This window comes from Triticum aestivum, chromosome 7B, assembly GCF_018294505.1.
Source record: "Triticum aestivum cultivar Chinese Spring chromosome 7B, IWGSC CS RefSeq v2.1, whole genome shotgun sequence".
NCBI lineage: Eukaryota > Viridiplantae > Streptophyta > Magnoliopsida > Poales > Poaceae > Triticum > Triticum aestivum.
This window is the reverse complement of record NC_057813.1, coordinates 107507542-107579005: the sequence shown is the minus strand read 5'-3', so window position 1 is coordinate 107579005 and position 71464 is coordinate 107507542. Positions and strand designations below refer to the sequence as shown.

The following is a 71464-nucleotide window of genomic DNA, read 5'->3' as shown; positions in this document are numbered from 1 at the left end:
ATTAAGTTCATAAGAACAGAGTAACGCATTAAGAAAGATGACATGATGTAGAGGGATAAACTCAAGCAATAAGATATAAACCCCATCTTTTTATCCTCGATGGCAACAATACAATACGTGTCTTGCAACCCTTTCTGTCACTGGGTAAGAACACCGCAAGATTGAACCCAAAGCTAAGCACTTCTCCCATGGCAAAAAAGATCAATATAGTAGGCCAAACCAAACCGATAATTTGAAGAGACTTACAAAGATAACTCAATCATACATAAAAGAATTCAGAGCAGATTCAAATATTATTCATATATAAACTTGATCATAAACCCACAATTCATTGGATCTCGACAAACACAACGCAAGAAGAGATTACATCGAATAGAGCTCCACAAGAGAGGGGGAGAACATTGTATTGAGATCCAAAAAGAGAGAAGAAGCCCTCTAGCTAATAACTATGGACCCGAAGGTCTGTGGTAAACTACTCACAACTCATTGGAGGGGCTATGGTGTTGATGTAGAAGCCCTTCATGGTGGATTCCCCCTCTGGCAGAACGCCGACGACGGCTCCAAGATGGGATCTCGCGGATACAGAAGGTTACGGTGGTGGAAATATTTCTTCAGTGGCTCCCTGGATGTTTTCGGGGTATGTAGGCTTATATAGGAGGAAGAAGTACGTCGGTGGCCGCCCGAGGGGCCCACGAGACAGGGGGCGCGCCCCCACCCTCGTGGCTGCCTCGGCTGCTTCTTGACTTGCACTCCAAGTCATATGGATCATGTTTGTTCCAAAAATCACGCTCCCGAAGGTTTCATTCCGTTTGGACTCAGTTTGATATTCCTTTTCTTCGAAATACTGAAATAGGCAAAAAAACAGCAATACGGGTTGTGCCTCCGGTTAGTAGGTTAGTCCCAAAAATGATATAAATGTGTAAAATAAAGCCCATAGACATCCAAAACAGGTAATATAATAGCATGGAACAATCAAAAATTATAGATACGTCGGAGACGTATCAAGCATCCCCAAGTTTAATTCCTGCTCGTCCTCGAGTAGGTAAATGATAAAAATAGAATTTTTGATGTGGAATGCTACCTAGCATAATTCTCAATGTAATTTCTCTTTATTGTGGCATGAATGTTCAGATCCAAGTGATTCAAAATAAAAGTTCATATTGACAAAAGAAATAGCAATGCTTCAAGCATACTAATAAAAGCAATCATGTCTTCTCAAAATAACATGGCTAAAGAAAGTTCATCCCTACAAAATCATATAGTTAGGCTATGCTTCATTTTCATCACACAAAGATATTCCCAACTTCTATACCCCCGATGACAAGCCAAGCAATTGTTTCGTACTTAAATAATCTCAAACTTTTTCAACCTTCACGCAATACATGAGCGTGAGCCATGGATATAGCACTATGGGTGGAATAGAATAATGATTGGGGATTGTGTGGAGAAGACAAAAAAAGAGAAAGTCTCACATTGACGAGGATAATCAACGGGCTATGGAAATGCCCATCAATTGATGTCAACATGAGGAGTAGGGATTGCCATGCAACGGATGCACTAGAGCTATAAATGAATGAACGCTCAACAAAGGAAAACTAGTGGGTGTGCATCCATTTTGCTTGCTCACGAAGACCTAGGGCATTTGAGGAAGCCCATTGTAGGAATATACAAGCCAAGTTCTATAATGAAAAATTCCCACTAGTATATGAAAGTGACAACCTATGAGACTCTCTACATGAAAACATGGTGCTACTTTGAAGCACAATATATGAGACTCACTACATGAAGAACAAGGTGCTACTTTGAAGCACAAGTGTGGAAAAAGAGGTAGTAGCATTGCTCCTTTATTTTTATTTTTATTTTATTTTATTTTTCTTTTCTTTTTTTTTCTTTTGGCCTTTTTTCTGGCCTTTCTTTTTTTGGGCAATGCTCTAATAATGATGATCATCACACTTTTATTGATTACAATACATGAATTACAACTCGAAATAGAATAAGATATGACTCTATATGAATGCCTCCGGCGGTGTACCGGGATGATGCAATGAATCAAGACTGGCATGTATAAAAATTATGCATGGTGGCTTTGCCACAAATACGATGTCAACTACATGATCATGCAATGGCAATATGACAAAAGTAATGTATGTCATGATGATGATGAGCGGAATGGTGGAAAGTTGCATGGCAATATATCTCGGAATGGCTATGGAAATGCCATAAATAGGTAGGTATGGTGGCTGTTTTGAGGAAGATATAAGGAGGTTTATGTGTGATAGAGCGTATCATATCATAGGTTTTGTATGCACCGGCGAAGTTTGCACCAACTCTCAAGGTGAGAAAGGGCAATGCACGGTGCCGAAGAGGCTAGCAATGATGGAAAGGTAAAAGTGTGTATAATCCATGGACTCAACATTAGTCAAAAGAACTCATATTCTTATTGCAAAAACTTAGAAGTCATCAAAAACCAAGAACTACGTGCATGCTCCTAGGGGGATAGATTGGTAGGAAAAGACCATCGCTCATCCCCGACCGCCACTCATAAGGATGCACAAGCCAGGTACACTTCATGCTTCAAATTTGTTACACAACGTTAACCATACGTGCATGCTACGGGACTTGCTAACTTCAACACAAGCATTCTTTAAATTCATAATCACCCAACTAGCATGACTTTAATATCACTACCTCCCTATCTCAAAAAAATTATCAAGTATCAAGTTGATCATAGCATCCAATTCACTTCCTATGATAGTTTTTATTATACCCAACTTGGATGCTCATCATTCTAGGACCAATTATAACCATAGCAAATACCATTCTGTTCTTAAAAGACTCTCAAGATAATATAAGTGAAGCATGAGAAATCAATAATTTCTTCAAACTTAAACCACCATCGTGCTCTAAAAGATATAAGTGAAGCACTAGAGCAAAAACTATCTAGCTCAAAAGATATAAGTGAAGCACATAGAGTATTCTAGTAAATTTCAATCAAGGAGGCTTCTCCCAAAAGGTGTGTTACAGAAAGGATGACTGTGGTAAAATAAAAAGCAAAGACTAATATAATACACGATGCTCCAAGCAAAACACATATCATGTAGAAAATAAAAATATAGCTCCAAGTAAAGTTACCAATGAACGAAGACGAAAGAGGGGATGCCTTCCGGGGGCATCCCCAAGCTTAGGCTTTTGGCTATTCTTTAATATCTTGGGGTGCCTTGGGCATCCCCAAGCTTAGGCTTTTGCCACCATTTATTCCATAGTCCATCAAATCTTTACCCAAAACTTGAAAACTTCACAACACAAAACTCAACAGGAAATCTCATAAGCTCCGTTAGTGAAAGAAAACAAAACCACCACATAAGGTACTCTAATGAAATCATTATTTATTTATATTGGTGTTAAAACTACTGTATTCCAAGTTCTCTATGGTTCATACCCTTACATACTAGCCATAGATGCATCAAAATAAGCAAACAACACACGAAAAATAGAATCTGTCAAAAACAGAACAGTCTGTAGAAATCTGTAACTAACGCAAACTTATGGAACTTTAAAAATCCTACCAAAATAGGAAGTCCTAAAAAATTTGTTTATTTAACAGCATCAAAAAGAATCAATGCAAAATCTCGTTTCTGTGATTTATTGATTTTTTTCTCGTGAGCGCAAAGTTTCTGTTTTTCAGCAGAATCAAATCAACTCATATCATAGGTTATCATATAGGTTCTACTTGGCACAAACACTAAATAAAACATGAAAACACATCTAAACAAAAAGTAGAAACAAAATTTATTACTAAATAGGAACAAAAACAAGAAACACAAAGAAAATTGGGTTGCCTCCCAACTAGCGCTATCGTTTAACGCCCCTAGCTAGGCATAAAAGCGAAGACAGATCTAAGTAGTGCCATCTTTGGCACTTGATTCCTCAATAGAGCACTTATAATATTTAGGGGTTTCTCTCTTTTTAGCAATGATAAAACCTTTAGGCAAAAATTCAAGAAATTCGTTTGTAGCAGAAGGTTCCTTAACGATAGAGAGACAATTGGGATGAACACTTATGGATTTGAGATCCGCGTCTCCCTTATTAGAAGATTCACCCTTATTTTTCGGAACATAAATAAACTTGGTAGTTTTGGTAGGGGGTTTTGGAGTGTTTTCATGGAAGAAAACGCGGAACCTAAGTTAGTAATGATATCCTCAACTTTACCGATTCTTGCAGAATCTAGATCTATTTTTTCATTAACTATAGGTTCTTTCTCTTTAAGATTTTTCAAAGTAACTCCAACCCTAGATCCGTGTTGGGTAAGTTGATTATGATCTTTTTATCCAAATTTTCAATTAACTCAACAATGGCAATTTTATCTTCAATGATCTCAAGCCGTTGCATAACATGTTCCAAAGTTAAATCAGTTCCATTAACCAAAAGAGGTGGTGGGCCAAACAAATCTAACATAGCATTATAAGCTTCAAACTGTGGCTATTCAAGAAACCCCTCCAGCAACGGTATCAAGAACGCATCTATTGCAGGGAGTAATGCCTACATAAAAATTGCAAAGAAGAACGGAAGTAGAAAGCTTCCTGGTGGATTTATTTTGAGCATTGCAAATTCTATGCCAAGCATCTTTTAAATTTTCTCCCTCCCTTTGCTTAAAATTGAGAATTTCATGTTCGAGAGTAATAACAAGGATAGGATGACTAGCCATAACGATAAGGTAAACGATCTAACACACGAGCAAACAGAAAAAGGCAAGCGAAAGAGACAAGCGGAAAAGAGAGGAGATTGGGAAAGAAAGGGCGAATAAAACGGCAAGGGTGAAATGGGGAAGAGGAAAACGAGAGACAAATGGCAAATAATGTAAATGCGAGGGAGATTAGTTTGTGATGGGTACTTGGTATGTCTTGACTTGAGCGAAGACCTCCCCGGCAACGGCACCAGATATCCTTCTTGCTACGTCTTGAGCTTGCGTTGGTTTTCCTTGAAGAGGAAAGGGTGATGTAGCACAGTAGCGTAAGTATTTCCCTCAGTTGTTGAGAACCAAGGTATCAATCCAGTAGGAGGCTCCTCACAAGTCCCACGAACCTACACAAACAAACAAAGAACTCGCAACCAACGCGATAAAGGGGTTGTCAATCCCTTCACGATCACTTGCGAAAGTGAGATCTGATAGAGATAATATGATAAGATAAATATATTTTTGGTATTTTATAATATAGATGCAGAAAATAAAGATGCAAATAAAAGTAGATTGGAAACTTATATGATAAAAGATAGACCCGGGGGCCATAGGTTTCACTAAAGGCTTCTCTCAAGATAGCATAAGTATTATGGTGGGTGAACAAATTACTGTCGAGCAATTGATAGAAAAGCGAATAATTATGAGATTATCTAGGCATGATTATGTATATAGGCATCACGTCCGTGACAAGCAGACCGACTCCTGCATGCATCTACTACTATTACTCCACACACCGACTGTTATCCAGCATGCATCTAGAGTATTAAGTTCATAAGAACAGAGTAACGCATTAAGAAAGATGACATGATGTAGAGGGATAAACCCAAGCAATATGATATAAACCCCATCTTTTTATCCTCGATGGCAACAATACAATACGTGTCTTGCAACCCTTTCTGTCACTAGGTAAGAACACCGCAAGATTGAACCCAAAGCTAAGCACTTCTCCCATGGCAAGAAAGATCAATCTAGTAGGCCAAACCAAACCGATAATTCGAAGAGACTTGCAAAGATAACTCAATCATACATAAAAGAATTCAGAGAAGATTCAAATATTATTCATAGATAAACTTGATCATAAACCAACAATTCATCGGATCTCGACAAACACAACGCAAAAAGAGATTACATCGAATAGAGCTACACAAGAGAGGGGGGGACATTGTATTGAGATCCAAAAAGAGAGAAGAAGCCATCGAGCTAATAACTATGGACCCGAAGGTCTGTGGTAAACTACTCACAACTCATTGGAGGGGCTATGGTGTCGATGTAGAAGCCCTCCGTGATGGATTCCCCCTCCGGCAGAACACCGGTGATGACTACAAGATGGGATCTCGCGGATACAGAAGGTTACGATGGTGGAAATATTTCTCTGGTGGCTCCCTGGATGTTTTCGGGGTATGTAGGCTTATATAGGAGGAAGAAGTACGTCGGTGGCCGCCCGAGGGGCCCACGAGACAGGGGGCACGCCCTGTAGGGGTGGGCGCGCCCCCCACCCTCGTGGCTGCCTCGGCTGCTTCTTGACTTGCACTCCAAGTCCTCTGGATCACGTTCGTTCCAAAAATCATGCTCCCGAAGGTTTCATTCCGTTTGGACTCTGTTTGATATTCCTTTTCTTCGAAATACTGAAATAGGCAAAAAAAAAATAGCAACACGGGCTGGGCCTCCGGTTAGTAGGTTAGTCCCAAAAATGATATAAATGTGTAAAATAAAGCCCATAGACATCCAAAACAGGTAATACAATAGCATGTAACAATCAAAAATTATAGATACGTTGGAGACATATCACTTGTCCCTTTTCAAATCTGGCCATTGTGGGATCCCTTCCCGCCTACATTTGGGAAGAGGACAAAGGCCACTATAAATAGGACTTAGCCACCACCATAGAGGGGGATCGGATCCATTCTCACCTGACCACTGATACGTCTCCAACGTATCTATAATTTTTTAATGTTCCATGCTATTATATTACCTGTTTTGGATGTTTATGGGCTTTACTTTACACTTTTATATCATTTTTGGGACTAACCTACTAATCGGGGGCTCAGCCCGTATTGCTGTTTTTTTTTGCCTATTTCAGTGTTTTGAAGAAAAGGAATATCAAACGGAGTCCAAACGGAATGAAACCTTCGGGAACGTGATTTGTGGAACAAACATGATCCAGAGGACTTGGAGTGCAAGTCAAGAAGCTCCCGAGGCGGCCACGAGGGTGGAGGGCGCGCCCCCCTACAAGGCACGCCCCCTATCTTGTGGGCCCCTCGGGCATCCACCGACGTTCTTCTTCCTCCTATATATACCCATATACGCCAAAACCATCAGGGGAGCCACCGAAAAACTATTTCCACCACCGTAACCTTCTGTATCCATGAGATCCCATCTTAGAGCCGTCGCCGGCGTTCTGCCGGAGGGGGAATCCACCATGGTGGGCCTCTACATCAACCCCAAGGCCTCTTCGATGAGTTGTGGGTAGTTTACCACAAACCTTTAGGCCCATAGTTATTAGCTAGATGGCTTCTTCTCTCTTTTTGGATCTCAATACCATGTTCTCCCCCTCTCTTGTGGAGATCTATTTGGTGTAACTCTTTTTGCGGTGTGTTTGTCGAGATCCGATGAATTGTGGGTTTATGATCAAGTTTATCTATGAGAAATATTTGAATCTGTTCTGAATTCTTTTATGTATGATTGAGTTATCTTTGCAAGTCTCTTCAAATTATCGGTTTGGTTTGGCCAACTAGATTGATCTTTCTTGCCATGGGAAAGTGCTTAGCTTTGGGTTCAATCTTGCGGTGTCCTTTTCCAGTGACAGCAGGGGCAGCAAGGCACGTATTGTATTGTTGCCATCGAGGATAAAAAGATGGGGTTTATATCATATTGCATGAGCTTATCCCTCTACATCATGTCATCTTCCTTAAAGCGTTACTCTGTTCTTATGAACTTAATACTCTAGATGCATGCTGGATAGCGGTAGATGTGTGGTGTAATAGTAGTAGATGCAGGCAGGAGTCGGTCTACTTGTCACGGACATGATGCCTATATACATGATCATGCCTAGATAATCTCATAATTATTCGCTTTTCTATCATTTGCTCGACAGTAATTTGTTCACCCACCGTAATACTTATGCTATCTTGAGAGAAGCCTCTAGTGAAACCTATGGCCCCGGGTCTATCTTTTATCATATAAGCTTTCAATCTACTTTTATTTGCATCTTTACTTTTCCAATCTATATCATAAAATACCAAAAATATATTTATCTTATCATATTATCTCTATCAGATCTCACTTTCGCAAGTGGCTGTGAAGAGATTGACAACCCCTTTATCGCATTGGTTGTGAGTTCTTTGTTTGTTTGTGTAGGTGCATGGGACTTGTGAGGAGCCTCCTACTGGATTGATACCTTGGTTCTCAAAAACTGAGGGAAATATTTACGCTACTATGCTGCATCACCCTTTCCTCTTCAAGGAAAACCAACGCAAGCTCAAGATGTAGCAACCACCTCACCAGCTCTCTTGAGCTCAAGAACACCTCACCTCCTGAGGTGAGTTCATCCATTGTACTCGTTCTTCCTCAGCCCTTTGAGGCAATCCACCAAAACGCTGGAGTAGGGTATTACACCACAAGGTGGCCCGAACCAGGATAAACTGATGTGTCTCTTTGTCCCTCCGGTCTCGTCGCGCTAGGCGTAGAAGAATCGCGAGTAGGCAGGCTGGGTAGGTTGAGATCTCCGCACGCACCCCAGAGTTCAAACCTTTCAAGGGTTTGCGGAACCCATAATTTGTAAGTGCATCTAGTGCCCCTTAGTGATTTTGGTGTATTGAAGACTTATAGGTTAAGAGACTGATGCGTTTGTGAGTGTACACAGGTCTATAAGTCTATGAGGAGTTTGATATTTACAGAGAAAGTCGACCCCTAAAAATGAAGTTCTTCAACTGAAGACTTTGGATATCTGAATACTTTCTGAAGACTTCGAAAGTGAAGAAATTGGTGTGACCTTGAAGACTTGGCAATCATTCGAGGAACATGAAGCGTGAAGACTCTGTATTTCATAGTTTCATTTTCGCTTTCATTGAGTCATAGGAAACACTGTACTGTTAAAGGGGGTCGAGGAAATACTAAGGAAAAATTTCCAAGTGATGCTCAACTCAAAATCCTACACCTACCAATCCTTTCGAGTGAAGCCATTGGAAATCTCACACAGTTCAGTCATATTCTTCAGTGACAGAGACGAAGTTCTTCTGGTCTCTGAGGAATTTGTTCTGACTGAGGAGTTAGGAATTCGCCAGTGCGAATTTCCTACAAAGTGAGGAACATGATAGCCCTCTGGTATTTGAGAGTCAAATATTCCGACCGTTGTTGTGCTACGCGCCAGCTGTCCCAAAATATCTACCCACCTAACAGCCATATCATTAAAGGGCATTTATGTCTTATCATGTCGGGCTGCTCCCTAGGCTATAAATAGCCGCCCCCTACAACCGCTAGTTGGTTGGCTGCTCCGAGAGAAACTGACACTTGTCATTTGTGAGCAACCCATCCTCCGAGGACTTTGAATGAAAATCATCAAGTGAGGAAATCCCAAACCCAAACCTACAATCCCCAAAGTGATTGAGCATCACTGAAGAGATTGATCCTGTGTGGATCTGACACTTGTTTTCTTTGAAGACTGTGCTTCTTCCAGACGGTTAGGCGTCAAGGTCTAGAGCATCCAAGAGGAATTGTGGATCGCCGAGTGACCAAGTTTGTGAAGGTTCGGAAGTCACCTGAAGAATTACCACGAGTGATTGGGCGAGGTCTGTGTGACCTTAGCTCAAGGAGAATACGGTGAGGACTGTGTGTCCGGGACTGGGTGTCCTCGAGTTTAAATACTCAGCCGCTCCAACCAGATGTACAACTGAGACAGCAGTTAGAACTGGTCTACCAAATCATTGTCTTCACGGAGCTTACTGGTTCTATTTCTTCAACTCTTTCATTTCCTCATCTCTGTTGTTGTGTGATCGTTCATATCTGTTCGAAGACTTTAGACTAAAGACTTTCTCAATTTCCTCAGTTTAATTTCCTCAGTATGTCTGTCTTCCTCAATTTCCTCATCTACGCTTTGTGTATTCTTTGCTTGTCCTCATTTCATCATGATGACTATGCGTGTGTTCTGCTATGTTTACTTTTGAGTACTTATTCCGCTGCAAGTAGTTCTTCATTTAGGAATTTCCTCACCAGCAAATTCCTCAGTGAAGATTTCATAAAAATCGCCTATTCACCCCCCCCCTCTAGTCGATATAACGCACTTTCAATTGGTATCAGAGCAAGGTACTCCCTTGTTCTGTGTGATTTTGGTTTAACCGCCTGGAGTTTTAGTTATGTCGACCGCAGGTATGATCAAGGTCTCTACTGGGTGTCCTACCTTCGATGGCACAGACTACCTCTACTCGAAGAATAAGATGTGAATGCATCTTGAGGCAATTGATAACAATCTCTGGTATGTTGTGGAAAATAGTGTTCTCTCTATCACACCTTCCCTAAATGTTGCTGATGTGAAGAGATTCAAGCAACTCGACTCTCAAGCGAAGAATATCATATGTGGCCATCTGAGTAAAGGGAAATATGGTAGAGTGAGTGCTTTGGAAACTGCTAAGCTTATCTGGGATAGGCTCTCCAAAGTAAATGGAGGAGTCTCAACTCAACGTGACTCTCGTGTCGACGTTCTTCGCAATCTCTTCAACCGCTTCAAAAGACTCGACAATGAAAATGTTCACCAAACCTTCGATCGTCTCACTGATATCTCAAATGAGCTTCAAGCGCTTGACGCCACTGATATCACCGACCATGAGGTGGTGAAGAAATTGCTGAGATCACTGGATTCTTCATTTGACACTCTGGCACTGATGATTCAAGAGCGTGTAGATTACAAGTCACTTGATCCCGCTGATATCCTCAAGAGGCTAAACACTCATGAGTTCCAGCTTGCTGAGAAGAGAGATCTCTATGGTTCGAGCTATGGCAAACCACGTGCTCTGAAGGCCAAGGCAGTCTCTGAGTCTAAGGAAGAGGACTCTACCAGCAGCCTTGGTGATCCTGAAGAACTGAGCCAGGAACTAGCACTGCTCATGAAGAAATTTCAGAAGTTCTCAAGACGTGGTCGCTTTGGAAAATCTTCAAGGAGCAACGATTCATCATCTAGTGACTACAAGAAAAGGTTGTGCCACAAATGCAAGAAACCTGGTCACTACATTCAAGATTGTCCTCAGTGGGACAAGGAATTAAAGAAGAAGAAGAAATACAAGGATTACAGTTCTGATGATGCCAAGAAGAAGAAGAAATCTTCAAAGTCTTCATCATCAAAATCCTCAAAGTCCTCATCTCACAAGAAGAGCAGCTCCAAGAAGGCTTGGGCATTCATTGGCAAGGAAATGGATTTTGAGGCTGAATCTGAGAATCATGAGGAAGAAGAGGCATCCGAGGAGTCTGAGTCTGGTGTGGCAAGTCTAGCTCTTGCTACCGCGTTTGTCAGCAAGTCTATCTTCAACTCTGAAGAAAATGGCAACACCAACAATGCTGATGAAGGCAATGATGACTACGCTCCCACTTATTGCTTCATGGCAAAGGGTGCCAAGGTAACTAAATACCCCTCCTCTGAATCAAGTGAGGATGAATCTGATGAAAATCTTAAGCCCGGTTACTCTAAACTTGCTAAAATTGCTGTGAAACAACAAAAGGCTATCAAAAAGCTTCAAAACATGCTAGACAAAAGTGATGATATGTTGGGTGAAGAAATGGACCGCACTAAAGACTTAACTGAAAATCTTCAAAGACTTCAGTCTAAGTTTGACAACCTTCAAAGTCATCATAACACTCTCTTATCTGATCACGAGAAGCTTTCTTATGAATTTCTTCAAATAAAGCAAGATCTTGAGAAGCTAAGAGTGAGTTATGAGGATCTTCAGAAGGAGCGCCATTCATTACTTGCTCAACAAATCAGCACTACTCAGGAAGAATTTGTTCCTCCATGTCTTAAGTGCATTGAACGTGAATCTGCTAATTCCTCACCTGTATGTTCAAATGCTTTAAATGTTACAAATTCTTCACCTGTCTCTGCTATCACTAATTCTTCATCTAAGGACATTGCTAGTATTACTAATGATGTAGGTCTGAAGGAATTGTACACGACAGGCATGTACAAAAGCCTCAAAGGGCATCAGATTCTTTGTGATGTGCTTAAAAAACAGATCCTCAACAGGAACCCTAGGAAAGAGGGTATTACCTTTCAGAGGAAACTCAATGCTGATGGAACATATTGGAAGCCTGAGCAGTACCCCAAAACCTCATGGGTTGCTGCAAAGGGACCTCCAGTTGATCCATCCAATTTATCTGGCTTTACATATGAATCTCCTCATTCTTATGATGAGTCATTTGACTCCAACTATAAACTATTGAAAAATCAGAATGGTGAAGTATTTGCTAGATATGTTGGCACTAACTGCAGGAACGGTTCCCCTATGAAGAAAATCTGGGTTCCCAAAAGTTGTCTTGAAAGTCTTCAGGTAAATGTCCTCATGACACCACCTGTGAAGAATAGGAACCCCAGATCAAATTCTTCATATGGACCTAATTCTTCATATGGATCAAATTCCTCAAAAGGATCAAAATCCTCATATGATCATCATCGTGCTAACCCCTCTGTTTCGCAGGGTAGAGCTAAAGGCTATGAATATGAGCGTTATTCTTCAAATCATTATGTTCATAAGTCCTCGAAGAATTTCTCTGCTTATTCATATGCTTACCCTGACCCCTCTTATGTGAAACAAAGTGGACTGGCTTCTATGCCACCTTTCTCATATGGTGCTCGCAGAGTGATGAATTCTTTGCCACCCCTTCAGATGTGGGTGGTGAAGAAAAAGAACTAATCTCTTATATAGGGTCAGGTCTCCAACGTGCTCAAAACGTCTGAAGAATTTGCTGGAGACCTGAATGTGCCTGAAAGGACGCAGGCTAATCATGAAGAAATGAATTTTTCATTTCTCACGTCCTCATACTGATTTATCCATGCTATTGCTTGATGGAATTGATCTGATGGTATTGATGTCATATTCTTCACTGATGAAGTATATGAGTTCGTAAGTTGCACTAATTCATCTGCAGGATGATCAGCCCAAAGCAAACGAGTGGGTCCTCGATAGTGGATGTACGAATCACATGACTGGTGACAAGAATCTATTGATGGATGCTCCTTTATCACCGTCACATCTAAAGCATATCATCTTCGCTGACAAAGGCAAAAGTCAGGTATTGGGTCTAGGTAAGGTTCCGATCTCAAAGGATCGACACATGGACAAAGTCATGCTTGTCGAGTCCTTAGGATATAACCTTATGTCTGTCAAAATGCTTTGTGATCTTGATATGGTTGTTGTCTTTGGAATATATCGTTGTGTTGTGATCATGGAAGCTGACCGTTCCAAAGTCTTCGAAGGCTTTTGGAGAGGAGATTTGTATATTGTTGATTTCTCTACAGGACCACAACCAGCCGTGTGCTTACTTGCAAAAGCTTCGGAAGGCTGGCTATGGCATCAATGACTTGGTCATGCTGGCATGAGGAATTTGGACACGCTTGCGAAGAATAAGCACGTCATTGGCATCGAGAATGTCAAATTCCTTAAGGATCACTTATGCGGAGCTTGTGAAGCTGGAAAGATGACAAAGGCCAAGCATCCAACGAAGACTGTCATGGCCACCACTCGACCATTTGAATTGCTTCACATGGATCTCTTTGGTCCTAATCATTATTCTGCAATTCTGAATGATGCATCTCAATATGGATTTGTTATTGTTGATGATTATTCTCATTACACATGGGCGCACATTGTCACTTACAAACATGAAGTGTAGGAAGTCTTCAAGCGATTTTCCACGAGGGCTTCAACCAACTTTGGTGTGAAGATCAAGCACATCAGAACTGACAATGGGACCGAGTTCAAGAATTCCGGTCTAGATGGCTATCTTGATGAACTTGGTATTACTCATGAGTTATCTGCTCCTTACACTCCTCAGCAGAATGGCGTCGTGGAGTGCAAGAACAGAACCCTTGCTGAAATGGCTCGCACTATGCTTGATGAATACAAGACGCCTCGTCACTTCTGGATTGAGGCAATTGATATTGCGTGCCACATCATCAACAGGGTATATCTTCACAAATTCTTCAAGAAAACTGCGTATGAACTCCTCACTGACAAAAAGCCCAATGTGAGTTATTTCAAAGTCTTCGGTGCTAAATGTTGGATTAGAGATCCTCATCACACTTCCAAATTCTCACCGAAAGCACATGAAGGTTTTATGCTTGGTTATGGAAAGGACTCGCACACCTACAGAGTCTTCAACAACGTTCTTCACAAAGTTGTTGAAACTGTAGATGTCCGGTTCGATGAAACTAATGGCTCGCAAAGATAGCACCTACCTTCTGTGATAGATGAACCAACACCTGAGGATTCTATAAAACTCAAGGCTACTGAGGATGTCATTCCTACCGAAGAATCTGCTGAAGAATTCATTCCTGATCGTGATGATCACCGGGCTGGCGCACCTGAAGAAAATGGTGCTGAAGAAAATGCTCCTGAAGGGAATGCTGATCAAATTCCTCGAAGAAAACCCACTCATCCTCGCATTGCTAACGAAGTGCAAATTGAGAAGATCATTGATGACATTGAAGCACCAGGTCCTCTCACACGCTCAAAATCTTCACATTTATCTAACTTTTGTGGGCATTTTGCTTTTGTCTCTATCTCAGAGCCCACTAAAGTAGATGAAGCATTTCTGGAGCCTGAGTGGATTCAGGCTATGCAAGAAGAATTACATCACTTCGAGCTCAACAACGTCTGGGAACTGGTTAAACGTCCAGATCCTCGCAAGCACAACATCATTGGCACAAAATGGATCTACCGCAACAAGCAAGATGAAAATGGCCTTGTTGTGAGGAATAAGGCACGGCTTGTATCTCAGGGCTACACACAGGTTGAGGGAATTGATTTCGATGAAACTTTTGCACTTGTTCCAAGACTTGAGGCTATTCGCATATTACTTGCTTATGCTAACCATCATGATATCATCTTACAACAAATGGATGTGAAAAGTGCATTCCTCAATGGTAAGCTTGAGGAAGAAGTATATGTTGCTCAACCCCCAGGTTTTCAAGATCCAAAGAATCCCGACAAAGTCTTCAGACTCAAGAAGGCCCTGTATGGCCTCAAGCAAGCCCCTCGGGCATGGTATGATACTTTGAAGGAATTCCTCATGAATAAAGGCTTCAAACCCGGTTCACTTGACCCAACTCTTTTCACAAAATCTTATGATGAGGAATTGTTTGTGTGCCAAATATATGTTGATGATATTATCTTTGGCTGTACTAACCAACGTTATAGTGATGAATTTGCCTATATGATGAGTGAATAATATCAAATGTCTATGATGGGAGAATTGAAATTCTTTTTAGGTCTTCAAATTCGTCAACAGCGAAATGGCATATTCATATCTCAGGAGAAATACCTCAAAGAGGTATTGAGGAAATTCGGCGTGCAAGACTGCAAAGGGGTCAAAATTCCAATGCCCACTAATGGCCATCTATGCACTGATGAAAATGGTCAAGACTTCGATCAAAAGGTATACCGCTCCATGATTGGGTCTTTATTGTACCTATGTGCATCTAGGCCAAATATTATGCCTAGTGTTTGTATGTGTGCCCGATTTCAAGCTACACCGAAGGAATCACACCATAAGGCTCTGAAGCATATTCTTCGATATCTAGCTCACACACCAACACTTGGATTATGGTATCCCAAGGGCTCTTCATTTGATCTCATTGGATATTCAGACTCTGACTATGCTGGCGATCGCGTGGACCGCAAGTCAACGTCAGGCACATGCCATTTCCTCGGACGATCTTTGGTCTGTTGGTCCTCGAAGAAACATAACTGCGTATCACTCTCCACTACAGAAGCTGAGTACATTGCTGCTGGATCGTGCTGTGCTCAATTACTATGGATGAAGCAAACACTCAAGGACTATGGCATCAACGTGAAGAATGTGCCTCTCTACCGCGACAATTAGAGCGCTATTAAGATTGCTCATAACCCAGTTCAGCACTCGAAGACAAAGCACATCCAGATTCGTCATCATTTTCTTCGTGACCATGTGTTGAAGGGCGATATCTCCATCGACTATGCAAATATTGAAGATCAGTTGGCCGATATCTTCACTAAGCCCTTGGATGAGAAGAGATTTAGCAAGTTGTGGTGTGAGCTAAATATTCAAGAATCTTCGAATGTTCTCTGAAATGGACACTCATCCTAACACTTATGCTGACTTGATGACTTAGATGCGCAACACACAAAGTAACGTTTTTCTTCAATTAATGAAGACTAACCCTCTAAGTGTGAAGAAATTAACGAAGAATTTAACTCTCAGAACCCTACGATAATTGTATGCAGTGTCTGAAGTTAACTTTCTTATATGGTGGGTTACGCCACCACAAAAGGTTGAAAATCTTAAAATTTGAGTTTTTCCTCAGTTTTACAAAATCTTCAACTTGCAATGTATTCACTATTTCCGTCATTTGTCTTCATTTGAATATATATATATATATATATATATATGTGTGTGTGTGTGTGTGTGTGTGTGTGTGTGTGTTTTATGTCCTCTACAGCATTCACTTATTGCTAATTCTTCAAGTTGACTCTTTCCGCTAAGTGAATGTGATCGGACCCTTCCCCCTCTATGCTAAACTCAATCTAATCTATTCACAAATTCTTCATATGCGTTCTAATTTGAAACTCGTTCAAAATCTTCACCGTGTCCTTGACAGCTGAAAAAATTGCGAACGGAAATTTAAAATGATCTTATCTAAATTTTCGGCTTTGCCGCTCAAACCGTTTCGCATTCCACGATAATATACTTATCTATTCACCCACGATCCTACAAGATCGCCACCTCACAGTACGTGGGCGACACATGTCACGTGAATGAGAAGGGTCACGGACACGTTCGTCTGAAATCTTCGGGCGCACAGTTTTTCACTGCCGCTATAAATACCCCTGCCTCTTCCTCACTTCACTTTTACTCCGCTCGATCTCGCTCCCGCTCGAGCTTCCCAAACCCTAGTGCCGCCGCTACTTCATAGTCGCCGGTGAGGAAGAGCTTCACTGCCTCGACCTCGTCGTCGTCGTACTCGCGTCGGTTGCGGATTTCTTCACTCCGCCGCCGTCGTAGCCGTCTTCCTCTGCCGAGTTAGGGCGTGGAAGATCTGAATGGATGAACTTCACTTCAACACTTCCCAATTCGTCGTGTTCTTCACTTCGGGTAATTAAAAGTTACTTTTATTGCCCACTTTGATTCATGCATTTTCTTGAAAATCTTTAAAGGTGTTTATTCTTCAAATCTTCACTCACTAAACACCTCACATGTTATCTGTTCTTGATTCTTTTCTCTAAGCAATGATTTTCTTCAAGATTCCTTAGTTGTGTGGATTTTCAAATCTGTACAACTCTGGAACCTAAGATAAAGAACGCTTAGTGAAATTCTTCAAGACTCATCGTTCAAATTCCTCAACCTATTCTTTTTTTAAAAAAATCTTCTAAGAACGCATATGACCTCTCCAAATTCCTCGCAACTATACTCCGTTCACAGGTACACATGTCCGCTGCTGAATCACTAGGTTCTCATCAACTTAACTCATTTGCAGCGTTCCTCGAAGAAAAGTTGCATACCTCTTCAGAAACTTCTGTTGCTCATATTCCTCAGCTGAAGAAAATGGGTGATGGTAAGAAGCCCCAGAAGGGAGGAAAGAGGCCTGAGGTCAATACAACATTTGAAATCCCTGAGGACATTTATGCTGGATACTGCACTCCTGATGAGGCCAAGTTTGGCAAGGAGGACAAGAATCAACGCAAGGTGTGCATACAACAGATTGAGAGGAGATGGGCACGAGAATGGAGGGAGTACAGGTATGTTACTCCCAAGTACATGAAGAAATTCGCGCTCAACCCTCCATGCTCAAGAACTCCATTGAGACCTAGCCAACTAGCGGATCCCACCAGCCTCAAGCGTGGTGAGGACTATGCTGATGAATGGGCAAGGCGCCAGGCCAAACTGACTAAACAAGCAAAGGAAGCAGTGAGGAAATTCAATGAAGATTCTGCTACTGCTACCGTTGCTGAGGCCTCTAGTATTAAGCCCAGGAAGGCAATGCCAAAGAAGCCTGCCCACAAGTCAAGTGCTTCTCCTTCAATGCCCTCAAGGCCAGTATCTTCAAAGCCCTCACGGCAAATTCCTCAGTCTGCTCCTCCTCCTCCAAAGTCCTCAGTTCCTCCGACAAAGTCTTCAGCTGCTCCGACCAAATCTTCGGCACCTGTGCATCTCGCCACGTGACAAAGGACAACTGGCATCTCTATTGCCTCAGGAACATCTGCTAGCTCCACTGCTGCACCAAGTTCCTCAGCCGGTCCATCTCTGCTGAAGAAAAATGCCACTGTTGGATGAGGCCTTCGACCAAGTCCTCACAAGAAGCAGGTTGCCTTCCAAATCCCCTCTGATGACGATGAGGCTGATGATGAAGAACTTGCCGAAATCATCAGAGATAGGCAAGGCAGGGCCGCTAGAGCCAAAGGCAGCAATGTGCCACTACTTCTGGATCCCAAGTCGATCCTCGATTTCATTGACTTATGGCAAAAGGACCCTAACACGCCTCTGCCGGAGATGAACCTCACTCCTGGTCAAAGTCATGTTTTGACTCACTTCATTGAGGAAGAGAAGTGGAAATACGAACAAGGCAGACAACTGAAGAAAGCGCAGTACAAGAAACAACACTACCTCAAGGACAATGTCCTCACTCTTACCCCTGAACAACTCGTTGCTTTACAAGCTGAAATCAAGCAACTGAGTGATGATTTCAATCGGTACTATGCTGAGTGGAAGGGAGCAAAGGTTCGGTTCGTCAATTTGACAAAGACTTTCTCTTCAACTGCCGCTGCTCCGGTGCACGTTGAAATTCCTCAGGCTGCAACCTCTGCTCAGCCTACTGAAGAACATGCCAGCACCGCTGATGACAGTCAGGCTGCTGAAGAAAATGAGAGTAACAGGGCTGATGACTCCACTCCAGCCGCTGAAGAAATTGCCAGGGCATCCACTAGTGGTGCACCTGAAGAAAATGAAGAAGTCAGGGCAACTGAAACAGTTGCGCCTGAAGAAAATGAACCAAAGTCCTCTGCACCTCCTGTGCCAACACCATCTCCAATCCTTCCATCTGCATTAGATGTGAAGAAGACCAAGGTTGCAGAGCGTGCAACAATGAAAAAGAGGAAGGCATCAGATTCATCAGATTCTTCAGCTCCGAAGAAAATGAAGCCTTTGACAAGTTTAACTGAAAATCCTATTGATGTCGTTCCTGTCTCCTTCATGCCATCAAAGGACCTAGTTCCATTTGGTGAAGATTATGAGATTCCCGGGGAATCCGATGAAGAAACTCCTTCTGCTGCTTCGACAAAGCAGTTGGATGAAGAAATTAAAGTGGATAGAATCCCTTCAACCCCAATCGTCTCCTCACATATGCCTCAGTTCACTGCTGAAGAGGCAGGTGTTGAAGAAATGGAAGATGAGGATGTGGACATCGGCTGTACCACACCCATACTGAATGATGACTTTTGGGAAAGTCAGCACCCCAATTGTCCGTTGTTCACTCCTCTCCAAGCTGTTCCTCAGTCCCCAGCTGCTACTGAAGTGCATATGGGATCTGATGAACCTCGTGCAACCCCATCTGTCCATGAAGAAATTCCAGCCACTAGTGCTAAAGAAAATGTGAATGAAGAATTGATGACCCAGGCTGTAGATGCGGAAGAACCTGAAATTCCTCAGCATGAGGAACCTGAGATTGCGATTCCTGAGGTGGTACTATAGATCACGGACACTCCTCAACCCAAGCCAAAGGATCCCTTCTCCAACAAGCCAAAATTCAAGGCTGATGATTTCTTCGGCGAGCGTGTATTCTTCACTGAATTCAATCCTTATGACAATGCTCGTCTTAGAAGGAAGCACTTCTGGACTGCCAGCCAGGCCAACTTCTATTCCTTAGTTCTCTTCGACAAGGACAAAGTCTTCGACCACGAGCACATTCCTCACGTGGACATGGAATCCATGCCTTGCTTCACGCCGGTCCTCAGTTTGCTTCATGATGCAGGTCTGCTTAATTTCTGCACTGACATAGTTGACTGGAATGAAGAGCTAATTCTTCAATTCTATGCGACGCTGCATATCACTAGTGAAGCACATAACATCAACTCCTGGGTGTTGGACTGGATGACCGAAAACACTCATTACAAGGCACCAGCCTCTAAATTGCTTCGTGCCTTGCCAATCAATCCTCCACCAGAAGGTGCTCGGTGTTTGTATGATGAGCCTGAACTCACTGACCACTATATGCAAGTGCTCATGAAGCCGCTGAAGCCTGGACAAGCCCAAAGGACTAATTTCCTCGTGAAGGATTTGCTGTATGTGCCAAGGACCATTTATCGCATTCTGACGAAGACTATCAGTCTAATCAAAGGTCATGACTCCTTTGATGAAGAAATTGTGGGGATGATGAAGAATATGCTCTTCAACATCATGCATGGCATCCCTAACAATTACCATTATTTCTTCATGAGGACTCTAGCGAATGTTGCACTTTCACCGTTTGGGCTGAAGCCATATGCTCCATGGATCATGAGATTCCTCAGATCAAGGTCTTCACTCAACTACAAGGCTGACAATCTTAACCATGGCAGCTTCTTGCCCCCAATTGAAGTCCTCAAACGGACATATTCCTCACCTGTAGGAAAGGGCAAGGCACCTGCTATTATCGATGAAGGCACTCATCCATTGGATGGTCAGTTCCACAAAGCTGCATCTTACTCCACCAATGATGACTCTGCCACACATGATTCTGCCGCAAATGCTCCAAAGTCAAGTCCTCAAGCTACCGCTCTTCGTGTGATGACTGACCGTGAGCTGCTTCTAAGTCTTCACCAGAAGGTCGATCGGAACCACAAATGGGTTAAGCGTCAGTTTGGCTCTATTCTTCACAACATGACCTCTACACATAATGCAGTGAAGAAAAACCATTACTACCTCCATGAAGTGTTTGATCGCACCTGGGCTATTCTGTCACATCTGTATGGTGAAGAAGATCTGAAGCAAACGGGCTTCAAAGAAGACTTTGACTGGTCTACTCCTCCGCCGAAGAAGCTCAAGAAGGTCAAGGTTCCTCCATTGGTCTCAAGTTCATATTCCTCATCCCACAAAATGGACGAGTTCGAAGACTTGGACGACACTGCTGCAGACCCTTCATCGACTCAAGACCCCACCAACGCTGGCGCTCCTCCATCTTCATGATATTCCGTAGGAGCGTTAGTCCTCATTTTCTACCCTTTTGGTCATTCGATGACAAAGGGGGAGAAATTTGAGTTAGTCTTCAAGCGGGTCTACTCTATATGGGCGTTTTTTTGCTAAGTTACAACTCTCGTTCTTCTGATGACTTTACTGGATCGAGTTGTATCTTAAACTCTATGGTGGTCTGATACTTTAGCTGTGATTCTTCTGCATGCTTATTCCTCATTAATGTTAATGCACGCATGCTGAATTACATCAGTCACCATATTTCATCATGCATTTCAAATTCTTCATGTTATATGTCAAATGCGTGTATGAACTACAAGATATATGGGGAGATCTCCATGATTATACTCTTCAAGTGTGCATTGCTTCAAAAGCAAATTCTTCACTATGCACATCTTCAGGGGGAGTTCTTCTATATCTTGCAATCAAATTCCTCAATATCAGTATTTACTCTTCATATGATCATCCCCGTTGAAAACTTAACCTATATTGTCATCAATCACAAAAAAGGGGGAGATTGTAAGTGCATCTAGTGCCCCTTAGTGATTTTGGTGTATTGAAGACTTATAGGTTAAGAGACTGATGCATTTGTGAGTGTACACAGGTCTATAACTCTATGACAAGTTTGATATTTACAGAGGAAGTCGACCCCTAAAAATGAAGTTCTTCAACTGAAGACTTTGGATATCTGAAGACTTTCTGAAGACTTTGAAAGTGAAGAAATTGGTGTGACCTTGAAGACTTGGCAATCATTCGAGGAACATGAAGCGTGAAGACTCTGTATTTCATAGTTTCATTTTCTCTTTCATTGAGTCATAGGAAACACCGTACTGTTAAAGGGGGTCGAGGAAATACTAAGGAAAAATTTCCAAGTGATGCTCAACTCAAAATCCTACACCTACCAATCCTTTCGAGTGAAGCCATTGGAAATCTCACACAGTTCAGTCATATTCTTCAGTGACAGAGACGAAGTTCTTCTGGTCTCTGAGAAATTTGTTCTGACTGAGGAGTTAGGAATTCGCCAGTGCGAATTGCCTACAAAGTGAGGAACATTATAGCCCTGAGGTATTTGAGAGTCAAATATTCCGACCGTTGTTGTGCTATGCGCCAGCTGTCCCAAAATATCTACCCACCTAACGGTCATATCATTGAAGGGCATTTATGTCTTATCATGTCGGGCTGCTCCCTAGGCTGTAAATAGCCGCCTCCTACAACCACTAGTTGGTTGGCTGCTTCGAGAGAAACTGACACTTATCATTTGAGAGCAACCCATCCTCCGAGAACTTTGAGTGAAAATCATCAAGTGAGGAAATCCCAAACCCAAACCTACAAACCCCAAAGTGATTGAGCATCACTGAAGAGATTGATCCTGCATGGATGTGATGCTTGTTTCCTTTGAAGACTGTGCTTCTTCCAGACGGTTAGGCATCAAGGTCTAGAGCATCCAAGAGGAATTGTGGATCGTCGAGTGACCGAGTTTGTGAAGGTACGGAAGTCACCTGAAGACTTACCACGAGTGATTGGGCGAGGTCTGTGTGACCTTAGCTCAAGGAGAATACGGTGATGACTGTGTGTCCGGGACTGGGTATCCTCGAGTTTAAATACTCAACCGCTCCAACTAGATGTACAACTGAGACATCAGTTGGAACTGTTCTACCAAATCATTGTCTTCACCGAGCTTACTGGTTCTATTTCTTCAACTCTTTCATTTCCTCATCTCTGTTGTTGTGTGATCGTTCATATCTGTTTGAAGACTTTAGACTGAAGACTTTCTCAATTTCCTCAGTCTGTCTGTCTTCATCTTGTGATTCCTGTGTTACGCTTTCTGTACTCTTTGCTTGTCCTCATTTCATCATGATGACTATGCGTGTGTTCTGCTATGTTTACTTTTGAGTACTTATTCCGCTGCAAGTAGTTCTTCATTTAGGAATTTCCTCACCAGCAAATTCCTCAGTGAAGATTTCATAAAAATCGCCTATTCACCCCCTCTAGTCGATATAACACACTTTCATAATCCAACAACGGGCTATGGCCATCTAACGAACTGACTCTGCCGAAATTGTCTCTTCTTCCTCTACCACGAAATCATCTAGATCCTCCTCAAAGACGGCAAATCCTATTTGGCGCTTATGCGCCTGTTCGCCAACTGGCGCCTGCAGGAGCTTATAATTGAGTCGGCCCATTTCGTTTTTCCTGGGTTTCAAACACAAAAAGTGTGAGGAGATGGGGAGTCGAACCCGCGACCTCTTCGTCCCAACTGCATGGCAGTAGCCACCAGGGCATCCACCCGAAATGACTTGTTAGTTCTTTCTTTACTTTTTACTCGTTCTTCAGTTGGGTTTCTTTTTTTATTCTTTTTCTTTTTTCTTTTTTCTCATCTTTCTTTGCTTTATTCAGTGTGCGTTTTTTTAATTCGGGAACCTATTTTTCAAATTCAATGAACTTTTTTCAAATACGATGAACTTTTTTTCAAATTTGTGAACCTTTTTTCAAATGCAATGAACTTTTTTTTAAAATGGGATGAACTCTTTTCAAAATCAATGAACTTTTTCCAAATTCAATGAACTTTTCTCAAATCCGATGAACTTTTTCTCAAATTTGTGAACTTTTTTTCAAGGTTGTGAACCTTTTTTCAAATGCGATGAACTTTTTTTCAAAAACAAGATGAACTCTTTTCAAAATCCATGAACTTTTTTCAAATTTGATCAACTTATTTTCAAATTCAATGAACTTTCGTTCAAGCTATAAAGTAAAACATACAATATTTAAGAAATTTGAAAATCCAAGTTATAGATTAAACTGTATTATTTTGTGCAATAAATGGCGCGGCTCTTATGGTTCTTATAGAGTTCGCATTTGATTTGAATCGCTAGTCATCCGATGGTGTAGTCGTTAGCTGAAAAATCCTGCTGCCTAGCTGCGTGAGTTCGAGTCGTGGTTCTACCACATTTTCACTTTCTTTTTTCACGCAACCGTTTACTGCTCGCTCCGTCTGTGGGCCGGCCCACTTGGCGCTGCCAGTAGGCCCCGGTTCGCTTCCCTGGCGCCGAACGCGCCGAATAGGAGCTCCCCTCAAAGACCCCCAATGCCTTCGTCATTGCCTCGACCTCACCCGAGCCTGAGCCTGAGCCCGAAGCGCCCGTTTCCATTGCAACCCTAGCTCGAAAAAAGATTGGTGTCCGAGTGTAGAAACCCTAATCGGCTCCTCCGTCCTCCCCGCGTACCAAGCAAGGTCAGGTAGCGATCCTCAGATCGCCCCTTCGTCAGCCCGGGCAATTTCCGACGGCAAGTGAGAGGTAGGGACGAAAGTTTCTCCATGTTGGTGCTAGCGCCCTCGAGAGGAAAAGTAACCCTAGGGAGAGGGAAAAGTAAAAATTTTGATCTCCTTTAGATGTTCTGCTTTCACAAGACTTAAGGGCCAAAACTGCACTGAAACCCACTCGTTTTTCACTGATTGGACGAACTGCAAGAGCCCACCTTACTAGCCAGGGAATGCAATAGAAGTCTGGAATACAAAGACGTCGAGTTTGAGCTCTGTAGGACCTTGAAGTATGTCTAGAGGGGGGGTGATTAGACTACTTGACCAATTAAAAACTTAACCTTTTCCCAATTTTAGGCTTTGGCAGATTTTAGCAATCTTTGGACAAGTCAAGCAATCATCACACAATTCAAGCAAGCATGCAAAGAGTATATAGGCAGCAGAAATTAAAGCATGCAACTTGCAAGAAAGTAAAGGGGAGGGTTTGGAGAATTCAAACGCAATTGGAGACTCAGATGTTTTTGTCGTGGTTCCGATAGGTGGTGCTATCGTACATCCACGTTGATGGAGACTTCAACCCACGAAGGGTAACGGTTGCGCGAGTCCACGAAGGGCTCCACCCACGAAGGGTCCACGAAGAAGCAACCTTGTCTATCCCACCATGGCCGTCGCCCATGAAGGACTTGCCTCACTAGTGGTAGATCTTCACGAAGTAGGCGATCTCCTTGCCCTTACAAACTCCTTGGTTCAACTCCACAATCTTGTCGGAGGCTCCCAAGTGACACCTAGCCAATCTAGGAGACACCACTCTCCAAGAAGTAAAAAATGGTGTGTTGATGATGAACTCCTTGCTCTTGTGCTTCAAATGATAGTCTCCCCAACACTCAACTCTTTCTCATAGGATTTGGATCTGGTGGAAAGAAGATTTGAGTGGAAAGCAACTTGGGGAAGGCTAGAGATCAAGATTCATATGGTAGGAATGGAATATCTTGGCCTCAACACATGAGTAGGTGGTTCTCTCTCAGAACTGGTAAGTTGGAAGTGTAGGTTTGTTCTGATGGCTCTCTCCACAAATGAAGAGGAGGTGGAGGGGTATATATAGCCTCCACACAAAATCTAACCATTACACACAATTTACCAAACTCGGTGGGACCGATACAACAGACTCGATTGGACCGGTTTAGTAAACCTAGTGACTATTAGGATTTTTGGTGGGACTGACATGCAACTCGGTAGGTCCGATATGGTTAGGGTTAGGGCATAACGTAATCTCGGTGAGACCGATTACACAAACTCGGTGAGACTGAATCTGGTAATTAGCTAACCAGAGAGTTGGTCAGGTAAACTCGGTGGGACCGATTCGCTCTTTTGGTGAGACCCAAAAGTTACGAAAGGGAAATAGAGAGTTTACATTGCAATCCCGGTGGGACCGATTGCTCACTTCGGTTAGACCGAAACGTTACGAAGGGAAACAGAGAGATTACAATCCCATCTCGGTGAGACCGAGATCCCTATCGATGAGACCGATTTGCCTAGGGTTTGTGGCAGTGGCTATGACATTTGAACTCGGTGGCGCCGGATAGAAAGAATCGGTAGGGCCGAGTTTGACTTTAGGTTTAGGTCATATGTGGATGTGAGAAAGTAGTGGAGGGTTTTGGAGCATATCACTAAGCACATGAAGCAAGAGGCTCATTAAGCAACACCTCATCCCTCCTTGATAGTATTGGCTTTTCCTATAGACTCAATGTGATCTTGGATCATTAAAATGTAAAATGTAGAGTCTTGAGCTTTTGAGCTTGAGCCAATCATTTGTCCTTGATATTTTGAGGGATCCACTTTCATCATCCATGCCATGCCATTCATTGAGCTTTCCTAAAATAATAGTTTTGGAATAGCATTAGCTCAATGAGCTATATGTTGTTATGAATTACCAAAACCACCTAGGGATAGTTGCACTTTCAATCTCCACCTTTTTGGTAATTGATGACAACATATAGATCAAAGCTTCGACAGATGATACTAAGATTGAAAAACATCGTCGCTTTGAGAAGTATGTGATAAGCAAGAGCTCACCCTAAATTTGTGCATAGTTCAAGATTTGCTTTGGACTGCAAATGCACAAGGAATTAGGCTCATGGGTTACTCTTCCATGTCACATACATCTTGGTGGAGCGCTCAAAATAATAAAGATTGAATACATGCACTCATCACCAAGCAAAGTGAATGATCATATAAGGATAGGTAGGATAATATCATCAAACAGGCATAAGTGTAGCTTATGATCAAACACATGATAATCAATGTCTCACAGGTAATTGCATAGTATCTCAAGCAATCAAAAGCAAATAAAGTTTAACCACCAAAGCAAGAGAGAACAAAAGCAACACACTCTCTCTCTCGAAGCCTATGATCTATACATTTTTCTCCCCCTTTGGCAACAAGTTACTAAAAAGTTCCTAGAAAATGCATAGGACTATATCGTCTCTCAGGCTTGATCTTCAGGTGGTGGTGTAGAGATGGCTCCTTGGACGAAGACTTCAGTTGATGTGGATGGAGCTGGAGGAGTTGGTGCTGGAGCTGGTTGCATTGGAGCTGTAGGAGCTGTAGCTGGTGCAGATGATGTGGCTCTAGTGTCTGTCACAGGCACTGCAGCTGACCTCTAAGCTCTAGGCACTCTGGCAAATGCATCAGTGGTTGTCTTGCCCTTCCTCTCCTGCATGTCATCCTGAAGTTGCTCCACAACTGACTGAATCTCAGTTACTTTGACATCTAGATCATAGAATTTTCGTTCCATGATTCTTTCCAGGCTCTCCTGGTTTTGAGTTAGGGTGGCCAACCCCTTCTCAATCCGCAGAGTTGATGCTATCAAGTAACCAAGCTGCTCCTGCTTGTTCTTCAAAAAGTACTCAGATGCCTCCTCTTGAGTTGGCATCTTGGAAACCTTCTCTTTCCTTGCCTTCTCCTTCTTCTCTTGAGCTTGTACTAATGATGGTTCATTCTCATTCATTACAACTTGATTGTCCTCAAAGTCTGGATAGAGAGCAAAGTGTTCTTTATCCAACAGATATTTTCCTGTGCCCATCTTTAAGTTAATCAACTCCTGAATCTGTGGGGCATATCCACAACTCCTCTTTTGGTCTACTGAAGTCCTCTTGATAGTTTCAACTATGAGGCTCATGACCTTGAATTTCTGGGGCACATCAAAAATGTGAAGCAAGTTAATTGCATGCCCTCTGATCATGTTGTGGTCACCTGATTTGGGCAACAGAGTGTGCCTTAGGATCCAGTTGATCGTTGGCAGCCCTGACAAAAGAAAATGAACTGATCCAAACTTGAAAGTCTCAAGTGCATCATCAGGGATCTCCTTGTACATCTGTGACATTGAGTTATGATCCATTTTCTTCTTGGCATAGATATCCAAGTCATCTTCACTCTCCTTTGAGGCATTGATCAGATTTGCCCATTCCTCTATGGTTGACTAGTACCTTGTACCTTTAGACATCCAAACTATCCTCCCATCTGGATAGAAATGTGCTGTGGAGTAGAATTGCATAATGAGTTCATCATTCCAGTTGGTGAGCTTCTGCCCAAAAAAATCTGCAATTCCACATGCAATGAAACTGTCTTGCACTCTAGGATAGTGTTCCTCATTTTCTTCCATGTAGGTCCAGTCAACCCACCTCATATCACACACTATGGGCTTCTTGTCCAACAAGATTGTCTCATAGAAGTCTTGCTGTTCCTTTGTATGGAACCTGTAATCAACAGCAGTCCTTCTCCTGGTGGCATATGGATCTGACATTCTCCATAGCCTCAACCTTGAGTCTCTCCTGATCTTCATGTTCTCAGCCACAGGATGAGCATCATTGTGGTCTGGAATCTTGGGTTTGAGCTTCCTTAAGATCTGATTGTCTTCGTCTTCCTCAGTAGCAACATCAGGCATTGGGGCCTTGTTCTTCTCAGCTGCTGGTATACTCCTGGTATTCCTCTTTGGTGCAATACTGGGCTTGGGGCAACTTTGGGTGCTTCTTTGGGCTTTGATGTTACAGCCCCTGACTTTATAGCATCACCCATTAGCTTTTGTGCCTTGGGTGCTGGTTCAGCAACCTCTTCTTCTTCTTCCATCATGGAAGGTTGACCAACAACTCTGGCCATGGTCTTTTTGACCCTTTCCTTCCTTTTATTTCCTTCTGCAGCTGGCTCTTTGGGATCAGGCTTTTCAGGTTCTTGTGTTGATCCTCTGACCTTCAGCATTGGTGTCCTCTTGGCAGGAACCTTCCTGTTAAGTCCAGGCTTTGTGGTCTTTGCTGAGCCATACTCCTTTTTGAGCACTACCTTCTTGGAATTAGCCTCATCTTCAGCTGCCACATAGTCCTCATCCTCTGAGTCTGAGGTTCTCTTCCCTCTTGCTCTTGTGGCTGCTTTGGGCAAATTGCTAGGAGTACTTCTGCTGCCTTCATCTGAGGAACTGGAGGGACTAGTGCCCTCACTTATGTGAATCTGCTCTTCTGACTTGTTCTGACTATCACTTTGGTCTGACATGCTGCAAATCACTGACAGCTGACCCTGTGAATAGTTATAGATGAGGTAGAGTGGATGAGCATCACAAAATGCAGAGATTTTTGCAAAAGAATGATTAAAAAAACTTAGTTTTAGTTTTCCACAGAAAGCATTTCAGATCTACCGATTCTCAAACTTGGTGATACCGAAGCAGTTTTGGAACCTAAACTAGTGAACTCGGTCAGACCGAGTCACAGTTCGGTGGCACCGAGACTGCTAGGGTTTCACAAAGTTCTAAAATCGGTCACACCGATTTGTAATTCTCGGTCAGACCGAGACTTACTAGTGCAATGGCGTTAGCCAAATCGGTGGGACCGAGTTCTTCAACTCGGTGGGTCCGAGATGGTTTCGGCGGAAACCTAACCCTAAATTTTCAAATCGCATCTATTCTAAGGATTGTATTGTCTGGATAGGAGTGTTTCAATCGTGGCAACAATTATAATGAACACAATGTGCTAGGAATCAGACGAGGATAGCACTATGATCGAGTCCATACCCTAGTTCGGCGGTGAACTCGCTACGGCGGCAATGGCGGGGGTGAATTCCGTTGACAGCGGCAGAGACCAGCGACAGGGGGCGGCTGGCGACGAAGTCGACGATCCGTAGACCTAGTAGGCAGAGCGAGCTATGCGCGGGCGAGGAGTTTCGGAGAAAGTTTTCCAAAAATTTGCCCGTGTGAATATATAGCCCGACACTGTCGGTGTGACCGAGTGGAACAACTCGGTGGCACCGAGATGCATAACTGTATACAGTTACAGCAACTCGGTGTGACTGAAAAGTTCAAATCGGTTGCACCGAGATTGAAAACCTAGATCGACTTAGTGATCTCGGTAGGACCGAAATGGAGGAATCGGTCAGACCGAGAATCACAAAGAAGTTTTGGAAGTTTAAGTCTATGACGAATCAGGGACTCCGAGTGCTCCTCTCACATAGTGGTTCGAATCTGACTTGATCAAATTTTGTGATGTAGCATGAATAGAGTTTGAGATGAGAAAAGCATAGATAGCTAGAGAAGGTTCTTAGGCATTCTTGTCCATCCACTTGGCCAAAGAAAAAGAAGCCAATCAATCAAAACAACAAGTGGATGTCCTCGAATGAGTAAAATATGCTTCCGACATGCTCACACAATAAAATGACAAATGAAATATGCGACAAAGCATGCACAACCAATTCTAGCATCTATCAAACAATTGGCGATGACTAGGTCATCTATATATGAGTATATTGACTTAGGAGTCAAATGAGAACATTTGATCATAGGTCATACTCATCGTTTAAGCTCAAGTGGGGTTACCACTTTTACATAAAGCATTTATGTGTTCACATCATTAGAGTTGCTTTGACTCAATTCTTAGAGTTAAGCTCCCCCTAGATGTGAGATCCCCCCTTAGAGGGATAAACTAACCTTGGGTTTTGTCGATGATGACTTCATGTAGGTGTTGAAGATGTGGATGCTCAATGTTAATGTAGATCTTTTGGAGCAATCCTTTGGAGTGAGTTGCACTTTCAACATACCTACATGGGTTAGTCCCACAAGGAACAAACAAGAATATCCATAGACATAGAGTGATGCACACACAAAATGATGTCCATGAAAACATTAGGTTACCTTGTCCCTTGCCTTACCAACATGAGGGTTTGTGACTCCTTGAACTAGTGCAAGATATGGAAGATGGTTGCACTTGTCCTTGCCATAATGATATGAGTGAAAGATGTTGGCGGAGTCACCCTCAAGAACTCTCTAGTTCTTCTTCTTCGGGATCCACATCATCTTGATGGGAATCCTTGGTGTAGTAGTTGTGCTTGATGAAGTAGAACTTGACGTAGTCTTGGGAACCCACTTGACCAAGGCCTTAGGTGCTTCTTCAAATGCATCAATCTCCTCTTGAAGCTTGTCCTTGCCTTTGTTCTTGTGGTCTTGTGGTGGAAGATCATCTTGTGCTTGTGTTCCCTTGAAGGAAGTAGGATCATACTTCTCTTGTTGAGGAACAAACTTCGCCTTGGGGTATTGATCTTCTTCCCACTCAACTCCATTGGCATTGAACTTTCGTTCAAAACCAACACCTTGATTCTTCCGGTGCCTTCCTTGCTTGTGTACGATTTCCTCAAATTGCTTACTCCCGACAAGGCTCTTGTATACACCTTTCTCTATAATTCCCTTCAATAAGCTATTTTCTTGCTCAAGTGTAACTTGGCTAAGAGAATCATTAGTGGAATCAAGAGAACTACTAGAAGCAACAATATTGGATTTGTCATTATTATTGTTACTACTAGAGGAAGAATCCTTCTTGTTCTTGTTACTAGACTTGACTTGAGGCATGTAAGTAGATAAGAGTAAACGCTTGGCAATGTAAGAACTTTTCTTACGGAGATCATCATTGATTGCTTTTAGGAACTCATTCTCTTGCTCAAGATTGAGCTTTTCAAAGCGTAACTTCTCATGAGCCCTTAAAAGTTCTCGATGATCTTTGAAGATAGTTTCATGAGCTAACTTAAGAGTGTTTAGTTCTTTAGTTAGAAGCTCAATCTTCTCCTTATCATTGTCATTCGTTTTATCTTTATTAGCATGATTAATTGACGTTTCATCATAGTATTCATCACTAGAGTTGTTAATAAGTAAATCATCATCACCTAGCAAGTCATCTTCATCACTATTAAAATCAACATACTCGGGATGTCTTACCTTAGGACCTTTGGCCATGAAGCATCTTCCAATTCCTTCATTTGGTGAGTCAAATATGTCGTAGGAGTTGGTCGACACAAGTGCTAGACCGGTAACACCTTCATCTTGAGTGTGTTCGGAGTCGGAGTGATAGCTTCTCTCGGAGTGATGTTCAGAGTCGGAACCGGATACCCATTCACCAACATGAGCTTGATGTCTTCATTTTGTGTAGCTCTTTGATGACTTGTCCTTCCTTCCCGAATCCTTGCTTCTCCGGGATGTTCTTCGTTCATAACGATCTTCTCTACTCCTTCTCTCTCTTGGTGGTGATTCTTCTCTTCTACTTCTTCTCTTAGGAGAATCTTCTCTTCTTTTGTAGGGTGTCGTACACTCATTGGAATAGTGTCCGGGTCTCCCACAATTGTAGCAATTGCGCTCTCGACTAGAAGATCTTTTGTCATTGTAGGACCTTGACTTAGAGCTTCTTTCTTTGCTTATACTCTTGTAGAATTTGTTGAAGTTCTTCACCATTAAGCTCAATTCTTCATTGAAGGTTTGTTTCTCACTTGATGATGTGGGGGATTCACATGAGGCTTTGTAAGTACCACTTGACTTGTTGTGAAGTTCCTCCTTATCCTTGAGTGACATCTCATGAGCAACAATTCTACCAATGACTTCCGTTGGCTTGAGATTCTTGTAATTGGGCATCATTTGAATCAATGTGCACACGGTATCATATTTTCCATCCAATGCTCTTAGGATCTTCTTGATGGTGAATCTGTCGGTCATCTCTTCACTTCCTAAGCCGGCAATCTCATTTGTGATAAGAGCAAGCCTAGAGTACATTTCAGCGACACCTTCACCATCCTTCATTTTGAACTTGTCAAGCTGACTTTGGAGCACATCCAACTTGGATTCCTTGACGGAGTCGGTACCTTCATGCATATCAATCAAAGTATCCCAAATTTCCTTTGCATTCTCAAGACGACTAATTTTGTTGAATTCTTCAGGGCATAAACCATTGAAGAGGATATCACAAGCTTGAGCGTTGTATTGCAGCATCTTCAATTCATCCGCGCTAGCTTCACGGTTCGGTTCTCTCCCATCAAAGAATTCACCTTGCAAGCCAATACAAACAATATCCCAAATGACGGGGTTATGTCCGAGAATATGCATTTTCATCTTATGCTTCCAACTAGCAAAATTAGTGCCATCAAAGTAAGGACCTCTACGGTGATAATTTCCCTCGCTAGACGCCATACTCTCATAGGTTGTGAAACCAAGGCTATGACCACCAAAAGCTATGGAAATCAAAGCAAATGGAAACCTGGCTCCGATACCACTTATAGGACCTTGAAGTATGTCTAGAGGGGGGTGATTAGACTACTTGACCAATTAAAAACTTAACCTTTTCCCAATTTTAGGCTTTGGCAGATTTTAGCAATCTTTGGACAAGTCAAGCAATCATCACACAATTCAAGCAAGCATGCAAAGAGTATATAGGCAGTGGAAATTAAAGCATGCAACTTGCAAGAAAGTAAAGGGAAGGGTTTGGAGAATTCAAACGCAATTGGAGACTCGGATGTTTTTGTCATGGTTCCGATAGGTGGTGCTATCGTACATCCACGTTGATGGAGACTTCAACCCACAAAGGGTAATGGTTGCGCGAGTCCATGGAGGGCTCCACCCACGAAGGGTCCATGAAGAAGCAACCTTGTCTATCCCACCATGGCCGTCGCCCACGAAGGACTTGCCTCACTAGCAGTAGATCTTCACGAAGTAGGTGATCTCCTTGCCCTTACAAACTCCTTGGTTCAACTCCATAATCTTGTCGGAGGCTCCCAAGTGACACCTAGCCAATCTAGGAGACACCACTCTTCAAGAAGTAACAAATGGTGTGTTGATGATGAACTCCTTGCTCTTGTGCTTCAAATGATAGTCTCCCCAACACTCAAGTCTTTCTCATAGGATTTGGATCTAGTGGAAAGAAGATTTGAGTGGAAAGCAACTTGGGGAAGGCTAGAGATCAAGATTCATATGGCAGGAATGGAATATATTGGCCTCAACACATGAGTAGGTGGTTCTCTCTCAGAACTGGTAAGTTGGAAGTGTAGGTTTGTTCTGATGGCTCTCTCCATGAATGAAGAGGAGGTGGAGGGGTATATATAGCCTCCACACAAAATCTAACCGTTACACACAATTTACCAAACTCGGTGGGACCGATTCAACAGACTCGGTCAGACCGATTTAGTAAACCTAGTGACTGTTAGGATTTTCGGTGGGATTGACATGCAACTCGGTAGGACCGATATGGTTAGGGTTAGGGCATAACGTAATCTCGGTGAGACCGATTACACAAATTCGGTGAGACCGAATCTGGTAATTAGCTAACCAGAGAGTTGGTCAAGTAAACTCGGTGGGACCGATTCGCTCTTTCGGTGAGACCGAAAAGTTACGAAAGGGAAACAAAGAGTTTACATTGCAATCTCGGTGGGACCGATCGCTCACTTCGGTTAGACCAAAACGTTACGAAGGGAAACAGAGAGATTACAATCCCATCTCGGTGAGACCGAGATCCCTATCGATGAGACCGATTTGCCTAGGGTTTGTGGCAGTGGCTATGACATTTGAACTCGGTGGCGCCGGATAGAAAGAATCGGTAGGGCCGAGTTTGACTTTAGGTTTAGGTCATATGTGGATGTGAGAAAGTAGTGGAGGGTTTTGGAGCATATCACTAAGCACATGAAGCAAGAGGCTCATTAAGCAACACCTCATCCCTCCTTGATAGTATTGGCTTTTCCTATAGACTTAATGTGATCTTGGATCACTAAAATGTAAAATGTAGAGTCTTGAGATTTTGAGCTTGAGCCAATCCTTTGTCCTTGATATTTTGAGGGATCCACTTTCATCATCCATGACATGCCATTCATTGAGCTTTCCTAAAATAATAGTCTTGGAATAGCATTAGCTCAATGAGCTATATGTTGTTATGAATTACCAAAACCACCTAGGGATAGTTGCACTTTCAGGCTCGGCCACCTCCGATCTGGAGGCTGTGATGCAGGAACTAGGACTGAAGGAAGATGAGCTCCAGGATGTCATCGTGGAGGATTGTGAACTGCAGACCGATGCAACTCGGTGGATGGCGATCGCTAGGGTTCATACTGACAAACCCTACAGCCAATATTGGTTCTTCAGGAATATGAGGGTGGCATGGGATCTAGCACAGGAAGTGAAAATCAGGCCGCTTGAGGAAAATCTGTACTCAATGCAATTCTCGTGCTTAGGAGATTGGGAGAGGGTGATGGATGAAGGGCCATGGACCTTCAAGGGCAAAGCGGTGGTGCTTGCTAACTATGATGGCTTCACCAAACCATCTTCCATCGAGCTGAATAAGATAGATATATGGATACAGATCCATGACCTCCCAGATGGTTTCTTCCCAAAGGTCAAGGCACTATCTGCGACAGTTGGTGAATTCATCTATGCTGAACCAAAATCACAGGACTTTGAAGGGAACTTTGCATGAGTCCGAGTGAGAATTGATGTTACCAAGCCGCTAAAGAACGTTGTTTCTCTAGTTGTCAAGATGAAGGAAGGCATGGAGCGGGTGATCTTCAGGGTGAAGTATGAGAGACTTCCCGATTGGTGTGCTGTCTGTGGGTATTTGGGTCATCAGTTCAAGGAGTGTGGTGATGGAGTTCACGCTCCCAAGGCGCTGGTTTTGAAAGATCTTAAAGCGACATGGTTCAGAGGCCCAGGCAACGGTCCAGGAGAAGGCGGATCAAGGGGTGGCCGTGGTAGAGGCCGCGCTGGAAGGGGTGGCTGACGAACTGGTTCAAACATGCCACATAATCCCTTCGAGGAAGAAAACAAGGGTGCTACAGAGTACGACACAACGATGACAGAAGCTGGAAATAATAGGAAAAGGGGTGCAATCATCCCTCCTTCCCCGCTGCCACCGCCCAACTCTCAAGCAAACAAGGCTCTGCTGCTACCACCTTCAACAGCTCCTGAAAGTCCCTCATCGAAGCAGGATCCGAAGAGGACCAAGCCAAGTCCACCCACCACTGATTCATCCACCATAAAGACTTCAGCCATTGGCAAAAACATTGATGCGGGTTTGGCGGGCCTCCCTGGGGGGTCGCGCCTAGTGCAATGAGTCTACTTGTGTGGAACTGTCGCGGGGCTAGCAATCCCGCGACGGTTCGAGAGCTTCGTGATATCACGAGGCAATTTGCCCCCTTTGTATTATGCATCCTTGAAACTCAGATAGAGGGAAGTAGAGTTGAGAATCTTTCTGGTACTTTAAGTTTTAATAAGAGTTTTGCTTTAAACAACTCTGGAAGGAGTGGAGGCCTTGGTATTTTCTGGAATGATGAAATAAAGCTTGAGGTTGTGGGTTACTCCAAGTATCATATAGATGTTGCTACTGATGAGCTAGCTGATTGTCGGACACGCTTTACCTTTGTCTATGGGGAAGCTCAAGTTAGCGAGAGGTACAGGACATGGGATACGCTCCGAGGCATAGTTGGTGCAAATGATATTCCATGGGATGTCATTGGAGACTTTAATGAAGTTCTTCACGGCCATGAGCACGATGGGGGTGGCAACAGGAGCCAGGCGCAGATGGACGGTTTTCGCGATGCCCTTGACACGTGTGGGCTTTCTGACATTGGGTACAATGGGCAGTGGTGGACCTTTGAAAAGCGGGTGGCCGGTGGTACTCATACCAAGGTCTGTCTGGACAGGTGTGTGGCAAGCCCGGTGTGGCATCCGGCCTTCCCGGAAGCAAAGCTTGAGCACCAGTTAGCAGCTACATCGGATCATATTCCCTTGCTTCTACACCTACGTGAACCGCATGCATGCAGCCGGGCCCCACGGGCTTCTAAATATGAAATCTGCTGGGAACGGGATCTGCAGTTGACTGAAGTTGTGGCAGCAGGGTGGCGGGCGAATCCAGGAGATTCACTGGGATTGGTACGAGGAAAACTCCAGTCGCTGTCGTGCGAGTTAATGCGCTGGGATCGCCAGCACTTTGGGAACGTGCGACAGTAGATAGGCGAATTAAAAAAGAGCCTCCAGGTGCTTCAGGCTGCGCCGAATCAAACTGGACCATCTCACGTTGAGACAAAAATTGTGGATCAGCTAGTTGAATTATTCCATAGAGAAGAGCTGTTGTGGTGACAAAGGGCCAGGCTGGAATGGTTAGCACATGTGGATAAGAATACTTATTTTTTCCACCTACGTGCTAGTCATCGTAGGAGGAAGAATCAAATCAAGGAGCTGCAGCGCCCGGATGAACAGACCACGAGCGACTTATTGGAGATGGAGGGGCTAACAAATGACTTTTTTCAGCATTTGTATACCTCGGAAGGAGTAAACAACATGCACCAAGTGCTTGATACAGTTCCAACTCGTGTAACTCCGGAGATGAATGCTATGCTAAATGCTCCGTATAGCCAGGGCGAGGTGAAGCAAGCCTTGTTCCAAATGTTCCCACTCAAGGCACCGAGGCCAGATGGATTTCCAGCACACTTCTTTCAGCGTCACTGGGAAATTTGTGGTGAAGATGTAACCAAAGTTGTCCTGAGCATTGTTGAAGGCAATGAATCGGCGGAGTGCATCGATGAAACTATGCTGGTTTTGATCCCCAAGGTAAAAAAACCCCACACTTTTGTCACAGTTTCGCCCCATCAGCCTTTGTAATGTCTTGTACAAGATTGCATCGAAGGTGATCTCTAATCGTTTGAAGCTAGTTTTGCCTGACATCATATCAGAAGAACAGTCAGCATTTGTCCCTGGCCGCTTCATCACTGACAACATCATCACTGCTTATGAATGTCTTCATTTCATGAAAAGAAATAAAGCAAAGAAACACCAAGCGTGTGCTCTGAAGCTAGATATGATGAAAGCCTATGACAGAGTGGAATGGCCGTACCTTCAGGCTATCATGACCAAGCTGGGCTTCACTGAAAGGTGGGTTAATATAGTGATGAACTTGGTAACTACTGTGAAATTCTCACTCATGTTCAATGGTAAGAGGTTACAGGAATTTCAACCTTCACGTGGTATCAGACAGGGAGACCCAATATCCCCATACTTGTTCTTATTGGCAGCAGAGGGCCTTTCGTGCCTCCTCAAATCCAGAAGTGAGTCATCCAACCTTGAAGGTCTACAAGTGGCACCCTCAGCGCCGCATGTAAACCATCTCCTATTTGCAGATGACAGCCTGCTGTTCTTTAAGGCAAACGGTGTGGGAGCTACTGAGGTAACCCAGGTTCTGGAGATATATAGTCAGGCCACAGGCCAGTGAATAAATCATGCAAAATCAACTATATATTTCAGCAAAGGGGTGCCTGACAGTGTTAGGAAGGAGATCAAGACCTTGCTTAATGTGCCAAATGAAACTTTGAATGAGAAATATCTGGGGATGCCATCGGATATAGGGAGCTCAAAAAACGGGGCCTTCAAATATCTTAAGGACCGTCTTTGGAGCAAGGTGCAGGGTTGGATTGAGATGACTCTGTCAATTGCTGGAAAGGAGGTGTTAGTAAAAATCCGCCGCTCAAGTTGTGCCTGTCTTTTCCATGTCTTGTTTTAAGTTGCCTAGAGGACTATGTGAGCACTTAAATATGCTGATACACAAATTCTGGTGGGGGAGTAAGGAAGGTAAACGTAAACCACACTGGGTGTCCTGGGAAGCTATGACAAAACCAAAATGTATGGGGGGCCTAGGTTTTAAGGATTTTGAGTTATTTAACCTTGCCATGCTAGCTAAGCAGGCCTGGCGCATGTTGGAATCTCCTGACTCACTAAATGTTAGGTTGCTGAAGAGCATATATTTTCCCCACTGTTCCATCCTTGAGGCCGACCTGGGAGGTCATCCTAGCCAAATTTGGAGAGCCATTATTGAAGGCCGGGATATTATGAAGCAAGGTATTATAAAGAGAATATGCAATGGACAGTCTGCCAGAATTTGGGAGGATAATTGGCTCCCTAGGAGTGAGATGCTGAAGCCATATGGATGTTTAATTCAAACCCCACCTGAGCTAGTTTCTGAGCTAATTGATCCCACAACGGCAACTTGGAACAAGCACATGGTGGAACAAATCTTCATGCCTATGGATGCGAAGGTTATTCTGTCAATTCCCCTGTGTACTCGGAATATGTCAGACTTCTGGGGCTGGCATTTTGATCGACGTGGGACGTTCTCTGTCAAGTCTGCATATAACATGCTCGTGGATACAAAAACTTGACGAGAAGCTTGGCTTAATGGAGACGCTGGCTCCTCCAGCGATAACGGAGAACAAAAGGCATGGACTTATCTATGGAAAATTGCGGTACCGGGGAAGGTCAGAAAGTTTTTGTGGAGATTGTCGAAGCAATCAATGCCAACGGAGGATGTTCGAGCTCATAGACACATGTCAGATACCTCTACATGCGGTCTGTGTGGCGCGCCAGATTCATGGAGACACTCCTTGCTGGATTGCAACATGGCACGATGCACTTGGGCATTGGCGGATGAGGACCTCGTACATAAAATGTCAACATCAACCGAGCTTAATGCTAAGTGTTGGCTGTTTAACATGATGGAGGAACTCCCACATAATCTCTTTGTCACTTTGTCAGTAACGTTATGGGCGCTATGGCCAGCAAGGAGGAAAGCAATTCACGAGGGAGTCTTCCAGAGCCCTCAATCAATCCATGCTTTCGTCGCCAGGTTTATAAGTGAGCTCGACATGATCAAGGAAAGGGCGCCACAGCCGAGACAACTGAATGGAGCAGTTGGGGCCCGAATGCTACGTCCCAAAGCACCTCCAGAAGGTTTTGCAAAGGTACATGTCGATGCAGGAGTGCGGAGAGGAAGAGGTGGTGCTGTCGCGCCAGTTTGCCGGGACGATCGAGGTACCTACCTGGGCAGTTCTTCCCCGGTTGTGGGCAGCGTAGATGACCCTGCAGCCCTTGAAGCTATTGCATGCAGAGAAGCCCTTGCATTGGCGCATGACCTAAATCTACACCGAGTGGTCATTGCTTCGAATGCTAAGCAGGTTGTGAACGATATCAATACTTCATCAAAGGGAGCGTATGGAGCAATCATTTCTGAGATCAAGGCCTACTCTAGTTTATTTCAGTGTAATTTTACTTTTGAAAGTCGAAAAGTGAACCTAGAAGCTCATAAGTTAGCCAAGCACTCCCTTTCGTTAGGGCTGAGACGCCATGTCTGGTATGGCCAATCCCATGACCCAAATTGTATCCCACACTCTGTGGATTATGAATGAATAAAGCTTGGTTTGTCTCAAAAAAAACAGAAGTCTGGAATTGGCTCAAAAAAAAAAACCAGAAGTCTGGAACCTTCTGCGTCGGCCCCTACCAAGGGGCGTCGGCGTCCCGGCACAGGGCGGTCGGCCATACGCAAGGAGCGAGAAACGTCTCAGAAAAGAGGCCGAAGAGTATCCGGCGTAAATAAAGAAAAGAAAACGAGAGCTGTGGAGAGAAAACTAGAGAAAAGACGAGTGGAAAGGAAAGCGCGTGTACCAAACACCAACGGCTCGCAAAGAAGGAGAATCTGCTCCCATTACTGTGCGCACGCCCCGTCGGCGGCGCACTAGGGTAGTAGTAGGTGCTACGGAGGGGAGAGCGAGTGGAGTCGAGGAAGCAGCAGGGATAGCAGGAGGAGCGTAGGAGGAGGGGAGGGGTGCGAGAGAGATGGGGTCCGGATCTTTCCTCAAGGTGCTGGCCAAGAACTTCGACGTCCTCGCCGGGTACGGGCTCCTCCCCCTTCCCCTTCCCCTTTCTTGCTCTGGTTCAAGGCTGTGTCCTCGCCCGGCGATTGGTTCGCTGGTCGATTAGTTAGGGGGGATTCATCGTTGCTGCGGTTTCCTGGTGTCACGGATCTGCTGTTCATGTCGTTAGCCCGGTAGGCCGCGCCTGGGGCTTGTGGGCGAAGATGTGCGAGAGTCTTGGAGCGGTCGATTCGTAGGCTGCTATCCCGGGGTAAGGGTGAGCGAATGCGTTTGGGTCATGTGGATCTTGCTGGCGGCGGAAAATGCCCTGCTTCAAAGCCCTAGTGTCAAAGTTGGGATTTCTTTTCCTGTTTGCTTGTATTGATGCGTTCTCTGAGAGTGGCGATGGAAAAAAAACTTCAAAGCCCTAGTGTCAAAGTTAGGATTTTTTTTGTGTGTGTCCTTATATTGATTATTTCTCTGAGAGTGGCAATGGGAAATATCCTACTTCAAAGCCCTAGTTTCAAAGTTGGGGTTTTCCTGTGTGCTATGTTGATGCTTTCTCTGAGGGCATCAAGTAGAGTACTTGTTTATGTTTGCATCTTGGACTAGCTGTATGCTTGATGCTTCCACAGAGATTGCCAACCACGTGGTGCTGACTGCTGACAGCAGTTTGTGTTGCGCAACTAAATGCTGGTCTTGCTGATCTGTATGCCCCAGTGCTGTGGGGGTAATAGGAAGTTAAGGACATAGTATATAATATCGATTCTTCTGTCCGGGACACATTTATATGTTCAGTGCAAATGGTTGTCGTGCCTAGAGCAGGAAGCAATGCTGCGGGTGTTATTTGAAGAGAGTGGTTGGTGTGCAGGATATAACTTGAATTCAGTGTTCTACAAACTCTGCTCAATTTGGCTACTGGATCTACTGTGATGTGCTGCTACAACCTTGCGGAGCTAAATACATTTTGTTGGTGCAGTAGCTTGTCTGCATTGTTGTCATGTCAGTACATACAATGGGGTTAACTGTTAAGAAGAAACATATTTCATCTTAAAAATGATAATGCTGTCTTATCATGTATTGTCCGAGAGACATAGCTGGCTCTATGTCTGTGTGATGCCTTTAGCTTCAGGACTAGGATATTTTTCTAAATACTATACTTTTTTTTAGGGATTCTAAATGCTATACTTAAGTGCTTTTAGTTCCAATTTAATTTTGGTTCCTCTTTGCAGGCCACTAGTTTCGCTTGCTTATCCTCTGTAAGTATTACCATTATGCTCAGTTACATGATTCACTTACCTCGTTTCATCTTGATACTGACATGATTCACTTACCTCGTTTCATCTTGATACCGACATGATTCACTTACCTCATTTCATCTTGATACTGACTTCCACTGTTGTAATTTCCACATTTTCTCTGTTAACACCGTTTGCAGATATGCCTCTGTGAGAGCAATTGAAACAAAATCTCAAGTAGATGATCAGCAGTGGCTTACTTACTGGGTGCTGTACTCGTTTATCACTTTGTTTGAGCTCACTTTTGCTCCGATACTTGAATGGTAAACATTGCTTTTCTGGATCTTCAGATACACTTTTTAGAATTTTATAAACCTTTAATATCCCAAAATGTTCAGTGTTGGTGACACCTCACAATTTCTAGTTTCCAGTAGTGAAAGTTGTAACAATGAAAGACCAAGAGAAGAGTTGGACCTGATTCAATGTGCTCTCTTTTATGCTTTTCTTGGTTTTCTTGTGTTATTCATTATTTGTTGCTAAAATCATTAGAGATACCTGAATAGAACTATTTGATGCACCAAGAGGCGGATGGATGATCAGATATCCTTTCTTAAGAGAGAAATTATAGGACTGCAATAACGTCATTTTTTTATAAGACTGCAATCAGACTAATGGAAGGGGGGCCTTGGCGCAGCGGTAGAGCTGTTGCCTTGTGACCATGAGGTCACAGGTTCGAGTCCTGGACACAGCCTCTTGCTGCGTACAAAGGACCCAAAGTTCCCCGGACCCTGCGCATGCGGGAGCTATGTGCACCGGGCTGCCCTTTACTGCAATCAAACTAATATGAGCCATTAATCTTGTTACAAGGCGAAAAGATGTTCAGATATGCTTTCCTGAGAGAGAAATTATAAGACTACAATCAAACTAATATGAGCCGTTAGTCCTAGGTAACCTTATGGTTCATACCTACTATTACCTCATAATAGTAGGTAAAAGTCTATCAATGCCTGCATAAGGTTGCCATAGACTTCACATTCCGTATAAATCTGGAAGGAAATGATACATAACTGAAGCACCATGATTAATAAGGAAATAAATAATATTGAGGTAATTTGTGATATCGATTCTATATTAGTTTTGGTATCCTTGCTAGTATCTCCAGTTCATACTATTTACAATTTAGTTTACATGGCATCAGTAACACAACCATTTGATACTTACGAAATTTTGAGTACGTAGGTAGGTAGTATACATCTGTGAATTTAAATAAGAAAAGAATAATAAGAAAAGAATAAAGTAAATTTTAGAAACTACACCTCTTTATAGCAAGTAACATTTTACAGAACTACATTTTGAATCTTGCAACAGTTATAAGCCCATCTGTAGGTCACACAATTGGTACAAAATAAATCAAATGGTATTGTGATGTATGTATGGTTGACTGGTGGGCCTTATAGGACGGAGCCAAATGACTAGAGCCCATCAGCGTAACTGGACTGCTGTGTGGTTGACCGATGGCCCTATAGATCATAACTGTTTCAAACGATAATATCCTTCCAAAACTGGACTGTGGTTACATGATAGAGTTGACAAATGAATAATTTTTTTAATTAAATTTACACTTATTAATAAAAATAGTTGTTCTATCATCAGATATTACTAGTAGAGGCGGATCTTACTTGGTATCTAGTATCTGACAGTCACAGTCCTTGCAGAAGTAGTTCGAGTAGGGAAAGATTTGCAAGAAGCGAATCTGAGAAAACAACAGTAAGAATAGAGGAGGTAAAAGAAAATTGGTCAGGATCTTCAAATGTTAGTTGCAAACCAGCGAGTAAAGTTCTCCAACACGATTTTGCAATGGTGTCCCACTCAGAGCCCACTTGTATTCCGATTCCAATGCAAAAACTGCCCTTGCAGTATTGCATCGTCTATCTTTTATGAAGTGAGCCTGCAGAAAAGAACATGGAGGGAATGAATCATCTTTAAAAAGAAACAGGTCAATCATTGTTGAATTGAACTTCAGGAAAATATTATAAGATTGAAGATACTCATAAAAAAAGACAAAGAAATCACTGTGTAGTGAGAACACAGCTGTGTGTCTCTAGTACATAATTGGTCTCAATCCTTGAAATTTCAGAAAACAGTGTAATGATGAACAGAAAACACTAAGCCGATAGAAACTGTCCACTTGATAAAGCCTAATATGTATCTCTATTATCCACTGAAACATGCGTACAAAAAGTAATATATTTCGAAATGGGACAAGTACTTGTGGACAAGCTTCCTTTTAGACATGAAACTAGGCTGCTGGCCAACATCATCATGTTGAAAAACACCAACAGAACAGGAGCATTCAGTAACACCAGAATGAGCTTGCCAGGGAAAGAGGACCTTGGTATTAAATTCAGAGCTATAAACTTTGTGGATTTTGCATAACTGCTCATTCAGCTTTCATGCTTCATGATGTCAACATGGTGTGCCGACTATTAATAAATAGATTTAGATTAGCAGAAAAACACTTGTGTGCAACTTAATGCACTACAATGCAATACAGCAAGTAAACCTATCATACATTATGTTAATTTTTGCAAATATATCATAGAAACCAAATAGTAGAGTTCTGATTCTTGCAAGTGCCATCACCAAAACATTACAACAAAGAACAACCAAATGTACAGGAACAGATTATTGGTCGAAATACTACAACAAGAGCTCTTATCATAATGGGCTAGATGTGCTATGCTTCATGTTCAAAATACAACCTGGACGGATGTTGCACGTGCTAGTGCTACTTTACATCTTTGATTTAATTTATGATCTACATGTATGGGACAGAAGAATAAGAATGTCATTGCCAACAAATATTAACAACTTGAAACAGATATTTTGCTATAGTGATCATTGTGTATGTATAGTTTCTAATCCATTCGTATGGTATATTGGTATGATCAAAAGAAACATAGGCGTGTTTTTACATTAAAAGGCAAAACATTTCGTTTTCAACGCATCAGAAATAACTTGCCATAAGTAATTTTTTCCTGTAACCAGAATTGCCCTTGATCACTGGACATCTTTTGTTAAATACTCCTCTTACCTCTACAAGCTGGGGTGTCTTATACTAGGATTAAATATTCCTCTTACCTTCTTAACATTCTTATTTGAAGGCTTCCATTCTGGCCCTATGGAAAACTGTTCTTCAACTGCTGGCTAGTCTTCCCCTGCTTCAATGGTGCTGCTTATGTTTATGAGCATTTTGCGCGGCCAATGTTTGTGAATCGCCAAATAGTCAACATCTGGTACGTCCCAAGGAAGGATAAGTTGAGTAAACCTGATGATGTACTCTCAGCCGCAGAGAAATATATTGAACTAAATGGACCAGAAGCATTTGAGAAGCTAATTAGCAAGGTATTCCTGTTGTCGACTAAAATACTTGCAAATGCATTTCTTTAGTATCTTATGTTTATCTACTGTAGTGTTGCTATATTCTTGCTTATGTCATTTATGTGATATGTGTCCCTTCTTCATCCTACTCTGCGTAGTAGGTTTATGAATCAAGCCATTTTTACTGTAGTGACGTAAGATAACTGGCTGATTGACTCACTCTTCTTTGAATGCTTGCATTGCATAGTATTGACAAGCGCGTTTTCCTGCACCAGTGTGCTCAATAGTTCAATTGCTACACTTGCATAAATTGTACTTCCCCTCTATGTTTTACCTTCCCTCTAGCTAGTGCAATTAATTTATCAACTCTTTTCAGTCTACAAGTACAAAGCCTTCAAAGTTTAGGAGCACGAGACGGTCAATCTTGCAGGAGGCGGAAGCTGAAAAGATGGGCAAGGCTGAGAGAGATTCATGGGGTGAAAATCCATTCTATGATAAAAATTACCGACACTAAATCAGGTTAGCCTGGAGTGTACTTACAAGCTGGATGTTAATGCCAAATTAGATTTATGTTATGATTAGTAGCGAAGGCTCTTCCTTACAAAGATGCAATTCTACTTTTCATGCAGTCTTCTTGGATTCTGCCTGATGAAGAGCTTTCCACGCACGCTCTTGAGGATTGCATGATGCGTCTACCAAATCGTAATTGGTACAACAACTACTATGTGACGGCTGAATTCTTGTAAATAGGTGCCAGGGTTGACATGTTCCCAGATGATGTAATGTTGTCTTGCATATTAGTAACAGATTTGGCTAGACAAACTGATTATGTGCCTCTACTAGACATCGCCTGCTTCAAACTTAGCGATTTCCTGTGTGTTAGTGAGGGGAAGTTGTGCGTTTCAAACATTCCGAAGACTTCCCTAGAATTAAGAACTTCAAATGGGCGCAAAGATCTATTTATTTTTGTTATGTCTAAGTTATGAAAAATGCAGCTTTGTACTCTTTACCAAGCTGTAGTTACTTTTCACTAAATTCATATTGCATACTTACGAAATTGACTTAGGCATTAAAAAACAATTAGAAGTCGGACTTAAGAATTCTGTGTGTGCAATATTTGGGTCATCAAATTCTTAAGTGGGCCTATTAGGTCATCAACAGACCACAATACAAAGCGCGTAGAGAGAGGTGGTTAGAAAAAAGGAAACTGATGTTTTAAACTTCAGCGTTTATTATAACACTGTCAGATTGAGCTGATTTTAGGAAATGTGTCAAATTAAGTATTTGTTATATCCAAATATGTGTTTAGCCGCTGCTTAAGAAAAGTTGAGGTTTATATTCCTAAGCACCTTTCACTGTTGTGGTTTGCTCTGCCTCATTATATATTTTTTGAAATGGAGGATGACCCCTGGTCTTTGCATCTGGCGATGCATACAATCATTTTATTATATTATTCTCTGCCTCAAATCTATAGTGCAATTAAACAAATTTTGGTGGGAAAGAATCTTGTGGGACCTTGTAATCATGTTTTTTTTCTACTAGTACTTCTTTTGGAACCTGCAAGAAATTAGCAAAAATAAATAAATAATCAGCCTGCCTCTTGGAAACCAAACAATTCCAGCTTTGATCAAAATGCCGTGGTCCTGCACATCATATTACAGAATTTGTATAGCAACAGATTACAGTAATTTTCTTGGAATGATGCCATGCGAATGACAAAACTGCATCTGATTTACTGGCGACACGCTTCATCGGATGCATTTGGCCAGCGCTTCTATGCCGCTGGATCCGAGTGTCGTGTGTATATAGGTCAAGAAACATTGTTACCACGTGACACATGTGGTAAGCAATGCAAAAAAAGAAAGGCCAAGAAACGCTCGTGTGCACAGCAGTTTCCATTTTCTTGACAGTTATCGTCATCAGATTACAAACGTTTTGTTTCCTCCGTACGCGCGCTAATCCTCCTACCACCAGTGAAGCACGACGCACCGTTTCCACGAAAGCCCCCGCAAAACGCTCGATCCCCACCGTCCATTCACCCCACAGGCCACATCTCCACGGTCCACCCTCCCTGGCCCATGCACCCGGCCCACGGCCACCTCCCTGACTGAGGCCGGCGCCCTTCTTCCGCGACGCGCGACGCCACAGAGTTCGTTTGCCCTCCTCCCCCCCTCTCTCTCCTCCGCCGCTCCGCCCGCCTTTCTCGCCCACCGCACACGCGTCGAGCAAAACCCTCGCCGATCGCGCCCCCGCCCCCGACCGGCCGGAGGAATCCGGCCGCCGAATCACCTCGCCGGCGCCCTTGCCGCGCCGACAAGGATCGCCTCGGCCACGTCCAATCCAGCCATGATTCGGGATCGAGCTTTGAGGTAATCCCATGTTTTTGGGGGGCGATTTGCGAGGGCGGCCTGGATTGCGGCCGAAATGTATTCGTGCTGGAGCGGTTTTAGGGTTACATTTTAGTCATTGGGCTGTATTTTTCTATGCCCTGAATCCCGCGTCCACGTTTTGGGGGATGTTTTCCCCATTATTTTGCTCACATTTTTGTGAAATTTTGGGCGTTGTACAACTAGTGTTGCCTTGATGCGAATCTGTTCCAGCCGTTAGTTCAGGGAACATTCGTGCTTACCTCTTTGTATCTACTTGTGCAATGCTGATGCTGGGTGCCACATTCATCCTTACATGCATCTTGTATCCACTTGTGCAATGCTGATAATGGGGACATGCTTTATCTTTTATCTAGAGATAATCTCCTGCTGAGAGTGATTGACTTTAGGTCTACCACTACCTTGATTGAATTATGTTATTTGATTGAAGGCAAAATGTCTAAGCTATTGTGCTCCCACTTTACCTCAGCATTTTTTTCTTCCCAGATGCCATGTTGGTAGGCATAGTGTTTACTGCCGATTTGAAGCTAATGTCAGGCATATTTGGAGTATGTACCTAAAAGTTCCTATAGTTTATCTATTCCATATGCTTGCGTAGTGTAAAAATGGGAAGAAATGAATAATTAGCTGTAGTGCTTTGTTTGAATTAGTGATTCAGATTTTATAATTCTGCAGATCCCTTGCTACAGGGTTTGCCTTTTGTGGTATTGGCTTGGAGGAAGTTATGTGGCTGCGACAGACATGTGGTGTTGGACTGTACTCAGTTTGCGGCATATGACTCTGGGTATTGCATGGCTGCAGATTATTCGAAGAACGATCCCTTTGAGAGGAATGTGGAACAGGTAACTGTTTATCAGCTAGGTGGAGTGGGTAAACTGATGTGTAAGAGCCGAGCCTATCTGGCCCATTTAGATGTGCAACTCCACGATCCAAGTTCAAGTCCACCTGGACTAGAATTTTGGTTCATTTCTTGTTTTTCAAAGAAAAATACCAGCTTCCTCAGTATTCTCATTTTGCCGAATTTGCAACTATTCTAAATTTCGATTTTTTTTAAATCATGACGTTGTGCTGTATAGTATGAGCACTTCTATTTAATACTACACATTTGTGAGAATTTTTAAATATTTTTGAAAGGCTTTCTTTTTGCAATTCACGTGTATGCACCCATGTTTACTTCCGTATTTTCTGACAATAACCTTCAAGCAGTGTAACATGGCTTGATCTATTATTGTCTGAATCCTATGGCATGGAAAACAGAAAATGCAAGCAGGTGGTTTACAGGTTTAGCACCTGATGCAAATTGCAAAGTTGTCGGTTTAACAACATTTTGGTGGTGGGAAGCTGGAAGCATCAATCATATAATGTCTTATCTAAGAGTACCAAGAGCATGTAAATTATAATATCATTCTAATGATACAGTTAAAACTTATGAAGGCAGTGTATGTGAACCAGCATTAACATAAGAGGATTAACTTTGCTTTATTCTCAAAATTGTACTTTTATTTTGCTCTCGTACTGTGTAATGGAATGACCTTCTCATCTTCTATCACTCAACGGGGACCTTTTGAATTGCTAGGCAATAACAACCCTGAAGAAAGGAACACACTTGTTGAAATATGGGTGGCGGGGAAAACCAAAATTCTGCCCATTCAGACTTTCCAATGTACGTACCATATATCTTCTTCTGTGAATAACAAGTGCTAGCCTATTTTGTTGTATTATCAAATCAATTAGATGAGATAGTTTTTGGTTGTTTCTCTACCATTTACTTGTAAATTCTAAGTTTTTAACCATTGTGTTTAGCATTTTCCTGAGACTAAATCTCTTACATTTGGCATGCAAGTCCTCCATCTATTGATTCTCAGATAGATAATGCGGGCTGAGGAGACATACATAATGTGCAAGTGCCATGTACATTCTGCATCATAGGATCTTCTGAGAAAAACCTGCATATGCCAAAAGAATAAACACTGTGTCCTAATGTTTTATGTCAAAGAACATTTCATTGGTAAATCTTGTGCCTATGACTTTATCATTTTTTACTGTTCCTAGGATGAGACCATGCTCATCTGGTACTCGGGGCGAATGGAGAAGAAGCTAAACCTTATTCAAGTATCGAAAATAATACCTGGACAGCGTACGGTATGTCTGTACTTGGATATTTTGCTGTTTTATGATTATGCGATTCACCTCATCAGTCCTGGAAGGGTTTTCTGTTTTAAGCATGATCAACTGTAACAGGGATTAGTGTTAGTGCTCATGAACACGTATACAGTATGTGTATATTTTCATTAAGATAGACCGGGTCAGGGCCAAATATAAGACAATGATGCTATAAACTTACAAACCATTCGCCTAAAGGGTTGGGATAAACTTCATAGTCATAGTTCATCTGTTGAACTGAAATAGGAAAATGAAGAGAACAGTCAAAGTCAATCAAAGCTTTCCAACCAAGTGCCACTGAGTCCCTTCCTCTCTGATGGACTGGGTAAGCTCTCTCTGTTTGTTTTGCCAGTTTTTGTCAAATCATTGGCTTACTTAACCTACTGCCAAACCACAAAATTACAATAGTGTGAAACTTTCTGCTGATCTTCGGTAACCTATTCCTGCTTATTAGCCACCAGGTCTCCAGCCTGGAAAATTGCAGTCGTGCTAAATTTGATTCAATGCTACTCCTTAGGATTCTGAACAAGACTTCCCTAGTGGCTGGGTAGGCCATGAAGATGTGCTCAGCTGTCTCCATTTGTTGAAGACCGTATGAACAGTTACCATGTTTAGGTTGTCTGCACCGTTCTCGTTGTTGATTGTACTACAGCCAAGCTTTCTAAAGCTGCTTCCCACAGGGAACAAAAATTAAATCCCCATGTTCTAAGACAGAATAAGCAGTTGCCATGATATGGAAGCACTCGCTACTATACTCTTTTGTCTTGTTCTTCCTTTTTATTTTACTTGTCACATCATCATGCTCACTTGTCAACTCCTCTTTTTATTTCGAAATTAGGCCACTTGCCAGCTCTGTTCAGCTACTTTCGTGATAATCAAGAAATATCTGGCAAGATGAATAAAGTGTTTCCTGTGTTGCTTTCTTTGACAGGCTATCTTCCTGAGACATCCAAGACCTGATAAAGAGCATCAATCATTCTCCCTTATATATGGGCAGAGATCACTGGATCTGGTGTGTGAAATTCATCTCTTTGTTTGTAGTCATGCTTAAATTTGTAATCCCATTACTTTTCTACATACTGATCAAAGATAAATATTTAGAACACAACTCTAATGATGCTGTTATGAACCTTCCATTAGTTTAATAACCCTCAGTAGGCAATTTGTTGCAGATCTGCAAAGATAAGGACGAGGCAGAAGCCTGGTTCGTTGCTTTAAAGGCAATTATTTCACGACGAAACTGTAAGAAGTTGACAACAGAAACAAAAAATGATAAACCATCTTATTGCCCAATTAACCAGATGCATGGAGATTTACCATTGGCATCTTCTTGTTATAGTACTGATGTTGGAAAAAAGGTTGGTAAGCACTAAGGAGTGATTTCACTATGCACATTCATTAGTTACCTATGTATATTTATATCACACTTACAATCTTTGTAGGTATCGAAAGGTGTCCAACAGTGCGCCACAAATCATGATGCTCGTCCATTTGCCAATTTTGGGAATATTTTTTCTGACGTGATATTATACACCGGGCAGGAGAGGAGTAGAGTTAGTACAGGTTCAGTTAGTTCTTCTAACTCCAGTATATCTGGAAGTGCAGATACCTCAGATGGGGGAGTAGCTGTCGATAATAACCTCAGAGTTAGCTATTCAAGTGCAGTAAGTTCATGCAGCTATGGCTCAGGTGATGATTTTGATGCAATGGGGGATGTTCTCCTTTGGGGCAAGGGAGTAGGTGATGGCACGCTTGCTTATTCTTCACATTTATCTGGAAACTTGTATGGACCTAGAATTGATGCATCTTTACCAAAGGCACTGGAATCAACAGTTTTGCTGGATATTCACAAAATAGCTTGTGGGAGTAAGCATTCGGTTCTGGTTACTAAACAAGGAGAAATGTATAGTTGGGGTGAAGAGTCAGGTGGTAGGCTTGGGCATGGAGTTGATACCAATCTTACCCACCCTAAGCTTATTAGTACCTTGAGTGGAATTAATATTGAATCTGTTGCATGCGGGGAATTTCATACTTGTGCTGTTTCTTTTTGTGGGGATCTCTACACCTGGGGTGATGGAATGCACAATTTTGGTCTTCTTGGTCATGGGAATGATACTGCTCATTGGATTCCAAAAAAGGTCTGTGGTCCATTGGAAGGATTGCATATCTCATCGGTATCATGTGGACCTTGGCACACAGCCGTAGTGACTTCAACGGGCCAGTTGTTCACTTTTGGCGATGGAGTATTTGGTGCATTGGGCCATGGAGATCGCCAAAGCACAAATGTTGCAAGGGAAGTGAGCTCTCTAAGAGGCTTACATACTGTACGTGCAGCTTGTGGTGCTTGGCATACAGTTGCAATAGTTGAGGTTGTAGATTCTCTAAATTCTGCCACATCTTGTAAACTATTCACATGGGGAGATGGCAATAAAGGTCAGCTTGGACATGCTGACAGGGAAACCAGACTCATCCCAGCCTGTGTGGAATCACTTCGTAAGCTTAGTTTTTGCCAAGTAGCTTGTGGCTATGACTTTACGGCGGCCTTGTCAACTTCTGGGCAAGTGTACACAATGGGCAGTAATGCTTTTGGACAACTTGGAAATCCGACGATTGATGGGAAGCACCCCACTGTTGTTAAAGGGAGCATCTTCAGCAGTTGTGTTGAAGAGATAGCCTGTGGTTCCCATCATGTTGCTCTGCTGACTTCTAAAGCTAGAGTTTATACTTGGGGCAAGGGTGCGAATGGTCGTTTAGGGCATGGCAATAATTTTGATCGGAATACTCCAACTCTTGTTGAGGCTTTGAAAGATAAGCAAGTGAAGAGTGTGGCATGTGGTACAGATTTCACTGCTGTTATATGTTTCCATAGGTGCACATCTGGTTTGGATCAGTCACTATGCTCTGGCTGTCGTTTGCAATTTAGTTTTATAAGAAAGAGGCATAACTGTTATAACTGTGGCTTAGTATATTGCAAAGCATGCAGCATGAGAAAATCAACAAAAGCTTCTTTGGCTCCAAATTCGAACAAACCATATCGGGTATGTGATGAGTGCTGCACCAAACTTAATACGGCCGGGGATGCTAAAAAACTGCAGAACTCAAAGCCTCTTGATGGAAACCCACATCCTTTATCCAGTGAAGCAACTGATAGAGAAAACACAGTTAAGAGTTTGCGAGTGCGTCTATCTAGGTTTTTGACCATGGAATCATTCAAGCCTGAAGGTAAATACTCGAGGAATAACAGCCGGTTTCCTCTTCATCATTCAGGAAACTTAAGCCTTGGTAGCATAGGCCATTCCAAGGAGTTGGCTTCTTTGTGCATTCCTACCTCGACGGCATTACCCCTGTCCCGTGGTCCGATTTCACCACATCCTACTAATAGATTAACTACATCTGTCCTAACATCACCAGACTCTGCCTGTGCGTATCCGTCAAACAAAAATATGACTGAAGAAGTTGCTACATTACAATCACAGGTAACCATCATCATCGTATACAATTTTGCAATTTCATCAAGATTCCAAGTGTTGTCCTGCGATCCTCGTTTCTTCAATGTTTTCGTAGGATGACAGTTCTCTAGGCAGCATATATGATCATTCAGAAAATTAGAATTAGATTTCCAATCGTTTGCTTGGGAGTTAATATATGTACTGCTCGATCTTTACCTTGGAAACAATATTGACTAACAATTTCTCACACAGTGACCTAACCTGATCGATTCTCGTAGGTGAAAGAGCTGACATGTAAGTCTGAATTACTTGAAGCAGAACTTGACAGAACTAATAATCAGTTAAGAGAGGCCAGGACTACTGCTGCTGAGGAGAACTTGAAGTGCAAAGCAGCAAAAGAAGTTATCAGTTCCCTTACTACTAAGGTAGTTTTCTTTTTCTTATATTGTCAATTCTTGGAGTGCAAACATATCAGTTGTATAATCCTAGGACAGAATCTAAAGCTGTCTTGTTCCGCATTGGGCCAGCACATTATTTACTTGAAGTTTCTTTATCATCTTGTATACATTTGCTTTAGGTTCTATACCTGCAAGTTGAAATGCTGACATACTGAAAACAAAAACTGGGGAGACCAGAGAACATTGAACGATAGACGCAGCGCATCACGGATACAAATTTTGTTTTCATGCTTACAACTAGTAGGTCCCAGCTAGTGCAACGTGATGAGAAGTGGAAGCACATGGTATTACTGTTTTCAAACCATCAGATGGTATCACTATAAGCTTTAGCTATGAATCGATGCTGATAACCTTAAATTCAGCTAATTTCGTGTCCCTATTGCAATCGATGTTTTTTTTTTTTGAATGAAAGAGATGCCACCCTCTCTGATTTCTATTAAAGCAACCCATCTGGTTCACAAGCATTCCTAGGCACTACAAGTATCAAACATCCCCTGATCGATCATTACATGACTAGCAACATATAAGCTAGAAGCAAAAGTAGAAAAATACCCAAACCTCTTATCAGAGGCAGGTTAGATCAACAGGTCTCAACAACTGGCTAACTGACTAAAGCGAAATAAGAGAAAACAGCAAAAGGTACCAAGGCATCCAGGAACAAACAGCAACAAGGTTTCACAGAGGAGTTCCGCCACTGGTGATCTGAAAAACTCATAGTCGCCAACCCTGTTGCAATCGATGTAATAGACTTAATGGTTACTTCGTCGTTTAACGTAAAATTATTTTGTGTTTTCAGATCAGAAGTATAACCGAAAGAACACCCGAAGAGTGTCCTGTCAACGACACCTGGACCAGTCAAGTATCTAAGTTGTTAGGAAGTCATTTCTGCGAGAATCATTTGAACGATGTTTCAAGGTCACCTGATTCCAGCGCCCACCTGGCTCATCAGTCGCCTTGCAAAGGGAACAGCATTGTAGCAGACATGGAATGGACTGAACAGGTTGAACGTGGTGTATACATCACGCTATTTCGCTCACCAGCAGGTCATAAATACCTCAGGCGTGTCCGTTTTAGGTATGGACATCTTATCCTGTTCTCATAAACTCTACTTATACTCCTTTTCCCGTCGTGGATTTACCTATTGATTGCTTCTTTTGCTCACCCGAAGCAAGAGGCATTTCACGGAACAACAAGCAGAGCGATGGTGGGCCGAGCACCGGCCAACTCTACACCAGCAGTATGGTATCCTGACTGGAGACAGTATCATCCCGTCGTGAACATCCCAAGCAAAGGGATAGGATTTTATCATCAGCTAACTGGTGTGTAACGCGTAACTTCTTCTGGCAAATGTACATATTTACTTGTCTGGTCTCTGTTCATCGATTTTTTTTTTACATGCCTGGTGGATTCTGTGAGCGACCAGTTTTTAGTGGTCCTCCCAACAGATGCATTGAGGCAACGTGTATGCTGTATAGAGCTAGAGCTTTCCTGCCCGACGAAGTCAGTTTTGTTAATGGTGGCTTCTCTCTGTACGACATAAATAGTTTTAGGCAATATTTCCTTTTTGTCTTTGGTTTAGTGGCACTCATGTACGTAGTTGGCTGAAAATATCCATGTGAAATACTCGAATGGATTGGACTTGCTGGACTTGAAAGTAAATTACCTGGGTTTCAGGTTGAAAAATGGTGGGCAATGGTGTTTTACTGCTCTGCTTTTCGGCCGAAATGCTTAGTTTTCAGGTTCTCTGAGCAATTCAAGATTGCCTGTCATCAGGTTCTCTGAGCAATTCAAGATTGCGTGTCATGATTTGTTTAGGCAATGGTGAGATTTAGGCTGAGTATATGCGTGACTGGACTGTTTTTGTGACTAGTGAGCTAACTAAAGATAAACTCGGTAGTCGTTTGTCTTTTGTTCCTCTTGTTCGCACATGCACGGTCGTTGACCTCAGCCATACCTAGGGCACAAATAACTCAATAACTTTGGCGCCACTCGCGAGTGGCTACCAACTCAGCCCCCGTTGCATCATACTTCCTTCCTTCTAAAATATAATGTGTATCATCCTTTTTAAAAGTCTAACATGTGCAAGTTTTTAGATGGAAAAAGAATACCAATATCTACAATACCTAAATTTTGTATCGTAGATGTCAATATTTTTTTCATAATCATGGTCAAACATAAAAGTTTGACTTGCATGAAAATAGATGCATCTTATATTGTGGAACGGAAGAAGGGAATATATAGCAATGCCATTGGAATGCCAGTTTTCAGTGACCCATTGTATATGTATCTGCATCTCATCCTCTTCATTCTAGCCTTTGAAGTGACGCCACATCTTTTGTTTTTTCTACGTGCGTGCTGCCGGGTTTTTATCCCGTGGCATAATTAAGCAGTGGCTTTCTCACAGTGCTCCTTCCCAGCCGTATGAAGAGTTTGGTATTTCTAAAAGCAAAAGGGGAGCACCGTGGCTCGAGAAGAAACAAACAAGTAGTACTAGGCTACTACACAAAACCGACTGATCCATCGTACGAACCCACCCCAGCCGGGCCTACGCAGCTCTACCACCATACTGATCACTGCTAAACCGTAGTAGTACGTATGATCACCGGCGAATGAAAGGCCGCCGAAGCCGTGCGCGCACTACAGTCGCCCTTGCTCGGCTAAAAGACAGGGCCGGGTACCGTGCGCAGCATGCGCACCGTCCTTGCATCGTACGCGCGCCGGCCGGCCACAGCTGACGGACGCCGGAGGACAAAATCACTGTTTTGACCCTCTGTGCTAACAAATTACCGAATTGACCTCGGTTGCAAAAAAATTCCTAATCTGACCTTTTTTGGTGACGCCAACATCCCTGGCGTCTGGGTTGCATTGGAGACGCCAGGGACCCTGGCGTCTGGTCCCTGGCCCGTACGACCCACGACCATGTTGACCAGCTGACGTGGCAAAGGGGCCAGACGCCAGGGTCCCTGGCGTCTGGTCCTGGTAAGGGTCCAGACGCCAGGGTCCTTGGCGTCTGGCCCTGGTAAGGGACAGTAATACATGTTTGTGTAGTTACTGCATGCAGGGAACAGTTGGCGGTTGAAGAATCATCCCGTGCTGTGCAGTCCTGGCGTCTATTGATTGATATAGCAGGTCAGGTCCATCTTGGGGCGCATTCTTGCACTCCGATAATTGAGAGGGTGCGAGCTCAGCTCAGCTCAGCGTGTTAATGCACAAGTCTTCTCTGTCAGAGCAATGGGTCCTAGATAGAGTGATACTGTAGTGATAACCTAGCAGTAAAATCATTGGTGAGCTCTTAGACCAAGGTGCCTAAAATAATCGGGGCAATTGTCACATCCTCCTCTCAACGGACGCATGCATATTCTAGTACTTGGGAGCGCAGAGATTGGTTTGACAGCCATAGGTAAAGGGCCTTGCAATAGTACTCCTAGTACCACTGGTAAGATAAAGATCATTGCTGAAATTCCAACATATTACTATTTACCTTCGTCTTGGTTTATTAGTATTTTTGTATTATGTGTCAAATTTTAATCTTAAATTTAACTAACAAAATATTAATGCATGTACAAAAATTTAATTGAAAACAATGTTCAACTATAATGCAACGATATAATTTTTTATGACATACATTAATATTTTGTTAGTTAAATATCTAGTAAAATATTGACACAAAATACAGAGAAGACTTATAACCCAGGATGGAGGCGGGTCAGTTCTTTTGGGAGAATCGCCCCCCTCCCCAGCTTCTCACAGAAGCGTCACTCCATATATATTTTTTACAATCTTATCTAGCACTGGACAAACGAAAGTGATACTTGTTGGTCTATCGTTGAACCATGGATATATTTTTAGACGGGGAATATATTAAAATCAAGCATATATCAATTACATGCAGTCTCTGCATCAACAAGATGTCCAAAACATCTAGGATGCACCGCAAAAAGAAAAAAGATAGAAAAAGGAAAATAAGACAACATCTGAACTACAAAGAAGGTTTTTCCAAAAACAACGTCTTCAGGAAAAAAATGCACACACGTTGTCATTGCCGGATCAAACGTCATAGGTTTTCATCCCTGGAAAAAGACCACGTTCCCAAAAGCAAAGCCTTCAACAAGGTCATCGTTATGCATAACCATGGATACACTAATATAATTACCTCATGAGTAAGGGCTCTCTACTTGCAGTAGGAGCACTACTAGTATTATTACTAATTAAGTGAAGCAAGATGAAGTGAGCATTGCTATTCCGACTTCAATTTGAGGCAAGAATGTTCGTCCCTTGAGGAAGAAGGGATGCTGATTCCACGTCCAACTCTCGCAGCCATTGACCCATTAACACGCCAAAGTCATTAACCCGTCCTCCTACAGATACAGATAGGAGTATTCCCGATTCTCGAATCTAGGCCACTCCAACTCCAAAGATCATAGTGCGCAGCGTAGCTTTGTCCATCAAGCATCGCCGGGGCCATTCAGAAAAAGAACAAAAGAAAAAGAAAAGCGCGGATCCAGTGCCAATCGATAGCCATGTATACGCTTTTAAGCGAAGCAGATGATCTTATCCTCGCAGATGATCCATGTATACGCTTTACAAGGGCCAGACGCCAAGGATCCTGGCGTCTGGACCCTTACCAGGGCCAGACGCCAAGTACCCTGGCGTCTGGCCCCTTTGCCACGTCAGCCGGTCAACGTGGTCGCGGGTCGTGCGGGCCAGGGACCAGACGCCAGGGTCCCTGGCGTCTCCAATGCAACCCAGACGCCAGAGATGTTGGCGTCACCAAAAAAGGTCAGATTAGGAATTTTTTTGCAACCGAGGTCAATTCGGGAATTTGTTAGCACAAAAGGTCAAAACAGTGATTTTGTCCGACGCCGGAAACGCGAGGCGCGCCGTAGAGTCCACCAACAACCAACCGACGAAAAGGGGGCAGTCGTTGCGCGCCCTTTCCCTAGCCCCCTCCGACCCGTCCCTCTCCCCTCTTTCACCCGGACGACACGACAGGCCCAGGTGACCGCACACATGCGCCGCTGCCTTCTTTCCCCGGCCGGCGCGCCATGTACACATCGCCGGCCGTACGTGCTAGCAGCTTGGCTACGTACGTACTGGCTAACACGACACGCGCGAGTCTCGGGCGGTACGACCGAGTGGCCCATGCATGCACGGAACGAAACGACGACGGCATGGCCGCGCACGTACGTACGTTCCATGCCAATGCCATGCACGAGAGGAGACGGACTGACAGAGTAGTGGCCGACTGGCGCACTGCTGACCCCTCGTCGGCTAGCGAGCGGCGGCCTGTCAATTGCCCCTCCCGGATCGGCGTAAGCAATCAACCGTCTGGCATCCCTTTCTTACACCCGCGACCACCGGTGGATGGAGATGAGTGCAGAGAGGCCGAAGCTTCCACGAAAGAGCGGCCGGTAATCCTGTGCCTACTAGCAGCGACTTGAAGTATCAACAGTACTACGCAAGATAGAGACGACGGCCCGGTGGGTTCGCCATCGTGTGCGTCCGTTACTTTCTTGGGTAATCAACGAGCACACGAGCCAAGAGTGTACGTATTACTGATAATAACATAATCGGCACAACAGCAGATCTCATGGAGCTTTAGCACAGATAACATAATCAGTTTGGATTAATTAATAGTCATTCAGCCGAAGCCACGACAGTACATAGTACATACATTCATGGGTGATTGATACTGAGTAGCAGTAGTAGTATATTAGCAGTACCACCACCGGATGGGTAGCTAGCGGTCGGCCGGTTGTCTCTAGGGGAAACAACTCGATCCAGACTGCAAATAACCAAGTTTACACAAGCAAATGAAAATAAGAGAGAGGGGGAGGGGGGATGGAAACTGTGAGGAAACCGCATGCAAGGGTGAGCTAATGAAGCAGCTATAGAACTTAGCTGGCGGCCCTAGCTAGCTAATGATGGATGCCCTACCAAAGTAAATTAGACCAGCCGGCCTTAGCATGCAGTCCTCCTTAATTAGATATCGATCGATCTGCATATATATGCTTGCATAGATCGACGGACGACATATATACCATGTACTGTATGTGTAGATCATATGCGCTTAATTAGCTAGGACTGCACGAGCTGTACGTAGATGATGAACTAGCTTAGGACAATCAGCAGGAGGTGATCGATGATGATGATGAGCAGTCAGCCAGCTAGGTAGCTAGCGGAGGAGGCTGCGGATGATCTCGGCGGCGGGGCTGTTGTTGTCCATGGTGGACATGAGGTCGGAGAGGCGGTCGCTGAGGTCGTCCACTTCCCTGTGCAGGCTCTTGATGTAGCTGCACGTCTCCTTGAGCATTTTCGTCGTCGACGCCTGCATGCATTCATCCACCGATTCAGTGCCAAACTTCCATAAACCTCCCATAAACACATTAAGCTTGCACTCTGGCTGAACTAGCTAGCTAGTCAAGCTGCCTGCGTCCGTGGCTTGACTGCACACATGCTGACATGCAAGCGCGTGTGCTAGCTGCAAACTGATGAAACCAGTCGTGTCGGTCGTACCTGGCTGCTGCTGCTGCCGCGGCGGCGCGCGGTGGGGAGCAGGGTCTGGAGCCTGGAGATGAGCTCGTTGATCTCCTCCTCCGACACGGAGCCGCGCGACCTCCTGCCAGACATCGTCTTCACAGAGTAATGCAGGGCGAACGAAGGTCGGTCGATGGAGAGGCTGTGTGATCGGAAGTAGAGTGGGCGGCTAGCTGCGAAGTGCGATGGGGAAGAAGCAACGGAGACGGGGGGCTTTTATAGCTAGGGAGGCACCGGCCGGTTGGCCAGAAGCCCAGAAGACGGGGAGAGCAAAATTAAGATGGATACAACACACGGGCGAAGACGTAGGCCAAGCCAAATGCAGATTAGGAAAAAAGAGATATCTCTCTTAAGAAAAAGAGTTAGCGGTCGTTTCTTCCCGCTTAATTAGGGCATCTCCAGCCGTTCGGCCCCCCAGAGCGTCTAAATAGAGCGGCCTGGGGGCGTGCCGGCGCTAGTTCGGCCCCTGGGGCGACCTAGCTCCCAGTCACGCCCCCACGCGCCGGCCCCAGGATGCGGGAAATTTAAACTTGGTCGTTCCCGCTCTCAAAAGACGCCGCAAATCCGGCAATCGGACGTAGTCTGGCGTTACAAAAAACAGAGCGCCGCCGCCGCAAGTTCGTGTGCGCAACGATTCACTCGGCGGGGTCGGCTCCAGGCGTTGGCGGAGTAGGCGTGCGCGGGCTCGTCGGTGTCGGAGCTGCTTCGGTGCTGGGCTGCGTCGGCGCGGCTTCGGCACTGCTGAGCGGCGATGTAGAGGCGTCGTTCGGGCTTGGCGTCCGTGTGGTCGTGGGCGTCGTCGGCGTCGTCGTCGGTCTTCTCTTCGCGTAGGACGGCCCGGGCCTGGGCGTCGGCGAGGCAATGCTCGATGGACTCCTGCACTCGCGCGGTTGCCGCGTCGGCGCTTTTCCCCATGTCGCCGCTGAGGTCCACTACCTCGTCCTGGGTGGCGAACCCGGGAGACGCGGCGGCCGCGGTCGATCCTGTCGCGATGATGTCGTCCATGTCGGCTCCCGTGTCGTCGGCGTCGCCGAGGTGCGAGAAGGGTAGCGGTCCACGGTAGAGATGGGGCGTCGGTGTGGACGCGTAGGCGGCGGGCGGCGAGTAGTTGTATGGAGGGTACTGCACGCCGACGAAGGCGGGCGAGGGCGTGCGCGTAGCGGGGTGACCATGAGGGAAGGTCACGTTTGGGTTGAACCCACCGTGCGCGTCGCCGTTGGCGTAGCCGGGCGAAGATGAACCCCATGGAGATCCGGCGCCTTGCTGTCCCCAGGGCGCGTACTGGGCGTGGCTGGCGACGGGTGGATTCATCCCCGCCTGGTCGACCGATGAGGAAGACGCCGCTGCGCGCGCCGCGTTGTCGCGGGCCTTCTTGGCTATGGCCCTGTTCCGCCTGTCGGCGGTGACTGCTTCGCGCCGCTGAACTTCCACCCTCCACTCGGCGTTCGACAGGCCCGGTGGCTTCGATGGTGGCGCCCTCGGCTTCCTCTGCTTCGGCTGGGCCATGGCGCCAGTCGCGGTTGCCGCCGCGCGCGGCATGGCGTACTTCTTCGATGGCATGGCGTACTTCTTCGCGGCGAGCGAGAGGGGGTTTGGCGGGAGAAAGGGAGAGAATGGCGGGAGGAAGGCGAGCGAGCGGGAGATATGCGAGGGAAAAGCGTCAAGAAACGGCGGGAAAAGGCCCTCGGGTCGCCTCAGGGCGGGCCCACGCGCCTTTTTCGCTTGTGCCGGCTCCCCAAGCGCCCCCCAGGGCGCCGGGTTCGGCCTGGGTCCGCCGGCTCCCCAAGCGCCCCCCGGGGCGTCGGGTTCGGCCTGGGTCCGCCGGCACCAGTTTTGGGCCGAGCCGGCGAAAAACGGGTTTTTGAGAACGCGACCGGGGCCTTTTTTTGGCGCCGGCGCGGCAAAATCGCCTGGGGAGGGCCTGTTGGTGGCGCGGCTGGAGATGCCCTTAGCTGCTGGATCTGCTGGGTGCCGTTTCTTACACAGATGAACTAAAGGAAAAGGTTAAGGGGTACCGGGCCCGCGTGTCCCTCTCCCTCACTGTGGATGTCCGTGGGCCCTCCGCTGCCTAGTTATGAGCTACGGCCACGCACCAACCTCCCCCCTCCACTTGCCACGTGCCCCCGCCCCCTTGTCGATTTGTGTTGGTATCATCAGTCTCTCGTCCGGTAACGTAGCGAAATGGCCAGGAGAGGAGATGCTGTTCACGTCGTCCTCCTCCGACCGCGGGAAATGCTCTCCATCGACTGCTCGCAATCAATATATACGGTTTGCGTAGCAAGTGTTTGACAAACTCTGGAGTCTAGAGCGTGCATATGCCGCCAGATCGATCGAGCAGCTGGTCCTTTCGTTTACCATGCACTCCCTCTTCTGATAGTAAAATAGTCCAACTTTCTTGGATACTGTATGCAACGTGGTACGTAGCTCTAGTCAATCGGTGGCAGAACGATATTTTACCAGGGCAGGGCAGGGCACGTCCCCATCACGGAGCGACCGAGTACGAGACCCGGAAGATGCCATTGTCCCCCGATGTCCCGGTGCCGGAGCAAAACAACTCGCCTCGACCTAGCGGCCGGTCGGGTACTGCAGGCAGCGGCGGATCGATCCCATTGCTAGCTTGTCCTATGTGCTATGTGGTAGGAGGAGTACACTTTTTTTAAACGGGGAGGAGTACACTTTGGATGCTTAAGATTCGAAAAGAAAAAACACACAGTGGATCTCGCGTATAGTATAAGCACATGCTTAACAGTGGATGCTTAATGACACGATCGACTTTTTAAAACGTCACGTCGCAGCGAGGACGGAACGGCGGACGACGCTACCGACATGGTCGTATTGCCGGTCGTTGCATGTCGTAGCTACGTAGTACGTACGAATCGACGCTTTTGGCCGCATTTACCAGCTGCCAAAGTGGGCGTCGCTCGCGGCCAGGTGTCCTGACGCGCACGTACGTACATACCAACGTGCGTACGTACATGTATTCGCTTTTCTCGACGGGGCCCGGTGCCCGGACAAGACAACTAACCGGACGCGTACGTCCACGTGACGGGCGCGTGGGCTAGCTAGCTCGTAACCTTACGTCTAGTTGGTCCAAAACTCAGTCGTGGGCTCGTGGGAACGTACGTGCATGTGCCCATGCACGCATGCCGCGCGCGCGCGCGGCAAGTGGGAACTGGCGAAACGCCTCGATCGATCGACCAGGTGCGACTAGCCGGGGGCGCGCGGGCTGTCGCGTCCGGCCACAGCGCCTGTCGCGCGGGGGGCACCCCCACGCTTCGTCCTGGGCTGCTCCGGTCCGGCTCGTTTTGGCTCGCCGCCCGTGCCAAAGTGGGAAAAGGGAGCGCGCTCCAACGGGTAGAGGGCTGGCCAGAGGCCACCGCGCCTATGTGAACAGGACGGGCGGGGTGACGGCGACGGGGCGGTGCGCACGGGTCGGGGTCGCCCGCCGGTACGTACGGCGGAGGGGTGTGGCTACGGTCACCGCTGCTGCTACACCACACGGCACGTATTCTGCTCGGACGGACGACGCTCCGGCGCGGCCGGGGTCTCCATCGCGAGGGGCGCAGGTATCTGGGACACTCGCATATGCGCCTTAATTGGTTGGCTCCATCCATGGGTTTATGGGTGCCGTCCCTGTCGATCCCGCCCCGGCCGGCCGGAGATGAGCTTGATTCATGTGTGGCGTGAGTGAGATCGAGGCAACGACATCCATCTCGATCGGTCCATCCATCGGGGACTAGCCACCTATAGCGGCCTAACGCCCCCTGATCGGCTGGGGCATAACTGTTGAGGATAAATGCGCCCGACATGTGTCGATCACAAAATCAGCGCTCGTCTAGCACAGTACTGATCATTCGCGCACGTTACGACCGCCTAGCCACTCACCCAAATGCTGTAACAAACGGAACAACTCTTTTTTTCTCGAAAAGCATGAGCTCTATTATAAAAGATCGAGGTTTCAAGACCGCCGAACGAGCACTACTGCCGCCAGAACGAGTCGCCGACGCGTCTCTATCGTTGCTCCCTTACCGGAGCCGGCTTCACATTGTCGATGGCAGCCGCTTTGTACACGTGCCCCTAAGGACCAGCGCCCTGGAGTCGTGGTCGTCAGCGTTGAACCCTTGCATAGAAGTGAAGTATCTGACACCAAATCTCGCCACATAACGAGTAACTCTACCCTTATCATCCAAGGAGACAACAAAAATCTACGCCGGAGCTCCGTCGGCTACGTCCAAACTCAAGAAGGATCGGAGCATGGAAAACGGACTCAAAGAAGAAGCGTCATCATCCGCCCGAGCACCGTACCTGCGAGGACTAAAATAACCCTAACCTAAACTATTAACCGGAGCGGAGGCGCCGGGATTCCCCTCCCCACTACCGGCCGCCGGAACATAGACAGAGTTGAGGTGAACCACGGCCTCGTCAGCGAAGTTTAGAGGGAAGGTTCAATGGCGGAGCCAAGGGTGGCCAGCAGGGGCCCCGGCCCGCCCCATGATCTTGCTTTTGCAGGTAATTACAATGAACTGTGATCTTTTTTATATTTTTTCTTGAGCCGTTCCCCCTCAGTCTCCAGTTTCTAAGTTCCTGCCTCTGCCACAGGTAGAGTTTCCCCTAGCCGTTTAGGGTTAGGGCATGAAAACAAGAGGAAGTCTTTTGAACAAAGGAACAACTTGTTATGGTAAATTTTGATCTTTTCTTTCCTCGAGCAAAGTAAATTTCGCGTAGCTAAACGGACCGGTAAATCTCTTCGGGCCAACAAGCCCCCAGCAGACAGACCAGTCGATAGAATTCACACTCACATAATAGTGCGTTCATTAAATTCATGGACTGCCTGCTTTTACAAACGGATCACTAGATGGCTACTGTTTAGGGTTTGATGTTTGGATGCTTGGGTTTTCAGTAATGAAAATCGGAAGGGGTGAAGCCCTTCTTTGTTAAAAAAAAAACAGATGGCTACTGTTGCACAGCCATGGACTGTCGGTAGAAATCGGTTTGGCGAAGCATTCCAAACGGATAGGATAGCTACTTTTACACAGCCATGGACGAGTGAGCAGCCCCGGCTTGGCTGCATCCTGCATGGTACGCCATGGCTCTTTCGTGCACGCGGGGCCCGGGGCCGACGAAGGCCACGTTTGTGGCGAAGCGAGATATACGCATGATCAGATCACCCGACCCCAAAGTTGCGCTGCCGGTGAGGTCGCCGTCGCGGCGTTTATTGCCTGGAGCCGCCGGTGGGATCCCACACGCCGTGCCGCTGCCGCGGACGAGCCGAGCTCCACCGCACGCGATCAGGTACAGCGCCATGTGCGTGCCATGCCCGACGTACGCGCCTGCCCGGAATTTGGTCGGTCCCTGCCCGCCTGCAGCGATCGGCATCATCGCGCGCTCGCGGCCGGGCGGCGGTTAGTTCGTTGGGGTCATGCACGATGCGTGCATGCATCCCTGCCCAGGCCCGGCCCCACGCGCGTACGTAAACGTCTAGAAGAAAACGCACGGCCAAAAAAGCAACGGTCGTGCCGTGCTATAGTTTCTTGGTACCTCTACTGATACAGGCACATATATACTCTTACGGAGTTCTCGTACAGTGCCACGGAGAACTAACTGTATATACTTCAAGTTCAAAAAATAAGTGTATATATACTCCTGTCGCGCCTGCCAGGTTTCATAAATTGGATTTTCGAAAAGTGTTTCATGATTGAAACCTTTCATTCATGGGGTCAAGTAATGGTTACATGCATATGCATGCATTCGCGGCAGTGCCCTAGGCCAACTTGTGTGGTCGACCATCCCGGCCCCGGCGGCGACGCCCACCTGCGTGTCACGGCTCCCGCTCAGCCCGCAGCTCGTCGACACATGGCGGCCAACCGGCCGGCCGGGTGCGTGCAATTGTTTCATACTCCCAACTCCCAAGTCCCAGCTGGAGAGTGGAGGTAGTAGTAACCGATTCATCAGATCATGTGAATCCGACCGGCTGATCAACGCAGGTCCATCCCACTCGTCGTCGTCGACGGTGCCTGATCGGTCCGGGCCTTATTTAGTCTGCACGGCAGTCACGCCGTGTGCATGCATGCATGCACGGCTACTGTGCTCGCTCCAGGCGCATGCATGCATCTGAAATCTCGTCTCGTCTTGCTGCGAAACAGGCCGACCGGGCAGCAGGCAGCAGCAGACGCTGCTCTTTCAATAATCTCAGCATGCAGCATGCAGCATGCATTGCCGGCCTGTAACTCTGACTGTGTGCATGACAATCGATCGCCTAGCTGGATGTTCAGAACCATTTCAGGTAGTAGGGACGTTGCTGAACCGACCTCTAGTGACTACTTCAGCGTGCATGATTGGCAAGGGAAAACACAATAGTGGAATGGCTTCATCAGCTGGTAAAGAAAACGCCGCCGCGCGATAAGTATATATGTAATTTTTCATAAGAACAGGCAAATGGGAACCCGGCCTGTGGTCGATCGAATGAAGAACATAATTTCTTTAAGTGATCTATACACAATGGAAATACAAGATTCAGAAATAATTACGAGACTAGAGACCGTGGTCCTGTACAAAGACAGACACGTACATGTTCATAATCAAATAGTATGAACCTTTTCGACGGCAGGACCAGCAGCAAACCCCCCAGGCATCGGTCCCGAACCTGAATGTGTCCATCCACATATCCAATTTCGGTTGGTCCCGTGCACCGAGAAAACACACACCATAATTCTCCCGTTTATTTGGACATCAATACCGTGCGCAACCAGAAACTTTATTGCATGCTCCCCGATCATATCCAGTGAACTCATGCTCATCCAACTACCAGTAGCATAGGAGTAGATCACAGAACTTTTGAGACCCTATCCACCTGCTGATTAATTGGCATAGGGCCTGGCAGCAATATATACGTTGTCTGCTGTTGGAAAGCTCAGGCGGGCCGAGCCTGCGTCCATGGAGGCCATGCATGCATGCCTCCGGGAGTCCAGGAGCCAGCGCGCCCGCCACCCACTGCTGTCCTCGGCGGCAGCCAGCGCTCGATACCGGCGCACGCCGCACGACGTAATGGACATGGCAGGCCGGGGACCGGTGGCACGTACAGGTGGGGTGGCCGGGGGCCGGCAGGACGTGTGCCGGCGAGCAAGGTGGCAGGCGCCTAACGCCGGCCTCCACACGCTGCCTGCCTGCCGCGCCCGCGGGACGAAGGGACCGATCGACACGGGCATGTGTGGCGTTTGATCTGGTGATCGGTCCCGACCGATCTCAGGGTCCGTCCGGAAGCTGGCTAGGCCCAGGTTGGTGAGAGGCGGCATTGTACACTGTCCACTGGCGCCCTGGGGCCGGGAGGCTGGCCATGGGTGCATGCATGAATGGCTGGGTGGACTGGTGTAGGGTATGTGCCACAAAGTGTAAACAAAAGCAGGTGTCCATTTAATTACTACTCACTCCGTGTTAAAAAACGTCATACATTTTGAGATGAAGGGAGTAGTTCAGTGTGTTCGGTTCTTTTCTTTCCTTTTTCGGCTTCGAATGTATATGTGCAAAGAACATCGATCGCATCGCGGTGTGTAGCGCCATGTTTTTTTCTTTAGAGAAGTGTGTGGCCCTATGTATGTTGGGAAACGCTTGTGCTGACCCGGTTGATCTTCCCGTGCGCGTTGATCGCCTCCGTGCCCGTTCGATCTGTTGTTGATCAGACGGTCAGGAGCCACCCTGGCCTACTTCATGTTTTTACAACTTCACCCCTGTTTCAGAAGCGTTTCTGCAACTTAGCAGTTGCTGTAGATAGACTACATGCACTATTAGGAAAAATTCTAGTAGTAGCGCGGGGTAATTGCCTAGCAGTAGCGCGGGGGCCTGCGCTACTGCTAGGGCGCTACAACTAACCTTTAGCAGTAGCGCGGGTGGTATCCGTGCTACTGCTATGCTACTTCACCCGCGCTACTATTAACTAATTGAGAACTAAAAAAAATTCCATCCATGGCGACTACTTTTGCTGGGCGTCATCGTCCTCTTCATCCATGGCTGCTACTAGTCCTAGAGGGGATGAAGTTGTCCATGGTGATGGTGCTTCCCCACCCAACTTGTGCCTGCACCTCTCTTCTACTGTTGCTACAAATGAAGAGAAAATTATTAGAAAGAGGAAGAGAGAGATAAAGAGCAGTAGGAGGAGGAACTCATCGGTGGCCGCCGGAGTTGGAGCCGACGTCCGAAACCCTAGATGAAGCCCGGTGACCTGCTGCTGCTTGTCATGGGACCCTTGACCCGGCGAGGAGGTGCAAATGGTTGCATCCATGACGGATCTGGCCGCCGCCATGGACGACACTCTGCTGGTTTCCCTCTCCTTCCAACAACGAAGAAGGAGGAGGATGGAGGGGGAGGGGAGGGGTCTGCAGTTCGAGAGGAGGTCGCCGGATTTGTGAGTGGCGCCGAGGTGCGAGGCCGGCAGTGGTGGCGGGTAAGGGAACCGCAGGTGGGAGGAGAAGGGGAATCAGAAGAGTGTGGCGGGTTTGGATTTGGGCCTCCGCACGTTAAGTGTACACATGTCTTGGTGGGTCGATAGTAGTAGCGCGGGTTTATACCCCTCGCTACTACTATGTCATGTCCAGGGTGGCGCACGGTAGAGACCACTTAATAGTAGCGAGGGTTATAAACCCCCGCGCTACTACTATGACATGTCCCGGGGGCACAACAGAGACCGCTTAGTAGTAGCGAGGGTTATAAACCCGCGCTACTACTATCAACTTAGTAGTAACTGGGGTTAAAAACCCGCGCTACTATTAAGTAGCAGTAGCGAGGGGTATAAACCCAAGCTACTAGTAAGCGTCTGTCTATAATCTTTTTCCCTAGTAGTGATGGCTAGGTACGCTCGTGCTCGCTGTTGGTCCACTCCAGCAGCTGTCATTCGCCGGCGAGGCAGGCCTTTGCCGCCCCACTTCCATCCCTCCACTCTGCCGCTCACATCTCTCCTACCCTGCATCTAGATCTGGATCGCCAAGCCACCACCCAATGTCGGCGATAATGCCCGAGATCACCACGCGACCCGGTCGTTGTTCTAGCGGCGCGCGGTGCAGCGCATGGGCTCTCCGTTGATGATGTCAGTGGCAGAGGAGCCCTCCCCGCTGATCCGTCCCGGCCCTGCAGCATTTTTTTCGAAACAAATCCCTTTTTGAAATAGTTATTTCTGAAACAAAGCTCTTCTTGCAAAGAGGATCATACGCATGCATGTTTTCGCAACATCACCAATATTTCTGAAATAAAGCTCTTGTTGCAATAGTCACCGACGTGTTTCTGGAAAAAAGACTCTTGTTACAATAGTCATCGTCATTTCTGAAACAATACTCTTTTTGCAAAGAAGGATCGTACGCTGAGCAATCTAGATCGGACGGCTCGCGAGGCGGCGGAGGCGGAGCACACCCCATTGTCTTCTCAGGGTTGAGATCATGCTTTTCTTAGGAAAGCCAGGGTTGAGATCATGTGTGTGCGGGTTTAGGTTTAGGTTAGGTGTGACGATGTAGCCCGATTGAGCACGGATGTCCTGCCTGTTCTCTGCTGGTGTTGGCCCAACAATATTTCTGGCCGTTCGGTACAGAAAGGGCTCAATGTTTTACTAGCTCTTTTGAATTCTACTTTGATGTCATGTTTTTTGAAAACTAATATTTTTATGTTTACTTTTTTCCACATATATTGTTCATATCTAATACATTTTTTAGTATAATGTTTAGAATTTTGCAAATACAAGATTAGCTTTTTTAGTACATGTTCAACATTTTTCAATACACGCTGAATATTTTTTAATGGCAATAAACATTTTTTTACACGTAATGTACATTTTTTGTATACTTTTTTAGAACACAGTACAGACGCAGACGCTCATATATACGCGCATACAATCATCCCTATGAACACATACGCATACCCTACCCCTATGAGCACCACCAAGAGACTGAGCCGTCATATCATCTTGAGATTAACAAAATAATCACATGCACCTCGTAGTCGACGGGAACGTCTCTCCCACTGAACGAGCATCACTGGAAATTCTGAAATAAATCCAGTAATAATGCGAGCACCATGACTGAACTCTGGTGGGCTGGGGATACCACTATCCTACTAACCATCCAACCACAGGTTGGTTTGCACATTTTTCCTATACAACAGAAACATTCTTATATACATGTTTAACATTTTCAAATACATAATCAAAATTTATGAAATATATGTTTTTATGTATACTTGTATTTAATGTGCATTGTTTAATTTTCGTATACATCAGGAACATTTTCTTATAAATGTTTAATATTTTCTAATAAACGATCAACATTTTTTATACACATTGTGTTTCTTGTATACATGACAAACATTTTTATATACACATTTAAATTTTTCAAATGCTTCATTTTTTTGCAAGAAAAAATGCTTCATTAACATTTTTCAAATACTTGATTAACATTTTTAAATACATGATCAATTTTTTTCATACTGATTGGTTATATATTTATATATTTTTCGTATATATGAGAAGTGTTTTCTCTATACACATTTACGTTTTTTAAATGCTTGGTTAACATTTATAATATTTGGAGATATAGAAAAAGCAAAAAATAGGAAAATAGGAAAAGCATGGCAGCGGTCTGTGGCCTCCCACGCACTGGGCCGGCCGATTTAGGGAGGCGCCTCACACGAGTGCACCCTACGTCTCGCGTGGGAGCGAGAGAGAGAGAGAGTAGAGCCCATTGGTCGATACTTGCATTCTACCAGTTCTCAAGTCTCTTCCCTCAAAAAAAAAAAAAAAAAAACCAGTTCTCAAGTCTCAGTGGCAGACCGGCAGCAGCGACGACAGTGTGCCTCTGATGCCTTCCTCCTCCGTGACCGCTACCAACCGACAGCTCCTTTTTGTTGTATATATGCACGCATAAAAGTCGAACGCATAGCATCACGATTAGTCTCAGTCGCCGAACTCTTTTGTGCCGTCTCTGGGGTGCTCTTCCGCTCCATTGGTTTGGCCGTTTGGGCTCCAACTTCACCTTTTCCGTTTTGAAAATGAGACATTGAGACGTGAGTGACTGAGTGTGTTCTTCATAGGCGGGAAAAACAGTTGACCGTTTTTTTCATAAAAGACAAGAGAAAACAATTGACAGTTGGATGGGCAGTGTACTTTTCTTATGACTCAGAGCACAACCCATGAGGGCCATTTTTATATTCTCAAAGTCGCAGAGGAGAAGCCTTAGTGATACATTAGTTATGCATGTGTTGGTGTCAAAACCGGCAGACCTCAAGTAGGGGGGCCTGAGCTGTGAGATCGAATAGATGGGTAAGAAGAGACAGAGGACACGATGTTTTTACCCAGGTTCGGGCCCTCTTTAAGAAGGTAAAATCCTATGTCCTGCTCTTGCTTATATTGATGATGATGTATCGTGTACAAACTTGATCTACCTCGAGATCATATGTTGTATTCTAATGATCAAGAATATCATCTATCGACTAGCTTGACCTCGGCTTATATAATGTACCGGAGGCCTAGGA

General features: G+C 44.8%; 3 protein-coding genes and 1 long non-coding RNA gene across 9 annotated transcripts; 2 read left to right on the top strand and 2 right to left on the bottom strand.

Moving 5' to 3' along the window:
• The first annotated feature begins 40095 nt into the window (after window positions 1-40095).
• LOC123160969 (HVA22-like protein a) lies at window positions 40096-45974 on the top strand. Its single transcript, XM_044578822.1, has 6 exons — window positions 40096-40385; window positions 41579-41605; window positions 41785-41907; window positions 44749-44989; window positions 45342-45484; window positions 45595-45974. The coding sequence occupies exons 1-5, from the start codon at window positions 40330-40332 to the stop codon at window positions 45477-45479; spliced, it is 585 nt and encodes a 194-aa protein (XP_044434757.1). The 5' UTR covers window positions 40096-40329; the 3' UTR covers window positions 45480-45484; window positions 45595-45974.
• LOC123160970 (uncharacterized) lies at window positions 43258-43543 on the bottom strand. The gene is made up of 2 exons (XR_006480474.1): window positions 43410-43543; window positions 43258-43337 (listed from the first exon to the last, which is right to left on the bottom strand). It is a non-coding gene; the product is annotated as an uncharacterized lncRNA (long non-coding RNA).
• Window positions 45975-47101: 1127 nt separating the features above from the next.
• On the top strand, window positions 47102-55157 carry LOC123160968 (PH, RCC1 and FYVE domains-containing protein 1). 6 transcript variants are annotated; one of them, XM_044578817.1, is made up of 10 exons: window positions 47102-47334; window positions 48042-48194; window positions 48929-49015; window positions 49405-49494; window positions 50447-50527; window positions 50688-50873; window positions 50958-52991; window positions 53243-53389; window positions 54219-54496; window positions 54591-55157. In XM_044578817.1, the coding sequence occupies exons 2-10, from the start codon at window positions 48144-48146 to the stop codon at window positions 54697-54699; spliced, it is 3063 nt and encodes a 1020-aa protein (XP_044434752.1). In that variant the 5' UTR covers window positions 47102-47334; window positions 48042-48143; the 3' UTR covers window positions 54700-55157. The 6 variants fall into 6 exon arrangements, with proteins under 6 accessions (XP_044434752.1, XP_044434751.1, XP_044434753.1 ...); XM_044578816.1 differs by having other exon boundaries at window positions 48028-48194; XM_044578818.1 differs by lacking the exons at window positions 47102-47334; window positions 48042-48194 and adding an exon at window positions 49762-49840 and having other exon boundaries at window positions 48927-49015.
• A 3862-nt stretch (window positions 55158-59019) lies between these two features.
• LOC123159279 (transcription factor ILI5) lies at window positions 59020-60161 on the bottom strand. The gene is made up of 2 exons (XM_044577107.1): window positions 59939-60161; window positions 59020-59750 (listed from the first exon to the last, which is right to left on the bottom strand). The coding sequence occupies exons 1-2, from the start codon at window positions 60050-60052 to the stop codon at window positions 59598-59600; spliced, it is 267 nt and encodes an 88-aa protein (XP_044433042.1). The 5' UTR covers window positions 60053-60161; the 3' UTR covers window positions 59020-59597.
• Between the last annotated feature and the right edge of the window lie 11303 nt (window positions 60162-71464).

Excerpts from the sequence above, each read along its gene's own strand:
- LOC123160969 (XM_044578822.1), top strand. The coding sequence starts at position 40,330 with ATGGGGTCCGGATCTTTCCTCAAGGTGCTGGCCAAGAACTTCGACGTC. Across the intron at positions 41,606-41,784 it reads GTTTCGCTTGCTTATCCTCT|ATATGCCTCTGTGAGAGCAA; the intron begins GTAAGTATTACC and ends CACCGTTTGCAG. Across the intron at positions 44,990-45,341 it reads TTGAGAAGCTAATTAGCAAG|TCTACAAGTACAAAGCCTTC; the intron begins GTATTCCTGTTG and ends AACTCTTTTCAG.
- LOC123160968 (XM_044578817.1), top strand. The coding sequence starts at position 48,144 with ATGGCTGCAGATTATTCGAAGAACGATCCCTTTGAGAGGAATGTGGAA. Across the intron at positions 50,528-50,687 it reads GGCAGAGATCACTGGATCTG|ATCTGCAAAGATAAGGACGA; the intron begins GTGTGTGAAATT and ends AATTTGTTGCAG. Across the intron at positions 50,874-50,957 it reads GTACTGATGTTGGAAAAAAG|GTATCGAAAGGTGTCCAACA; the intron begins GTTGGTAAGCAC and ends CAATCTTTGTAG.
- LOC123159279 (XM_044577107.1), bottom strand. The coding sequence starts at position 60,052 with ATGTCTGGCAGGAGGTCGCGCGGCTCCGTGTCGGAGGAGGAGATCAAC. Across the intron at positions 59,751-59,938 it reads GCGGCAGCAGCAGCAGCCAG|GCGTCGACGACGAAAATGCT; the intron begins GTACGACCGACA and ends GAATGCATGCAG.